General features: G+C 39.7%; 1 protein-coding gene across 1 annotated transcript; it reads right to left on the bottom strand.

Moving 5' to 3' along the window:
• Positions 1–3,982: 3,982 nt before the first annotated feature.
• MRPS35 (mitochondrial ribosomal protein S35) lies at positions 3,983–47,573 on the bottom strand. The gene is made up of 8 exons (XM_025402588.1): positions 47,399–47,573; positions 43,584–43,624; positions 41,996–42,163; positions 38,597–38,657; positions 34,298–34,437; positions 23,194–23,303; positions 21,127–21,196; positions 3,983–5,092 (listed from the first exon to the last, which is right to left on the bottom strand). Exons 1-8 carry the CDS (start codon positions 47,508–47,510, stop codon positions 4,823–4,825), a joined length of 972 nt encoding a protein of 323 aa, XP_025258373.1. The 5' UTR covers positions 47,511–47,573; the 3' UTR covers positions 3,983–4,822.
• Positions 47,574–57,113: the final 9,540 nt, after the last annotated feature.

Here is a 57,113-nt window from a genome sequence, read left to right as displayed (position 1 = left end):
AAAAAAAAAAAAAAAAAAAAAAAAAAAAAAAAAAAAAAAAAAAAAGACTCTGTCTCAAAAAAAAAAAAAAATCAATTTACCTTAATTTGTAATAATTCATAAAATTGTTATAAATTTCTTTAATTTCTTCCCTAATACATTAGGGGGAAAAAAATGCATTTTTTTTCTTTTTTTTTTTTTGAGATAGAGTCTTGCTCTTGTCACCCAGGTTGGAATGCAATGGCGCAATCTCGGCTCACCGCAACCTCTGCCTCCCGGGTTCAAGTGATTCTCCTGCCTCACCCTTCCGAGTAGCTGGGATTACAGGCACCCGTCACCATGCCCAGCTAATTTCTGTATTTTTAGTAGAGACGGGTTTTCACCATGTTAGCCAGGCTGGCCTCAAACTCCTGACCTCATGATCCACCCACCTCGGCCTCCCAAAGTGTTGGGATTACAGGCGTGAGCCACTGCACCTGGCCAAAACCCATGCCATTTGAAGCAGGGGGTGGTGGGGTGGGGAGGCAAGATTTAAATTACCCTAACATTATATTTACAGAAATAATTTAGTAAGTTGTCTTTATACATTTTTGTACATCCATTTAGAAAGTCATTACTTTTTTTTTTTGAGAGAAGTCTTGCTCTCATCCCCCAGGTTTGAGTGAAGTGGCTTGATCTTGGCTCAATGCAACCTCCACCTCCCAGGTTCAAACGATTCTCCTGCCTCTGCCTCCCAAGTAGCTGGGATTAAGGTGCCTGCCACCACGCCCGACTAATTTTTGTATTTTTTAGTAGAGACAGGGCTTCACCATGTTGGCCAGGCTGGTCTCGAACTCCTGACCTCAGGTGATCCACCTGCCTCGGCCTCCCAAAGTGCTGGGATTACAGGCATGAGCCACTGCCAAAAATCATTACTTTTAAGTATATGTGAATTGCTTAGAGGTTTTCCAATAGACTAGGGCTGCTAGAATTAAAAACGCTTTTTTTTCCCCCTTGGGGCTTCTCAGAATTTTACTCATTCCTTAAAGCTGATAATTTCATATAAATGATCTTAATTTGGGAAAAGCATATTTACCTTCTAAGAAAACAAACAAATTCCTTTTCCTCTTCAGCCCTTTTGATCATTAGATAAATTGAGTAAATTTGGACTGGGAAGACAACAGACCAGAATCAGTTAAGAAGCAAAACTGAGACTAGAAACCACTTTCTTACTGGGAGCCAGAGACAAAAGAAAACTTCTGAGTAAAATTTTAAATTTTATTAAGAAACAATCAGACCAACCCAGGCAACATAGCAAGACCCCATCTCTACAAAAACAAAAACTTAACCAGGCGTGGTGGCGTGCTACTTGGGAGGTTAGGAGTAGCTGGAGGTCCCAGCTACTTGGGAGGTTGAGGTGGGAGCATCGGTTGAGCCCAGGAGGTTGAGGCTGCAGTGAGCCATGAATGTGCCACTGCACTCCAGACTCCAGCCTGGGCTGTAACAGAGCAGACACTGTCTCCAAAAAAAAAAAAAAAAATGTGACAACATTGGAAAGATTTCATGGTTACTTCCTAGGTGGGTGTCACAACCTTAGCCTTAGTTATCGACTGGACCCCAGGGTCCAGTTTGTTTGTTTCTTTTTCTTTTTTTCCCTTTTCCTTTTCTTTTTCTTTTTTGGAGACAAGTTCTTGTTCTGCCACCCAGGCTCGAGTGCAGTAGTGTGATCATAGTTCACTGCAGCCTTGAACTCCTGGTCTCAAGCAGTTCTCCCACTTCAGCCTCCCAAGTTGCTAGGCGTGTGCCACCATGCCTCGGGAATTTTTTTCTTATATAGAGACAGTGTTTCACTTCGTTGCCCGGACTGGTGTCCAATACCTGGCCTCAAGCAATACTCCCACCTTGGCCTCCCAAAGCACTGGGATTATAGGCATGAGCCACTGGGTCCAGCTTCTCAAAAAAAAAAAAAAAAAAAAAAAAAGTCTGTAACTGTTTAGTATTACGAAATACCAATATTGCAAAAATATGCCAAAGAATTAAAGCATCCCACAATTAAGAAAAGAGATTTGATCTACATCTTAGTTGCCTATGTGTTTAAGCAACTTCTGGGCTATACAATTTAAGTTTAAATCAGAAATGACTGCATTAATATAGCAAAGTGTCCCCTAGCATTTTCATTATCAAGATGAATATATGTTCCAATTGCATACATTTGGTCAACTGGCAGATTTTAAAGGACAAGGATCTGATTAATGACAAATAGTGCTGCTTAATTTTGCTAAAATTACAATAACAACAACTGTTACATATACATACAAATATGTATGTATATATACATTTTTAAAGTAGAGACAGGGTCTTGCTATGTTGCCTAGGCTAGTCTCAAACTTCTGGCCTCAAGTCCTCCTCCCACCTCAGCCTCCCAAGGTGCTGTGATTATAGGCATGAGCCACTGCACCCGGTCCAACTGTTTTATTTTTGAGGCAGTTTTGTATTAATCTGCCAGCTCTACGATTTTGCCATTAGGCATCAATAATTGTTTAAGAGTCTTCAGGTTACTTGGAGTTGGCCAAACTGCAAAAGAGGGTAGAGTCCTCTACAATGCCGTCCTACTTCTGACACCAACTGTTAAGTTTGTGGGGGATTCCCTAAACAACCCTCAGGTTCAATAATTCACTAGAACTCAGAACTGAATGAAAGCTATTCTTCTCACATTTACAGTTTATTACAGGGAAAGGATACCTTAAAGTCGCCCAACGGAAGAAGTACATAAGTTGAGGCCCAGGAAGGGTTCAAATGTTGTTTCTGGTGCTCTCCCCTAGGAGTCAGGACACATTACTCTCCTAGTATCAGTGTGTGACAATACGCATGGAGTATTGCTAACCCAAGCTTACTCAAGCCTCCCTGTTCAGATTTTTTTTTTTTTTTTTGATACGGAGTCTCGCTCTGTCGCCCAGGCTGGAGTGCAGTGGCATCATCTCCGCTTACTGCAAGCTCCGTCTCGCAGGTTCACGCCATTCTCCTGCCTCAGCCTCCCGAGTAGCTGGGACTACAGGCATCCGCCACCACGCCCAGCTAAGTTTTTGTTTTTAGTAGAGATGGGTTTTCAACGTGTTAGCCAGGATGGTCTCGGTCTCCTGACCTCGTGATCCACCGCCTCGGCCTCCCAAAGTGCTGGGATTACAGGCGTGAGCCACTGTGCCCGGCCCAAAGATTTTACTGGACTCCATTATGTAGGTATGATAGCTGATTGTCTGGTGAGTCATCCCGGCTGTAGGGTGGACTAATATCATGTGACTCAAAGCCCCCACCCTAAATCACATGGTAGATTTTTCTGGCATGTTGGTCCCATCCTGAGATATTTTGGGGCCAGCTACCCCGCTAAACAAAGACAGTCCTAACGGGTATGGTACAGACTACCTCCCAGAAGCCAAGGGCAAAGGCCAGACCTCTGGGTAAGGTCAAATTCCTTATTACACATCCTCCTCTCTGCTTTCATCTGCACTGTATTATTACACAGGATAAACCACCCTAAGCTACTGCTGCTTTACATGTTCCCAAATGATCATCTCTTCTCAGCTTCTACTGTTTTCAAAATGTTTCCTTCTTCAATCCTGTTAGGAATCTGAGTTTTTCCTAACTCCATATGAGTCTCTAAATGTACTGGTATGTTTCTTGAAATACGCTCTAAACATGATCTAAAATATTGGTTTTATCTATACTGTTTTTCATCCGCTACTTACCAATTTGGTTCAGTCTAGCCCCTTTTGAGTTCATTCGTAAGTCAGGCCTAGGATTAAAATAACCAGTGTAAGGGTGCCCCAGCAGGGCACGACATGCCTCTTTCTCCCCATTTTGTACTCAAGGCCATATTGTCCTTCATAACCTACAGACTCCTGGCCTCACTCACACCAGACCATACCTTCATTTCACACAAATGGTTTAGGAAATCGTTGTGAAATTCCCTTTTGGCTTTCATTTATACTCTCTAATTCTTCTAGGCAAAATAAGTCTATTAGGCAAATAAACTCAGTAATTCCTTTATTCTGATTTTAAATTAATCACAACCATCGAAGTGGTAAGAAACAGCTGACAGGTGTACTCAGAAATACTGAATTGACAGCTACACTGAATGCAGGGTTTCCCAGGGTAGTTCTTATTTTGTCACTTACTCCATTACATTCAAGGTCCCTATGCCTCATCTTTTTCCTGAGCTGTGGCAGCTCTAACTGGGGCATCCAGGGGGATACACACCAGGTAATCTCCACTTCTACTCTTCTGGTAGCTTGGCCCTGGCAAAATGAGCCCCACAATCTAGAAAGTAGGACGCTAAACAAAGTTGAGTCAACATATCTTTTTAGACAATATCAGGTTAGAGAGTACTCCTGAGGACCTGTTTCTAACCAGAACTGACAAACGTGAAAAATGCATCAGCCAGACAGCAGTCATGTGAACAGACCCTGGAACTGCAAGTCAAGGAAATGGGTTCTGGGCCTACCTTCCGAGGTAACCAAAACCATTATTCAAAAGCAACTACTGAATGCCAGCTTGTGGGGAAAGAAATGGGGAAGGTGGCAAAATCACAATTAAAAGCATGTATATACATGAATACCAAAGCTATTATGTAGAAATAAAATCAAAACACTTTAGACCAAGAAGAAATCAGAGATCTCCTAGTCTATTGCCCCAGTGTAAAAATAAAAAAACTCTGGAGTAATCATTGCCATTAAGCATTAGTATGAGGGAAATAATTTTAACTCTGAGGAAAAACAATGATTTAACATTTTCAACTTTGTATCAAATTAGATACTGATTACATATATTATAAAATTAATAAATCAAGCAGGCTTTTCTACTCCATAATTCATGTCACATTTAATAGTCTCTTCACAGATTCTTTGTACTGAGAAAGCAAATCTTCATTTTCCTCCTCATTTTTAAGACTAACAACAGACTTTTTGTACTCTTCAACTTCTTTAGTACCAAGGAGCTCTTCTTTATTTATTTCCGTATTTTTCTCAGCAGCTGTCATCTGGAGAAGCGTTTCCAGGATATTTCTTTCTGATGAACTGTTTTCCCATATATACTCTTCCATGTCTGCTTCAGTCTTACTTTTTTCCCATTCTTCAGTTTTCTGAAACAAAACAAAAAATGAGTTCTGAATTCTGAGAAATATCACAAGTTTGTTTCTTTCTTTTTCTTTTTTTTCCTTGTTAAGGGAAGAGAAGTTTGCAAAATGTGGAGAGGCCTGGCCAATGCCTTGTCTGTGCACTTTGGCCCCTTAACCCAGCACTGTTGGCCACCTGCACCTGCGCTTGAGGGCTGCACACTCTGTCACGTGAACACTGGTCTGTCAAGCTCTGTTACCACTCGCTACTCTATCCACATAATTACAATCTGTCTGCCTTACAAACTGTACTTATAAAGATATGCTGTTTTCCAGCAGATATAGAAAATAACTTTTTGCAGCTATTCTCTAAACCCTAAAACATCAACATTTCACTTTTTTTTTTTTTTTTTTTTTGAGATGGGTCTCACTCTGTCACCCAGGCTGGAGTGCAGTGGCACAATCACAGCTCACAGCAGCCTCAACCTCGCAGTCTCAGGTGATTCTCCCACCTCAGGCTCCTGAGTAGCTGGGACTACAGGCGCCCACCACCATGCCCCGCTAATGTTTGTATTTTTTGTAGAGATGGGGTTTTGCCATGTTGCCCAGGCTGGTCTTGAACTCCTGGGCTCAAGTGATTATTCTGCCATGGCCTCGTAAAGTCCTGGGATTGCAGGGGCGAGCCACTGCGCCTGGCCCAACATTTGGCATGTCTGAGTTGCAATCTTCAACTTCTTTAGTACCAAGGAGATCATTATTAAAAATAATGAGAGCTGAGATTGTATTTATCTCTGTGATATACTTGCGGGATGATGAGGAAGACTAATTATCATAATACAATTAAGAATATGATGTACATAATACATGGTTTTTAGTCATAATGACTTCATATATCCTGGAATTTTCTACTCCCCCGCCCCCCAAGACAGAGTCTCACTCTCTTGCCCAGGCTGGAGTACAGTGGGGCGATCTTGGCTCACTGCAACTTCCGCCTCCCGGGTTCAAGCAATTCTCCTGCCTCAGCCTCCTGAGTAGCTGGAATTACAGGCGCCCGCCACCACACCCAGCTGATTTTTGTATTTTTAGTAGAGATGGAGTTTCACCATGTTTTCCAGGCTGGTCTCAAACTCTCGACTTCAAATGATCTGCCTGCTTTGGCTTCCCGAAGTGTAGGGATTACAGGCGTGAGCCACCGTGCCCAGCCTATCCTGGAATTTTATTTTGTTATTATCTTTCTGTTCCCATAATGTGAACAATGTTTTGTTACTACTTGTTTTTTCTTACAAAAATTATTACCATGCTATTCTAGGGAACACTGGTAGGCTTTACAGTAATACAGCATAATTCAGATTTATGATTTAAATGGAGATGTAACAGTCTGTGAAAATCAAACAACACAGCTACTAAGTAATATACCCTGTTCAAAGAAGTGCTGAATACTAGTCACATTTCTTCCAAATTAACACATAACAATATTCTGAGCCACAGGCTGCTATGGAATCATCTACTATTCTGAATAACAACTTTTAAAGGTGGCAAAATATTAAAAGATGAGTATATTTGTGAGGCTGTCAGAAATACTATTCTACCTCTGGAAAATCCCCTTCAAAGAGATCCCAGCTTGAGTAGAGAGCTCCAAGGCTCTGCAGGGCTGAGTGGGCACCAAGCAGCAGGTAAGGTTTCCACCTGTGCCACCCTCCCACCCCCATCCCCACTACAAGTGCCTATGAAAAGAAAAGAAAGCATTGGAGATGTGTTCCTCCAAGGGTAAAGAGGAGCCCCACCGATCACAAACAGGCCACTGGGGACAACACAGAGTCGGCAAACCCTGCTCAGATCACCGAGGCGAAAGGAAGAGACTTAGGAGAAGAAATTCTCCTTTGAATCCTTCAAACTGGGTACCGTTCCTTCAAGGGAAACCAGTAAGATGCAGGATGTCTTCCCTGGCCCCCAAATTCCTAAGCCACGTGGGGTATATTTGCACTTACAATTCCTGCATGTTTGCCCCACCTCCCTATAACGAATTTATGGCTTGGACAGCGTCTCAGCGTATGTTCTAGACATATCCAGTTGAGAACCAACTCTGTGTCCTTTTTAAAAGAAAATCTGGTCAGGAGGTTTTAGCCTTGGCAGGGAAATGTGAAACAACTTCTTTTTATTTTATTTTTTAGGCTAGTCGAGTAGTGAGAATGGGGTAAGAGCAGAACAAGGAATTCAACCTGTAACTGACTGTGAACAATCAACTGAGATAACTACCTTCAGACCAGCCTGAAACAACTTGTTATGCCTCTCCCTCACAACTCTGCTGCAAATAATTTCTAACAAACTCTGAATGTGTCCATTAAAAAAAATTGGCAAAATTACCCTACTTCACCTAATTTTTACTGTAGTACTTGAGAAAGGAATAAATGTCAACCCCTTAAAAAACAAATGTCCTAAATTAAATACATTATTGGTTCTATCTATTCTTAGAAATGTTTTAGATGTTTCAAGACAATGTCATAGTTTTTTCACAATTCAAACTTACAGGGTAAAATATACTTAATCTAACAAACCGATAAATACATTGTATAAAGTGTTAAGTAAAAGAGTCACTCCATCTCATTCCTGACTCAATTGCCTGACTGCTAGAAGACAGGCAATTAAGAGACTTAACTAGTATTTTTAAGTTCCACACGTTTTATCTGAATTTTCTTAACGCTTCAAAAGAGATGCTTATGCAGAGGAATTAAAGTAAATCCACTAATAATTCCCACATTTCATGTCTCTTCCCCTTACATTTGGTATATATAATTATACACTGGTTTGCCAAGATGTATTATAGGTGTGCCAAGATACTGATTCCCTCAGCCCTTGTAGCCAGGTGAGCCTCGAATACTGGCAGCAGAATGAAGCACCCTCCTCCTTCATTCATCTCAGATGTGATCAAAGCTTACCTACCGCCAACCTCAACTCCTGTGCTCAAAGGACACTCCTGCCTCAGCCTCCTGATTAGCTGCACTATGATTACAGGTGCATGCCACCATGCCCAGCTAATTTTAATTTTTTTTTTTTCTTTTGTAGAGACAGGGTCTTGCTATGTTGCCTAAGGCTGGTCTTAAACTCCTGGCCTAGAGCAATCCTCCTGCTCCAGCCTCTCAAGGTGCTGGGATTACAGGGTGGAAGCCACCGCACCTGGCCAGTAAATAATTTTCTAAGTGTGTAATCACATGAACAGGTACATGGAGGCAGGCCAAGGTGGATATCCAGGCCTGCATGACAGCGAGTCTGCATTCAGGTGCACACCCCCACTTGTTATAGAACCTGTTTGTGTAAGTCCATCCTTGGCTCTGAGCCACTGTTGTCTGTAAAAGGTATAATTGCCCTGCTACCGTTGTACAGGCGCTCTTGGGACTCAGCTTGGCTCAACATGGCTCTTGTGTAGGCACTGGTGCCCAGAGAAAGAGACAGAGAGCCAAAGCTGTCCGTCTGGACAGGAGGGAGCCAGGACACAGCTCGGCTTGCTCACGCCCAGATAAAGGGTTAAGCTGCTGACCCTGAAGGCAGGGGAGAGCCTTCCGTGAAGCTGCAGGCATGGCGGTTGCGGGAGCCACGCAGCTGGAGCAAACCGCTGAGATAAAGGTGGACAGTGTAAGAAAAGCTGTTCATAAGAGAGCTAGTGTAAGAAAGCTGTTAATTTGAGCTGCTGCTGAATAAAACTGTCTTTCACCTGCCTACAGCCCCCCAAGTGTTCTTTCTGCTCATCCACCCACACCCCTCCGACTTCAGCATGGGCTGGACCTGGACCCCGGGATCTGACAAAAAGGATAGGAAACCCTGTACTACGGAATAATGTACATTTATAGGAGAAAATCACTATAGTTTAAAGTCACTAGTAAGGAAAACAAACTACATTCTGTAAAAGGCCTGGCTTCTTATCCTGTACTGAAAACAATGCAGTGTTCAGTCTCAGTTGCAAACTAAACAAAACAAAATTCACCTTTTCCTTTTTCTCTCTCTCTCTCTCTCTCTCACTCTTGTAGCAGGGACTATAGGTGCCCACTACCACACCCGGCTAATTTTTGTATTTTTAGTAGAGATTGGGTTTCACCATGTTGGCCAGGCTGGTCTTGAATTCCTGACCTCAGGTGATCCACCAGCCTTGGCCTCCCAAAGTGCTGGGATTACAGGCATGAGCCACGGCGCCTGGCCTTCTTTTTTCTTTTTTGAGACAGGGTCTCCCTCTGTCACTTAGGCTGGAGCGCAGTGGCGCTATCTTGGCTTACTGCAGCCTTAACTTCCTGAGCTCATGCGATCCCCTTGCCTCAGCCTCTGGAGTAGCTGGGACTATCAGAGAGTACCACCATGCCCTGCTAATGTTTGCATTTTTTTGTAGAGATGGGGTTTTGCCATGTTGCCCAAGCTGTTCTCAAACTCCTGGGCTCAAGTGATCCACCTGCTTCGGCCTCCCAAAATGTTAGGATTACAGGTGTGAGTCACTGTGCCCAGCCAAATTCACATTTTCTACATGGTCTAGCTTTAGGATCCAAACTCTGCACAGCTGAATAAAAATTCCAAGATAATGACAGTAACAATCCCAACAAACTGAATATTTAATTATGTATCAGGTATCTTAAATGCTTACGTATACTATTACATATAATTCTTGTTAAGATGTACTGGGATAAATTTTAAGAATTACATAGGTAAGAAAACTGAGTATTATGGAAGTTAAACAGAGGTCCACAATCTATTGGGAGAATTCAGAAATTTTTGTATTTTAGAAAGTGAATTATGGTGCATATAGCATATACTTTTTAACACCTCTAGATGGAGGTCTATAGCAGCATCACCTAATCCAACACGTAATTTTTAATGCAACATATATGAATATTTACACTAAATGGAATGAACAAAAAATATAAATAGCCTCTCATCTATTCAGGTCACATGTGTGTCACCAAATAAGTTATGGAAAGACTAACAATTTCTAAAGCTTTTTGGGTTTCTAAATTACAGATGCAGGGCTGAGGCAGCTAAGTTTTGCTCAAGGTCACCCAGGAAGTTAGTATAAGATGGTATTTACTGTGAGCTTTGGTATCTCCCAGACCTGTTTAAATCCTAACTTTCATCATTTATTATTGTAATAGGTGAGTTCCTTGAACTTGTATCTCTGTAAGAACTGACTTCACAGGGCTGTTCTGAAGGTTAAAAGAGGTAAGGAATATCTATGTACTTAGAGGATCTGGCTCATAGTAAACATTACATAAATGTTGTTAATAATACAACTTTAAAGAGGAGTGGGTTTCAAACCCACATTTCCCTACCTCTTGAGCCTGGGAGGCAGAGGTTGCTGTGAGCCAAGATCACACCACTGCACTCCAGCCCGGGTGACTGGGCCAGACCTTGTCACACACACAAAGTTTATTTTATTGAAGTGTAGTTATTTTATACTATATACTAATTTTAAAATATATACTAATTTTAAAGCACAAACAACAGCATATTCAAATTACTGGGGGCAATTAACAATACCATTTTAAGCTCAAACTGATCACTACTTAGGCAAATCAATTAATTTGTCAACTCCTATTTTAATGCTTTGACCATTAAATATTTACAATTTCACCATTTAATTTATAAGTATATGTAACACACACACACACACACACACCCCTTTTCCTTTCCTTCCTGCCTGCAATGAGAGAATCTGCCCTGACCCCAATCCCTGAAGAAGCAACTTTCCATTCCATGTGATCCTGTTCTCTTTTCCAGTTGGCTCGATTATTTATTTACTCATCCATTCAATAAATATTTCTTGCACAACTACTCTACCAGGCATAGTGTTCTCTGGGAACGTTCAGTCTAACGAGAGACCTGAAGTTGACGGTGAGCCTGTCAGATGAATACTGTGATCCCAGTAGAGGAGAAGCATCCACAAAGGCCTTGAAGCCGGTTAACACAATCAAGGAAATGAATGAAGGCCAATGAGAAGGAAGTGGCATGGGCTGAGGCTGAAAAGCTGTTGGAACACTCACTCCATGCCAGGCACTATTCTAAGTGCCTTACAGATATTAACTCATTTGATTCTCACAATAAACCTAGGAGTGAGTTAGTACTATTATCATCTGTTTTACAGATCAGGAAGCTGAAGCCCAGAGCAACTGAATAATTTGCCCAAAACCACACTGCTTGTTAGTGTTAGAACAACATGTTCTAAGGAACCTCCAGGCATGATAAAAGAAGTAACAAAAAAATATAGTAACATAACTGGAACCTATCATCTTTCTTTTTTCCTTGTATGAATTTAATACAAAGAAAAACATAATAGCTAATTCATGCAAGGGTCAGTGTATTCTGCTGTAACAGAAGGCAAAGAAATATCTGCTCCACTGAATACACAAGCCTGTCACCTCCTACCTTCTTATTTACAACTCTCTTTGCCTAGGACATGAATCATAGTAATATTCCACTTCTCATGATTACAAGTAAGGCCTTGTGCTGTATGAGAGAAAACAGTTTAACCATTTTTTAAAATCCCAAGCAATTTGAAAATCATAAAAAATACGAAGAGGCAAATATTCATAAAAAGTGAGAAAAGAATTACTGTCAATTCTTTCAGCTACCAAAGCTAAATTTTTAACTATGTCAAGGAATTCAATTAAGTTTTAAAAAACATTTACTGAATGCAAATTTGCCAGACACTGTACTAGATGCTGAAAATACAAAGATGAATGAATATACACTCCTTATACCTCTGTGATCTCACAGTATAATGGGGTGAGCAGACACGTGTACAGGCAATTACCAGAAAAGTAATAAAAGGAATGCTAGCTAGAGGAGGGAAAAGGGATGGGCAGGAAACAGAGAGGTTACATTTGACGTGTATTAAAAGATTCATATGAATTTGCAAGGCTGATCAATTTGAAAAAAGAATTATAAGCAAAGAGAATAACATAAAGTTATGAAAGAACATATTATGTTCATTATGGCTAAGGTATAGGCTATATAATGTATATTTCCTGAGTGCTGGTAATGAGGTGGCAAATTGCTGTGAATGGCATGCTAAGGAGTTCAGACATTATCCTAAGTAATGGGAAACCACTGAAGGATTTTGTAAAGGACTATGGTGCAAGAGATTTGTTTTTTTGAACAATTACTCTAACAGTAATATAGAAGGTGGATGAGACAAGGAAATCAATTAGAAGCCTATTGTAGTTTTCAGGTAAATGATGATGAAAACTTATACTAGAGTGTAGCGGTAGGGATAAAAAGGGGGAAACGGTTTTAACCGATATTTAAAAGCAAAACTGAAAGACTTGGTAACTTATTTGGTATCAGAAGAGAGGGAAGAAGACTAACTCTCAAATGTATGACTTCAGCCACTGGGTGGGGAAGCAGAATGTGGGCAGAAAGGTCTTTTAAGTATATAATAAAATGAAGTTCTGCCTGAAGGCAAAGAGTTATGAGATTGTCACCTTCTGTGTAGCACCATCCTACTCAGGGCTCTAGAACACTGCTTATTGTCTACCACATCAAGTCTAAATTCCTATTTATGTACAACAGAAAAATCCCTCCATTTTCTTGCCTGCCCCTTTCATTCTAATTACCACCCTTTACCCTCAAGCTCTGATATGAGATATAGGTTGAGTATCCCTTATCCAAAATGCTTAGGATCGGAAGTGTTACAGATTTCGATTTTTTAAAGGATTTTAGAATCTGCATTATACTGACTGGTTGAGCATTCCTAATCCGAAAATCTGAAATGTGAAATGCTCTTCTGAGCATCCTGTCGGTGCTCAAAAAGTTGCAGATTTTGGAGCATTTCAGATACCAGATTTTCAAATTAGGGATACTCAAACTTACACGTGCAAAAACTGTCTTAAAAAAGACAAGCCAACTTAATCAGTTTCCTTATTTACAACATTCAAAGACTGGAGAAATTATTCACAATCAGGGCTCAGCACCAGAATCACCTGTGGAGCTTTTAAAACTGTATAAAAACCTGGGTCTTACAGCTAGAGATTCTGATTCTGCAGGGCCCAAGCAGCTGTAGTTACAAAAGCTTCTCAGGTGGCACTGACACAACCCCCAGCTGAAAACAGGTTATGGAGATAGATGAATTTTCAGTTAGTCAGTTGTTCATTTTGAAAGGAGACTAAACTAGCAGTTAAAGTCAGATTTGATTTCATCTCTTATTTCATAACATTTTGAAAGTCAAAGTTAAATAAAACTAAATAATACGATACCATGGAAAGAATATGGTATGCTGAAGCTGCAGTTCAGGTCTGAGTTCCTCCACTAAAAAGTTCTGTAACCTTGGGCAAAATACCTGACCTTTCCTCTAAATCTTAATTTCTCAGTGGATAAAATGAAAAGGCTATATAATAAGATAAGCTGTTTGATTCCTGACCTTCAAAGTTAGCCCTAATTTAAAATGGATGGCTGCACTAAATGCTTTGTGTTTAAAAAAAAAGAAAAAGAAAAAGTATTTTGAAGCACTTTTAAAAGACGGAACATGCTGGGCATGGTGACACACCTGTAGTCTTACTCGGGAGGCTGAGGGGGGAGGATCACTTGAGCCTGGGAGGCAGAGGCAGAGGCTGCGGTGAGCCAAGATCACACCACTGCACTCCAGTCTAGGCGACAGAGTGAGACCCCACCTCACTGTGTGTTGTCGGGGAGAGATGGAACAATTACTTCAACCCCCTTTCTGGTGTCTTTTTTATGTTAATGCGAAGTGATCGCTGAAGCAGCACAGAGTTTAAAAAAAAAAAAAGAAAGTCAGAGACAGAGACCCTCACAGCAACATCACAGGTCCACTTTTTAGAACAAAGGCCAGATGTATTTGTCTGAAATCAAGTAAAACTGTGGCATGTAGTTATTCTTTACCATTACTGGCCAACCACTAATGCTCGGACTCACGGGAATTCAAAGCATGCATATAGTTAGTTGTTTAACAAACACTGTAACATTAGTAAGTTTATGCATAAAGTGTTAAATAAAAACATACGCTTCATGTTAAAGAGATGCATCTTGCCAGGAAGAGCCAGTTCTTTTTTAGAATGTAGATTCTATTAACATTGCTGACTGTAAATTTGCATCATGAACTGAACTCACAGAAGCAAGTATTTGTGGAGAATTTACAAAGTAATGTAGAATTCGAATACCTTTTAAAACACTTCCTAATTGTTTTTTGTATTTTTAGTAGAGATGAAGTTTTGCTGTGTTGGCCAGGCTGATCTCGAACTCCAGGCCTCAAGTGATCTGCCTGCCTCGGCCTCCCATACTGCTCAGATTACAGGCATGAGCCAGCGCGCCCAGCCTCAATAGTTGCTATGAAACATTTAGTATTCTTACCTAGCACTGACCTAGATAGTTTGAAGTACAAAGTACAATAGGTCAGATCCCTGCTAATGAGGCCCTAAAGTTAGAAAAAGAAAACATACATGGAACAATCCGTGACTAAGACAACTAACTGCAGTCAGGTGTTCCACTGACCAGCATAGAAAATAAAATAAAACAGAGTAACTTGCTATCTATACAAAGCAGAAGTCAGACAAACACTAACAGCCTGAAAGCAGGTCGAGGTCTTGAAAGATACATAAGAAATGAAGAAGTAGAGAAGAATTAAACATGAAATGGTAAATTATACAACCTGTGCTACCGACCAAATGTTTGTGTCCCCCCACCAAATTCAGATATTGGAATTCCAATCCTCAATACGACAGAGACAGGAGAGAATTTCCTTCCTCTCTCTCTGTTCTCCACCAAGTGAGGACACAGTAAGACGATAGCCATATGCAAACCAGGAGAAGGGCCCTTACCCTAATCCAACCATCCTGGCCCCCTGATCAACTCCTCACCCTCTGGAACTGTGAGAAATAAATTTCTGTCGTTTAAGCCATTCAATCTATGGTAATTTGTTATGATAGCTCAAACTAAGATAATCTTAACACTTTTGTGATATTTATTATTATACCTCCTTGCTCCCACTAGAGTGTTCTTCAATTGGAGACAATGGTTTTCCCACGATTTATTAACCTTCATATCCAAAGCAAATAGACAATTCATAAACATTTGCCGTTTATTTATTTATTTATTTATTTATTTTGAGGCAGAGTTTCACTCTTGTTGCCCAGGCTGGAGTGCAGTGGTGCCATCTTGGCTCACTGCAACCTCCACCTCCTGGGTTCAAGCCATTCTCCTGCCTCAGCCTCCCAAGTAGCTGGGATTACAGGTGCCCACCACCACACCCAGCTAATTTTTGTATTTTTAGTAGAGACAGGGTTTCACCATGTTGGCCAGGTTGGTCTCAAACTCCTGACCTCAGGTGATCCACCTGCCTCAGCCTCCCAAAGTGCTAGGATTATAGGCGTGAGCCACCGTGCCCAGCCAACATTTGCTGGGCAACATTTTTAACGAACATGCACTTGACATTTGACACAGGATGGTTTACTGTTTCATGAACAGTGAAACACTCAGAGGGGGCCAGATGTGGTGGCTCACGCTTGTAATTCCAGCACTTTGGGAGGCAGAGGCAGGAGGATCACCTGAGCCCAGGAGTTCGAGAACAGTGTGGTGAACAGAGCGAGACTTCATCTCTACAAAAAATAATAAAATTAGCTCCGCATGGTGACACTTGCCTGTGGTCCCAGCTATTTGGGAGGCTGAGGTGGGAGGATCTTTTGAGCCTGGGAGGTAGAGGCTGCATGCAGTGAGCTATGATTGCGCTACTGCACTCCAGCCTGGGTGATAAAGCAAAACTCAGTCTCCAAAAAGAAAATAAACTTCTAAAATTGTCTAGTAAAACACACACACACAAGCCCCCAAAAGAAAATTAAACAAAAATAGTGAGAAGTACTTTTTCAAATGACTAGTAAAATACTGTATCAGCTCAATATTGCCCTCTGGTTACAAATCTACATTTTGCAAATAAGCACTAGGACGAGCTTCACAGCCTGTCTCTGACTGCCAGCTTCACCTCCTTTCTTGGCCCTGTCAGTTCCATACCCTTGCTACACCAAACTTCTGCCTGCTCTTTAAACTCACAAGGCTTAGAAAGTTCTTCACCCACTCTGTACTGCGTACTTCTATTCATCTTCTAAAACCCATCATCATTCCCATGATGTTTTCAGGGAGAGTTAACCCTTGTCTGTGGCTCTCACAGCACTGTGTTCCTACTTCCATTAAACTCAACAGATTATATTATAACCAACGGATTCCCTCCAGAAATCAAGGTACCTAAGGCAGGGGGTCATTCATTTTGATAGTGGCACCTAGCAACATATCTTGTACACAAGAACTAAATAGTTGTTGAATGCAAAAAGAGAACAACAACATAACAAACATTGCTCAAGCATTCTCAAGTGGAAATGCAGGTGTGTAGGCATACACAATCAAAATGAACTCATACATCTGACAGATTAAGTGGTGATTACGGCTCTGCAAAAGTATTCATTTTTATCAGAAGTATCTGTAATAATGTCCCCTTTAAAATGAACTCTTAGTAAGTATAAAATTCTCCAACTTAGACTTTTTTAATTTTTATTTTTAGAGGTGGGGGATCTTGCTACTTGCCCAAGATGGACTCGAATTCCTGGGCTCAACAGATCCTCCTGCCCCAGCCTCCAGAGAAACTGGGACTACAGGAGTGCAACACTGCTTGGCTAAATTAGAAATACTTGTTACATGACTTTTCAGAACCATTTTATTACAAAGCTAGATACAGTTCTGGCAATAAGACTATCATGAAATCCAAATAATATAGCTGAAGTTTTAAAATGTAAAAAAGCAACCATTAGTAATTCAATATCAGCATCATCCATGAATCTCTGAAATTTGATTTCAGATCTCTAACTTTTCTAAAGCAAGTGTTTTTTTCTCTTTCCCAGTATTTGTGCTTATCTTTTGTGTAAGTCACTTTGCAAAATGATTCAATCATTTCTTAACCCAATCATTTACGGAAGGTTTCAATTTTTAAAAAATCACTAAAAAGTTAAAATGAAGGAAGTTGTGTTATCATCAATAACGTCGAATTGTGAGTAGGATACACATCCTGAAGAGTATAGATCTGACTTTACTTGTACAAACTCTGCCAAATTAAATGTAAACTGTATATATTAACAGAAATTGGGAAACCATGAATTTAAAATTCTAAGAAAAAAATTTCCTTATTTTATTATTAATATTAACAATATTTACAGACGCTTATGGTGAGCCCACTATTTGTCAGACACTTTATGCGAATTCTCCCTGATCCATCCAAAAATCCTTAGGAAAAAAAACTGAACCTCAGAGATTAAATAGTCAGAGGCTGACTATTACACAGGTACTAAGTAATGGCCCTGGAATTCAAATCCATGTCTGTCTGGCCCCAAGGGTTATAAATGTATTCCAATGCTAACAATATGTAATACTAAAATAGGAAACCAAATCTCTACAACTCTCCTTGCTTCTTAATTTATTTTTAAATTATTATTATTATTATTTTTTGAGACAGAGTCTCACTCTGTCACCCAGACTGAGTGCAGTGGTGCGATCTTGGCTCACTGCAACCTCCGACTCCCAGGTTCAAGTGATTATCATGCCTCAGTCTCCCGAGTAGCTAGGACTAGAGGCACCCACCACCACACTAGGCTAATTTTTTGTATTTTTAGTAGAGACAGGGTTTCCTCATGTTGCCTAGGCTGGTATCGAACTCCTGAGCTTGGGCAATCTGCCTGCTTCGGCCTCCGAAAGTGCTCCCAGCCTCCTTGCTTCTTTAAACTGCTGAAGGATAAATGCATGGTCCAGTGAATATGCGACTCTTATCTAACCTTCCCAGTACTGAAATAATTATTCTTTGAGGTATTACTAAGCCTTTATGCCTGAAGCTTACGCTTTGTGATGTCTGTTTACTGAAGTCTACTTTGACACTTCTATAGTAAACTGTTTTGAATAGTATATAACAGTAATATCCTTCTACCAGAGTCTAGATGATCATTTCTCCAGAGGGATTTCAGTACTACAAGCTACATAAAAATACCAGCTACTTTCCCCTCAGTGCTACTTAGAGGTAACCTCTAGGGGAAGGTTAAAAAGCCAAGGGAAGGCAGGGCACAGTGGCTCATGCCTATAATCCCAACACTTTGGGAGGCCAAGGTGAATGGATTGCCTGAGCCTATGAGTTCAAGACCAACCTGGGCAACACAGTGAAATCCCGTCTCTACAAAAAAAAAAAAATGCAAAAATTAACTGGGCATGGTGGCGTGTACCTTTAGTCCCAACTCTTCAGGAGGCAGAGGTGGGAGGGCCACTTGAACCCACGAGGCCAAGGTTGCAGTGAGCCATGATCATACCACTGCACTCCAGCACAGGCAACAAAGCAAGACCCTGTCTCAAAGAAAAAAAAGAAAAAGCCAAGGGAAGCATGTATTTGGATATTAAATGCTCAGACGCTAGCCTATAAAAAATCAAGCAATGGATTAAAAAGAGGCTCTCTTATTTGATTAAATAACAGGTGATAACATCAATTTCAAGTATGAATTCCATGTTGGTGAGAGAAAATGAATTTCAATTAAATAAAAATTTTTTTCTAGCAGCTCTGCAAAATTTCACAGCTCATCTGTATTCAAAATCTTCTTCACTGATGGTACTTGTTTAGAAAGGACCAAGAAACAATGTTAATATAGAATTCTTCAAGTATGCTTGTTTGGACAGTTGGATGTGGCTACTTATTCTGGCATCAAAGTAATTAGCATTAAAGATCAAAGGCTTCTGTGTGAATCCAGAAGGCAACCCTGTTTGGATTCTAAGTCACGGAACCACAGAAAGAATCCCATAAATCAGCTTCCACTGAATTTATGCCTATCATTTCCTTCGGGGCAAATTCATTTTATAAGATACTGGCAAAATAAGAGAGTCAAAACGGGTTGTATTTATTGTTCGTTATTAACTCTTTAAGCAGCAACAGCCATAAAACTGTAGCTATTTCAGCCCTGTTGCTGGTTCAAAAGGAAACTTAATTATCTTAAGCCAACGGCATTTCTAAAATCAATTGTTAGGAAAGAGAGATTAACTGCTATTCTGATGTTGCTCCTAAAGCCAGAACTAGAAAATCCAGATAAATTATGATAATGGAAATAACTGTAAAGAAGAGAAGAGCTTACCAGCTAATTTTTGTATTTACTAATCTCCCAACCAAGTTTTTTTTCTGTCACTTTCCATTCATCCTCTTGTGTTAAAACTCTTTTATCATAACATGAAGGAAGAGCTGTGAGCAGTTTAGAGAACAGCTGCATGTACTCACAGAATCACAGGAACTCGGGCTGAAAGGAGGTTCCAAAGGCCATGGAATTTAACTACCTATTCAGGGAGCATACATTTTTTGCCTATCTTCACTAAGTGGCCAATGGACAGAATGTCTTCTACCTACTGAAGTAGCTCATTGCATCTTATGGTGGCTCTCTTAGAAAGTTCCCCTTTGGGAGGGCTGGGCATGGTGGCTCACACCTATAATCCCAGCAATTTGGGAGGCCGAGGTCGGTGGATCACCTGAGGTCAGGAGTTCGAGACCAGCCTGGCCAAAATGGCAAAACCTCATCTCTACTAAAAGTACAAAAATTAGCCAGGCAGTAGTGGTGCATGACTGTGGTCCCAGCTACTCAGGAGGCTGAGGCAGAAGAATCACTTGAGCCTGGGAGGCGGAGGTTGCAGTAAGCTGAGATCATACCACTGCACTCTAGCCTGGGCAACAGAGCAAGACTTAAAAAAAAAAAAAAAAGTTCTCACTTAGTAAACTGAAGTCTGTCTCTGTCTTACTATTGTTTCTACCTTGTTGTATCTCTAAGAGTCATTAAAAACAAATGTAAACCCTCTTCCATATGAAAACTTTTATTTATCTTTTTCAATTTTTCTTTACTTTTTCCTTTTTTCACTGTTTCTGTAGACATTGACATATGAAGTCCTTTCTAAAGAACATGACCCCTTTCTCCAGCTATCTTTATTCCTTTGAATATTCCTAGTATGAAATGCTATTGAGTTCCCCTGTGTTGGGTAAGGCACAAAAAATTTAATTCAAATGCATACCTAAAATTATTTTAATTTTAAAAATTACTATTTCAAACTTTGAGTTACCTAAACATATTAGCTACCAACTTCAAATCAGATGAGCTATTGCTCAGACATAGTGAAATCTTCCTTATAAATGTATATACTTATATGAAAACTCCATACATTCAGACTCGAGTATTTTTAATACTATTTAAATACAGTTAGCATTCCTAATCTGAAAATCCAAAATCTGAAATGCTTGGAAATCCAAAACTTTTTGAACACGGATATGACTCACACATGGAAAATTTACATCCGATCTCATGTGATGGAGCATGGTCAAATTTTGTTTCATGCACACAATTACTGAAAATATTGTATAAAATTACCTTTAGGCTATGTGTATAAACTGTATATGAAACATAAATGAATTTCCTATTTAGACGTGGGTCCCATCCTCAAGGTATCTCATTATACATTAATATGCAAATATTCCAAAACCTGAAAAAACCTAAAATCTGAAACACTTCTGGTCCCAAGCATTTTGGATAAAGAATACTCAAGCTATAATTAACTGCCCTTAGTTGTCCCTAATGTATAACAGTCAAATGTTCACACAAAATGTTATGTGTTCACTAAAAATTCCAATAAACATTTAAAATACCTTTCTATAAAGTTTTGCTCTGCAATTTAAAGAGGATGAATTATAAATTCTCAAATTATACAATAATTATTATTCTCTTCATAGCTAACAACTTTCACCCAAAGTCAAAAAAAAAAAGAAAAAACCCCAAGTCAAAAACTCTGAAGTTTCAAGGCATTTTAGGAATATGATTTCAGCAAGGTCCTGAGATGAACCGAATAATCGTATTTCAAATCCTACTTCACTTTTAAAGTCAGTAGAAGCTACCCATGACATTTCATACATACTTAGATTATTTAGCAGTTCACAAAATACTCAACTGAGTACTTGCCACACAGAGTATTTTGAAAGGTTATAATCATCTAAATTACACTGACAAAATCATTAAATATTCACACACACTTACCCAAGACTCATGGTATAACACTGTTAGTAGATACACTGCATAATCACGGTTCTGCCTCCTTAAAGGGCACCTATTAAAGAGAAAGCGGGAGAAGTCAAAATTCTAAAAACTCAGTATACAGAATAATTTGCAAAATATGCAATATACTAAATACAGAAGACAATGCTTTCAGATATTCCTTCTCTGCTTTAGGAAAACTGTTTTGGAATAAAAATAGTCTTTGTAGTTCATTACTTGAGGAAGCTAAATATTGGTGTTATTTTAACTTTATTTCGAGTATCTCTTTGTTTTCATTAGTAATGGAGTTATTTGTATATGACAATAGCTTTACGCTACTTTTACTATGATTGTGTCCAATCCAAGTTCCCTTCACCATCTCAGTGCCAAGAATCTGCCAAATAGCATGAATATATCTGATGAGTTCACCTACAAAGTAGACATAGGGCTGGGCATGGTAGCTCATGCCTGTAATCCCAGAGGGCGAGGTGGGAGGGTTGCTTGAGGCTAGGAGTTTGAGACCAGCCTGGTCAACACAGCAAAACCCTGTTTCTACAAAAATTAAAAAATTAGCCAAGCATGGTGCTGCACACCTGTAGTCATAGCTACTTGGGAAACTGAGGCAGGAGACTGCATAAGCCCAGGAGTTCAAGGCTTCAGTGAGCTATGACTGTGCCCCTGACCTCCAGCCTGGGTGACAGAGTGAGTGACTCAATCTCTAAAAAAATTTAAAAATATAAATAAGACGTAGGTATAGAAAGATGATAGATGTTAACCTTGGTTTTCCTAGAGCTGATTCTTTTAAAAATGAGTTACACTGATTCTTTTAAAAGTGAGTTACACTATACAATGCCGTGCTGTTGCTGCTGTATTTAAAATGAAACTAATAACCTAAAATTAGGTAAAACGTCTACATACATGAGATGACACATTGAGCTTTAAGGATAATGAAATAATACACAGAAAGATACAATTACTTCCAATTTCTTTAAATATCAAATAAAACCATCATATGACAAGTAACTTCAACTATACTGCTTATTCTGTACTTATATTTATTTAAGTCCTCTACTCTAAATAATTACCATAAAACATAGCCATACACTAAGACTTGTAAAACTAGCTAAAAAAAAAAAAAAAAAAGCAACATTATTGGATACTCACAGAATTTCACACAATAACATTTTAAAGGCGTTTAAGTTGCATGAACTAGAAAAGCCAACATTATCTAAAGATAGTAAAAGGACTATTCCTAATATAGTTCAAATCTACTTTCTCCCATATGGTAATAATCACAAACCATGGCCCCATGGCTTTTTCTGCCTCCACACTGTTGCAGTCTCTGCATGTGTCAGGCTCCTTCTTCCCACCACTGCAAATCATGAGACCTAATCAAAACTGACAACTCCAAATGCTTTCAAACAGGGACGGGCAGGAAGACAGCAGATTGGTCCACTTACTTATCTCTAAAAGTGGGTCTTTTATATTTTGACATAATTTGGAAACAGCTAAAGTATAATTTTAAAAATAAAATAGCCATTTAGTGAAAACATACCAATAACCTTTCTTTACTTCAAATAGAAATGACCCAATTTATAAATTCATATATGATAAATTTAGTATTGCCTTTATAAACATCTGTCCTGGCTCTGAGATTTTGATTATTTACAAATGTGCCTTGATCAATTCCACATAGACCATTTAATAATTTTACTTTTGAACTATAAGATTTTTATATGCTTTGAATGTATAAAAGCCTGCTTAAGCATTAATCACTAGCAAATCACACTTTTTTCTTCTAATATCTCTCTTGAGTTTTATATACATGGACATATTAAAATCAAGGTTAAAAATAACATTAAATTAGCTAAGCATGCCTCTGCATAAAGATCATGGCAATAGTAGGCTAGTATGAGGACATTAAAAATATGAATTAGAGAACTCTGCTTAATAAGAAAAGGCTACCCCCTCCCCCGTCTTCAACAAAATTTCTTTAAAAAGGACTGCCAAGGAATTGAAAGACAATGGGGAAACTCATGTGACCAGTAGGCTGAACTGTTTTTCCATTACCTATCTGTTTTTATGGTAAGCACATCCGTGGTCTTGCAGTATCGCTCTCCTACAAGTTTAATTAATTTCTTCTTTGCGTGGTCATCTAAATTCAAACTGGAAAGCTTTACCTTAAAAATAAGAAAAGCTATTTGAAAAAATAATTTCATATAATTGTTTAGTGAAAAAAAAGGTAGCAGTGTTATTCCTATTAACATTAAATCCACTAAAAAGAAAGCTTTTCAAACTCCTTTCTACACAGAGCAAGCAGTTGGGACATATTATAAACTCTGATCTTACTCATGGAAACAAAAAAGGGGAGGGGAACATACTGTTTGAAGCTCTTTGAAAGTTCTGGGCATTAGTGCCTTCCCTGAAAGAACTAATGACATTATCTGGTAAATAAATGAAATTATGGTGCTTATGAGTAGCACTAATAGAATTAAACTCAATTAGTGTTAGTAAAGTTGGAATATAGAAATAAATAGATAAAACATAAGAGCTTAAAGAAATTTCTACCATGCAATTATGAGACTTGTATCATTACAACAAGTTCTACAATGCAATTATGAGACTTGTATCATTGCAACAAGATTTTTTAAAAAGCTACAGATATCTCATGGAAGCTGGAATACAGCATTAGGGAAGGAAACACTTAAAAAATTCATTTAGCTCAACATTTCTCAAAACTAGTGTTCAAAAAACACTAGTCCCACAGGCTAAGAAGAATTTTTTTAAAAGCTCTTTTTGTTGAAAATGTTTAGGAAATGCCGAGGTAAATTGGGTTTTTTAAGGTAGTATTTCTTAGAACAGATAATATGCTAATAAGCATCTTGAAATTTCAAAATGTAGGGTTAATATGCAATGATTCTCAAATTTATTTGACCTCAGATTCCACTTTTCAAGGGACAGTTCACAACCCTAGTCTTCCTTAGACATATTTTAGGAAGTGCAAGACCAAAAGAACACACTTTTTAATTTGCAGAGAATAAGGGCATGGGCTAAAGGTATTATCTAGAGATGAATATGTTTGATACAAGAAGACAGGCTGGGCACAGTGGCTCACGCCTGTAATCCCAGCACTTTGGGAGGCTGAGGTGGGCAGATCACCTGAGGTCGGGAGTTCGAGACCTGCCTGACCAACATGGAGAAACTCCATCTCTACTAAAAATACAAAATTAGCCGGTCGTGGTAGCGCATGCCTGTAATCCAAGCTACTCAGGAGGCTGAGGCAGGAGAATCGCTTGAACCCAGAAGGCGGAGGTTGCAGTGAGCTGAGATTGCGCCACTGCACTCCAGCCTGGGCAACAAGAGCAAAACTCAGACTCAAAAAAAAAAAAAAAAAGAAGATAGGTTAGGTTAGATACCGGAATACAATTAAATAAGGTAAAGATTAATCTTCCAGGGAGAGCACTAAGAATAAAAAAAGAGCTGTAACTATATGAAGAAAAAAGGCTAAATAGGATTTTGAAATCTGTTTGGTTTTCTGTAGCTTCAATAACCCTGTACACTTCCCTCAAGACATCAAAGTATAGTAGCCTATTTATTTTCCCATTTTTTTCTCACTGAATTGAAACCCTTGAGGGCAAGAATGATGTCTATCTTGTTCTTGGCAATGGCTTAACACTTAAAATGCATGCAATAAATACTTGTGGAATGAATACATAAATTTTTAAAAGCAAGGATATATTGTTTTTCAAAGCACTGTAAATTTTTGTATTTTGTATTTGAACTAGAGAAAATAGATAAATACAAATGCACTCTTAAAAATAACTCAAGTAATATGAATACCGACTACTAACTCTCAATTAGACAATGTGAATCACCAGTTTTCTGGAAAGAGAATGTATCAACCACCAGGTTACTGACTTGATAGATAAAATAAGCCATTTTATACTCTGATTAAAACAAACATAAAGAATTTTTTACAAAAAATAAAATATACCTTTATTATGATTATGAATACACAAATATATGCACATATGCATGTATACAGAGGGAGTAAGGAGAGAAAAATGAATAGTTTTTACATTAGGATAGTGAGAATGTCATGATTTTGCCTTTTTTAAACCTCCCTTTGATGAAATCATAATAATGTTTAACAATAAATTTAAAAGTTTCAAAAGCTTAAAGTATTGTAGCTTTTTATATAAGAAGTGGTCCAAAAAAAGGCAGCAAAGCTGGTCATTACTGTAACAATGTAATGTAAGATCACATTCATATTCATTTAAAACTCACATTAACATACATTTTAATGTTCAAAAACTATATGGAGTTTATGCCAAAAATCATAAATATTTCAGCAACAGCTGTGTGGTGCACTCACGCCACCTGGTAGCACTCAAAGGCACTGCAACATTGTAGTCTTTAATATGGGCTAATACTTTAACCTGGGCTGAGTGGCATTCACTGTCTTTTATCAAAACTCAAAGTACTTACGTATTTTGCCCTCAATTGCTACTTTTCAAAGAATCAATATAATACTGTTAACATTATCCCCAAAATAACGCTGATATTGCAAATCACAGGAGGTGTTGGTTATATATATATATATATATATATCTTCAAATGCCTACATTTTAACACAAAAAGAGCTACATAAATTGGGAAATATCTAACTTGTGAAATATTTTCTCTACATGCAAGTATATGTGGTTAAAGAATGCTGGTATTACATAAAAGACAAGAATTGGTTTGATTTGTAGATTTGCCATTTAATATGTTACCTTAAACAAATCATGTTACCTCCCTGAGACTGTTTCCTCGGGAACACTTAATTCCAGAATTTTTATCAGAAATAAATGAGATTAATAGAAGAAAGCACTTTTGAAGTAAAGTTATATATAAGTTGTTTTTAATCCTAAACTACTTTTATGACTATCAAAAATGTTTTTTCTGTGAATTAAAAAATGTGAGTATGTTCAATAGTTTCTAACAGTTGACTACCTTCACAAGATTGCTTTAATCATACTGGACTGCATGTGTTTTAGTTCATCTGTTTGACCTACGTTTACCCTTGAACTACATGGCACATCCAGGACGCTACCATTGAACCTCAACAGCCAGCACGTGCAGTGCCGAGTCTAGCAGGACAGATGTGAAGTCAGCAGAAGGGGTACAAGGGAGCAATCACAGGCTAGCACAAGGCACAGAGGACAAGAGGCAAAGCATGATATAAGAAATGAAATCTGGTGCCATCCTTCAAATAAAGCAATGAGATTATTTTTGTGTGAAATAAAATAAGCAAACTTAGAACCAGTAGGGACATCAGATGTCAATTCTAGGACCGAAGACGGAGGCCCACAAAACTTGAGGTGGATAACATAAATGAGGATCTAGGTTTTCTGACTCTCAGTTCAGAGATTTTTCAACACACAACAGAGCTCAACAACTGCTGATTGTGGTTGTTAACATTATTATGAAAAATAGGTAACATTTAATATGTTCTTAAAAATATGAACCTGTGGAATGATACAAGCATGGCTGAACTTTCAATTCTTTTTTTTTCTTTTATTGGGATTTTTGAAATTTTATACAGTAAACATATACTGTCTTTGTGATTTAAAAATAGTTTCAATCTAAGAACTTAGTATGTTGTTGTGATATTTCAACTGTTCTACAAAATAAAAAAGGTTGGAAAGCTTCATAATTCACTTCATAAAGATAGTACAGGCCAGGTGCCGTGGCTCACATCTGTAATCCCAGCACTCTGGGAGGCCAAGGAGGGCAGAATGCTTGAGGTCAGGAGTTCGAGACCAGCCTGGCCAACATGGTGAAACCCCATCTCTAGTAAAAATACAAAAATTAGCTGGATGTGGTGAAGCATTCCTATAATCCCAGCTACTTGGGAGGCTGAAGCAGGAGAATCACTTGAACCATGGGGGCGGAGGCTGCAGTGAGCCAAGATTGTGCCACTGGACTCCAGCCTGGGCAACAGAGCGAGACTCTCTCAAAAAAAAAATTATATTAAATTTTTAAAAATGGTATAACCCTGATACTGAAACGCAGCAAAGAAAGAAAACTACAAATCAATCAACAATATCACTGAGGAAAATGGAAAATTATAGAAATCAATCAACAATATCACTGAGGAAAATGGAAAATTATAGAAAATTATAGAAATTAAAGGAAAATCTTTAATTATAGAAATTAAAGATTGTTTATTTGCTAGTATATAATGTAAAAATGGTTGCAGAGATTTTCAACAAATTTCTTCAGTGTACTTCGAATATTCTGGCTTAAAATACAGGCTACAGAAAGTATAAAAGTTAATATTTTGAGGGTCCCAGGAGGCACCTCAAAGAGGTAGTAGTCACCCTCCAGACCAATCAAAAGCACATCAGTCAGGGCTCCTTGGAGAAATGTTGATTCTAGGAATGGGACAGGGAAAGAGCCCAGAGCACTTTGTAGTGCCAGAAAGTAAGTAATTGCTTAAAATACAAATGATGGGAGCATGGCAAAGGAACGGAAGAGCCAGTGGAAAGAGTTCCCAATGGTTAAACTCAGAACAATTTGAGCAAAAAAACACGTTTTATTGGATTATGACACATAGTATAAAATAAATACCCATGAGTCCATACTGATATAAATGATTAAATAAATAGGGGGGAACAAACACATTTGCCATATAAAAGGACTGTAAATAATTTATGTGACATTTCCTTCTCAAAGAAGTGGAGCATACCTCCTGATCCTTAAGTGTGGGCTCTGCATTGTAAAACTTTCTTCTAAAGAGTACAGTATGGAAAAGAGGGGAGGAAGTATAATTTTATGGTGAAGAAAATGGACAAGTACTACCTCAGCCAGGTATCAAGATTAGCATCATCACTGACAAATCATGGCCAGCACAGTGACTCACTGTCTGTAATCCCAGCACTTTGGGAGGCTGAGGCAGGAAGATCACTTGAGCCCAGGAGTTCGAGACCAGCCCTGGCAACATGGCAAAACTTCATCTCTGCAAAAAACGCAAAAACTAGCTAGCCGTGGTGTCTTGTGCTTGTAGTCCCAGCTACTGGGGAAACAAAGGTGGGAGGATCACCAGAGCCTGGGAAGGTCAAAGCTGCAGTGAGCCGTGACTGTGCCACTGCACTCCAGCCTAAGTGACAGAATGAGACCCTGTCTCAAAAAAACAAACAAAACAAATCATCTTAATAGCCTATACTCTTGATATGATGTGACAAGAATGGCACTTTACTTCTGGGGTTTTTCTCCTCAAACACACAACAAGTTGAAAGACATTCTACCAAATATATAACTAGTACTCCTCAAAACTGTTAAGGTCATCAAAAACAAGTCAAGTCTGAGAAACATCACACCCAAGAGAAACCTAAGAAGTTATGACGACTAAATGTAATGTAGTAAACTGGATGGGATTCTAGAACAGAAAAAGCGTGTTAGAAAAAAAACTAAGAAAATCTGAACAAAGTAGGGACTTCAGTAACAATAAATTCAATATTGATTCAGTATCAATATTAATTCACTAGTTGTGACAAATATACCATAGTATATTTTAAGATGTTTACAACAGGGGAACCTAGGTCTGAAATATAGAGGATTCTCTACTATTCTTGGAACCTTTCTGCAAATTAACCCTTTCTGCAAATTAAAAACTAAAATAAAAAGTTTAATTTTAAAAAAGTGTATCAGGTAACTGCTCCATGACTGCTGTGTGAAAAAGATACGCCATGTGTACCAAATTTCTTTGACAAAGGAAACAAACAGTGGTTTCAAATACTAAATTAGAAGTTCCTAGGACAGACCCTTGGAAGTGCAATGGCACGTGGCATGATCCAGGTGAGTAACAGCAGGATCTCATATTTCTCCAGAGCAATACGGCATCTGAACAAATGATCCTAAGTAAAATTCTAGCACAGCAAATCAGTGGTAGAATAAAAGAATGATACACCATGAACTGACCAGGGTTCAGAAATGCATCAGTATACTGAAAACCTATTAATGTAATTTATGACTTCAATAATTCAAAGGAGGTAATTTCATAAATGCTAGTAATTAAGAATAGGATACACCATTAACATAATAAACATTATATTATCTCACCAAAATCATACCTCATACCTGAGGTTAAACACTAGAGGCACAGACAAAGTATGGAACAGCATAAGGGACTACAGAAATGTGATTTCAGAAATTTTATCTAATGCAGAAGACAAAAAGAAAAAACAAGCTACAGATACTTGAAAAGGGGAATTAAAACTACCATTATTTATCGATTATTTCTTGAGAAACTTCTGAAAGAATCAACTGAGAAGTCCTAGCATCCAGATTATGGTCTGTAAACACCATTGTCCAATGGCAGGTGTTAGGGCTCCTTGAGAAATGGCTGATTCCAGGTCCGGAATAAGAAATTTATAAAAATGAGCCTGAACCATCTTGTGTCAAAATACAAAGAAACTTTCAAATGCTAATGGATTGTAACAAAAGAACACAGGAACCAACTTAAAAGAGTTCCCACTGGCCAAAGTTAAGATAGATATACTTCAAGGATCAAAAAGGATAATGATTTTGCTTGACATCCACCCACAGATTACTTGTTCAAGGGAAAAGCAAAACAACAAAAATCTTCACAAAGGAATGATTAGGTTGTCAGCTTCTTAGCCAAGTGCTCAATTTCAGCATATCAAGAATGAGGCAACCAGACTTGATGTGCCCCTGATGCAATATAAAATACATGGCATTATCTATAAAGTATTCTGGCCAAACATATTTAACTGGAATCTTATCAGTCCTTTAAATCTAACGTCCAGGTTATGTGAAATACAGGAGATAAAGAAATATGGTAAATGACATCCAGATGCAATGGGGCCAATTCAGAAGGTAGGAAATGTTACAGGATAAAATACCTGCCTCTTTAACTAGTCAAATTCATCAGGAAGAAGGGAGGGAGGTGGAGTTGCTGGCCATTCCAGATGACATAAGATACATCATTATTAAATACAATGGTCTTTGATGGGATTCTGGTTTAAATAAAAGAGCTTAATAAATACCATTTTGTAAGGCAATAGGGGAAATTTGAGTGTGGGGTAGATATTTTAGATAATATTTGGGAATTACTGAAAATTTTGTTACATGTGTTAATAGTATTAGAATTAAATAGGAAACATCTGAATTCTTAGAGATAACACACTGAAATATTTTAGTGTGAAACATTAGGTGTCAGAAATGTTAAGGTACTTAGATGTATATGTATGTGTATGAAGCAAATTTGTCAAAATATTAATTACCAAACCAAGATGCCATGTGCATGGGTATTTATTATATTAGCCTCTTTCTACTTGTCCATACATTTGAAAATTTTCATAATAAAAAATTTAAAAAAGAGAATTTGGTAAAGTAGCCAAATGGAAAGTTAAAAGGTAACTATATGACTTTGACAAGGGTGCCAAGACCATTCAAAGGGGAAAAAATAGTCTTTTCAAAAATGGTACTGGATCAACATGCAAAAGGAATGCAAAAGAATGAAGCTGGACCCTGGCTTCACACCATATGCAGTTAGCCCTTTGTCTGCACGGGTTCCACATTTGTGGATTCAACCAACTGTGGATTGAAAATATTCAGAAAAAATAACAATACAACAATTTTTAAAATGCATATTCTTAAAATACAGTATAACAACTATTTACATAGCATTTACATTGTACTAAGCATTATAAGTAATCTAGAAATGACTTAAAGTATATAGGAGGACGTACTAGGTTATATTCAACATTCAAATACTATGCCATTTTACATCAGGGACTTGGGCATCTGCAGATCTAAGCATCTGCAAGCGGTCTTGGAACCGATACCAAACAGATACTGAGGAACAACTGTATGATAATTAACAAACAATAGGTCATAGATCTAAAAGTAAGAGCTAAAACTATACAACTCTTAGGAAAAAACACAACAGTGAATCTTTATGACCTTGAATAAGACAATGATTTCTTACATACGACACCAAAAGCACAAGAGACAAAAGGAAAAATACAGTCATGCGCCACTTAACAATATTTTTTGACAAAGACATGGCTAGGTGATTTTGTCATGTACAAACATCATTGCTTACTTACACAATCCAATGTGGTACAGCCTACTACAAACCTAGACTACATTGTATAGTCAATTGCTCCTCGGCTACAAACCTGTAAAGCATGTTACTGTACTAAATACTGTAACAATTGTAACACAATTGTACTTGTGTATTTAAACATATCTAAACATAGAAAAAGTACAGTGAAAATACACTCTTATAATCTCTTGGGACCACTGTTGGGTATGTGTTTATCATTGACCAAAACATCATTATGCAGCACATGACTTACATAAATTGGACTTCATCAAAATTAAAACTTCTGTGCTTAAAAAAGGACACCATCAAGAAAGTAAGAGGACAACCCAAAGAATGGAAGAAAACGTTTGCAAATCATATATCTGAGAAGGGACTGGTGTCCAGAATATATAAAATACGCTTATAACTCAACAATCAAAAGATAAACAACCCAATTAAATATGGCCAAAGGATTTGAACAGACATTTCTCCAAACATATACAAATAGTCAACAAGCACATGAAAAGATGGTTCTTAGGGAGACACAAATCAAAACTACAATGAGATACTTTCATACCCATCAGAATGACTAAAACTAAAAGACAGGTAATAACACCATTAGTGAGGATGTGGAGACACAGAAAGCCTCAAACTTGCTGGTGAAACTGTAAAATAGTGAACCACTTTGAAAAACAGTTTGGCAGTTCCTCAAAATGTTAAATATGGAGGTGCCATGCAACTCAGTCATTCCACTGCTAAGTATATACCCAAGAGAATGGAAAACACATGTCTACACAAAAACCTGTATATGAATGTTCAACAGCATTATTCATAATAGCCAAAAAGCAGACACAACCCAAATGTCCACCAATTAATGAATGGATAAATAAAATGTGGTATATTCATAAAATATAACATTTGGCAATAAAAAGAAATGATAAAATACTACAACAGATGAAATCTATTGAAAACATTACACTATGTGAAAGAAAATATATCGCATGGTTCCATTTCTGTAATATGTCAAGAACAGGTAAATCCACAGAGACAGAAAGATTAGTTGCTGAAAGGGGCTTGAGGATGGTTAAGGGGGGAATTCTATAGCAACTGAACCATGTCTCAATAAAGCCATTATTAAAAAGAAACAACGGCCCGGTAGCAGTGGCTCACATCCATAATCCCAGCACTTTGGGAGCCCGAGGCAGGCAGATCACCTGAGTTCAGGAATTTGAGATCAGCCTGGGCATCATGGAAAAACCCTGTCTCTACAAAAATACAAAAAAATTAGCCAGGCATGGTGGCACATGCCTGCAGTCCCATCTACTGCTCAGGAGGCTGAGATGGGAGGATCACTTGAGCCCGGAAGGCAGGGATTGCAGTGAGCCGAGATTGTGCCACTGCACTTCGACCTGGGTGACAAGGTGAGACCCTGTCTCAAAAAAAAAAAAAAAAGTATACAAGGAATCAATACACCATCAAAATGGGCAAATGACAAAATATAAGTGTTTTACAAAGGAATAAATCCTCAACCTCACTAGTATTTAAAGACATACATATTTTAAATATAAGACACATTTTTCAAGTTGACAAGCAATATGTAGGTTGGTGAGAGCACAGTAAAGCAGGCCTTCTCACAATCCGATGGTGTTACATTTTTTTACGTTTCCTGCAGGAATTTTACAATATATATCAACAAACTTCAAGAGCTATATCCTTTGACCTCACAGTTCTCCTTTCAGGAAGTTATCTTAGGAACATCATTAGAAATACATACAAATATTAATACCTAAGATTACTCATTAAAACATTTTTCTAATAAAGAAAACCACTAAAAAGCCTAAAGGTTCCATAATACAGATAACTTAAATTATGGTAGATCTATATTATGAAATTATTTGTATATCACTTCAGTCTCAGAAAAAAAGCTAAGTCTGAAGTGATCAACATTACACCCACCAGATTCAAACACTGTCTTGGTACATAACAGTCTCTCATTTATACGTTATTCTACGTAGCCATTAAAATTAAATTAGGTTGGGTGCAGTGGTTCACACCTGTAATTCCAGTGCTTTGGGAGGCAGAAGTGGGAAGATCACCTGAGCCCAGGAGTTCAAGAACAGCTGGGCCAAAAGTGAGACCCCGTATCTACAAAAAATTTAGGAAAATGGGCTGGGCACAGTGTCTCACACCTGTAGTCCCAGCCACTTTGGAGGCTGAGGCAGGACAATTGAGCCCAGGAACTGGAGGCCACATTGAGCTATGTTAGTGCCACTGCTCTCTGCCCGTCAGACCCCATCTCAAAAAAATTCAAATTAAAATTAAAGAAAGTTTAATGTTATTGGGAAATGATTAATTCTTTTAAGTAAGAAAGAGACTGCTGAACACATACAGTATCATCCTATTAATATACACACAGGCAGGCTGTGAGTATGTACTAAAATGAGCTACTATAGTTAACAGTGGTTACAAATGGTAGATTTATGGGCAATTTTATAATTTTTTTTTTTTCGAGACAGAATCTTGCTTTGTCACCCAGGCTGGAGTGTAGTGTCGTGATCTTGGCTCACTGCAACCTCTGCCTCCTGGATTCAAGCAATTCTCCTGCCTCAACCTCTAGAGTAGCTGGGATTACAGGTGCCCACCACTATGCCTGGCTAAATTTTGTATTTTTAGTAGAGAAGGGGTTTCACCATGTTGGCCAGGCTGGTCTCGAACTCCTGACCTCAGGTGATCCATCTGCCTCAGCCTCCCAAAGTGCTGGGATTACAGGCATGAGCCACCGTGCCTGGCGTATACTTTAAAACTTGTATTTTCCAAAATTTCTGTGATAAATATTACAGTTTTATAATCACACATACCAAGTACATTTTTTTTTCTTTTCTCTTTATTTTTAGAGATAGGTCCTTGCTATGTTGCCCAGGCCGGGGTCAAATTCCTGGGCTCAAGCAATTCTCCCACCTTCGCCTCCCAAAGTGCTGGGATTACAGGCATAAGCCACTGTGCCAGCCACCAAAGACATCTTTAAATAATGTATTATAATGATTCTTATTTAAAACAAAAAACAAAAAAAACTCTTACTCTTAAGACTACTACTCGTGCTCTGGGGTTCCGAACAGATGGTCCTGATGAAACATAATCAGTGCTGTCAATTTCAATTGGAAAATGCTTCTCACATTTCTCATCACTGTCCAGTGCGGCTGGCCACTCAGTGCAAAAATCTGAGAATAAAAGAAATAATTTCAATTACTCTTTTGCAAGTAAATTCTCATTGTAATGCATACTACTAGACAATACCAAATTATTGAGATCATTGCCAGGTCACATGAAAGAACAGATTCTCTTCTGCAGTTTACATATATACCATCATCCCTTATCCCTTTTCCTATTAGGTACATCCTAAATTAGGCAATTTAATTAGGGAATTCTTTGGATATTTCAGGTTTGATGGTAGTGGTATTTTCAGTTAAAAGGGAACTATGCCTTGATGGAAGCTGATTATAAGCTTTGCACACATCTGTTATTGGACAGTTTACTTCCTCCGTACCAACTAAAAGCAAACAGTTTATAGTACCCAGAGCATTACTGTTTTCAAAAAAGTAACAGATAATATTAATTACTAAAGGTTACTAAAAATCAGCTGAAAGGAATTGAAAGCTCTCAAAGAGCCCTGAGAAGAAACTGAGATGGAGTTAACAGTCGTTTAGAAATCTGGCTGAATAGAACCTCAACTCAAACAGGTACAAAAGCCTAAGCCCTTAAATGGATTCTTATAAGAACTGATATTTCTTCTATGTGACTTCTATGTGCCAAGGGGGCTAAATGGAAAGAAGAAAGCTTTGTCCTCATATCTGGGCAAGACAGCATAGACAGGAAGTGGGATTGGGTCTGAGACCTGGGTCACAACAGGAGCTCCAAGCACTGTGAACATGCCTTCTTGTTATCTTCATAGCATGTTACCTTCATAACACAGAAGTATAAACTCAGGCCCTGAATAGGAAAAAAAAAAAAAAAAACTTAAAGGAAAAGAGGTAGCTCCCAGCCTCTTCCGGGTATCAGACCTGATTTCCTCTTGCCCTGTTTCAATCAAGTTAGCATGGCAGAGGACTTTCAGCTTGAGATGAAAATTTCTGGCACTATCAGGCTGTCCACAATGGAAATCTCATTTCTTAAACAGCCTCACTCTACGAACAGCTAAAAGTAACTGGCTTTTTGGGTCAAACATATTAGACTGCATACATGCTTCCTCCAAAGAAGCATAACTGCAGAAGAGGCTGGTCATAATCACAGGCAGACGTGGGAGCTCTTGTAGGTGATAATCTAAGGGACAGTGAGAGCTATTTTGCCAATAACATTTCCTTGGGCTAACAATTTTCTTATGCTAACAAATTAAATATAGTTTACTCCATTCCTTGAACACTGTTTAAAAGATCAATACCCAGTCATTTTGAGGGGAAAAAAGTATCTTTGCAATTAACATCATTTTAACATTTAAAAAATATGAACAGAACAAGATTGCTGAGGCTGAATTTCATTGCCATCATGAACGTATTCCAATATCCTGCACTACAAGATACATCACTGCCAAGCACTTTGTAAGACAGACTAGTTTGGGGAATTTTGTGAGCTCTTGGGTTTGCACTGACTCTTTTTTCTTTTCTTTTTTTAGAAACTATGAATAAGTCATTTCAATCATCAAATAATAATTACAGTTTTAAAATTAAATTACCTAAATTATATGTCTAAAAAAACACAGCCAAATGGAAAATACGTAACAGATTCCTATTAGCCTTTACTCATCTGATAGGTAGAGCAATAGACGAGACTTTGGAAGACCTTGGTTTGTATTTAACTTCTGCCACTGATATTAAAGTTTTGGTAAATTACCTAACTTTCCTGTGCTTCAGATTTTCCATTTGCAAGTTAGATATAAAATCTGAACTGACCTACTTTGAAAGAAAACTGAGAAGAAGTACTTGAAAAGCCTTTGAGTTATTCGGAAGACGCAATCTAAATCCGGAGACTGGCAGCAAGTGCAAAGGGATAATTAAGGAAAGATTAAGACACTCGTTTAAGTACTATAAAATAGAATGCCACTCTTCTGAATGTGCTGTATGAAAGTCTTTCACTTAATTTTTTTTAAACTTATTTTTTATTTTTATGTTGTTTTGAGACAGGGTCTCACTCTGTCGTCCAGGCCCACCTCAGCCTCCAGAGTAGCTGGGACCACAGGCATGCACCATCACATCCCAGCTAATTTTTTAATATTTTTGTAGAGACATGATCTCACTATGTTGCTCAGGATGGTCTCAAACTCCTGGGATCAAGCAATCCTTTCTCCGTGGCCTCTCGAAATGCTGTGAAATTAAAAGCATGAGCTAACATGCCCTGTCAAAAGCCTTTCATTTAAAAATTAGGAAGTATTACAGAAATATTTTATTAAAATTACAAGTTTCTAGATTATAAACACACATTTAAAAAGAAGAAACATGGAATTTTTCACAGTGCAATGCCATTTGTTAACTGGCTTTACAGATGATCAAATAGTAATACATGACTTGTGCCAAACGGGACAGAAATTTGTTATTTTATTTTATTTTTTTATTTTTTGAGACTGGGTCTCACTTTGTTACCCAGGCTGGAGTGCAATGGCGCGATCTGAGCTCACTGCCGCCTCAACCTCCTGGGTTCCAATCCTCCCGCCTCAGCCCCCCAGTAGCTGGGACTACAGGCACGTGCCACCACACCCGGCTAATTTTTTAGTATTTTTTGTAGAGATGGGGTTTCACCACATTGCTCAGGCTGGTCTTGAACTCCTGAGCTCAAGCAATCCAACCAACTCACTCTCCCAAAGTGTGAGCATTACAGGTATGAGCCACCATGCCCAGCCTGGGACACAAATTTGGAAGTGATCAGTTTTAGTCTAATTCCAGGCACAAATGCATATAGAAACACATACTCTAAAGGGATAGAAAAGCATCCCAATGTCCCAAAAGACCAAATAAATGAAAGGAAACATATTTTTCCTCCCTCATTTCAAGAGTAAGGTTATTATTCCTATGTTTCAGGACCTCTTTATATAGTCTTCCTTATATTTTTAAATGGAAGGCCCTTTGAAAAGCTCAAATTTAATCATAATTATGTTTACTACTCCACATCTCCTTCCCAACATAATCAAGATACTTGTGAAGTGTTTCTAGGTTTCATATTCTTTCCTGAAAAGCCTTAATAAGTATACTGAGCATGTATATACAATACCTTTAAATCAGCATGAGTATATTAAGACTTTATCCACAGGCACGAACTCCTGAATTAATCTAATCAATCATAACTATCAATCAGAACTTAAATTGGAATATGTACATAATTATAAAAACATACACAAAACCATGAGTTAAAAAATGTTATTTGCCTTTACCTCCATGCATGTAGAAAGGAGGAGAAGTAGTAATGTAAGTACATGAAATCTATGTTTATACCTAGGAATCAATAGGTTTTCAAAATCAAGAAATCCAGAACTGAAGGTATAATCATAGTCCAGTGATTACTTGCTATTTTATAAATACACATGCACACTACAGAGTGTATATAAGTATATATAAATATATATACTATACACAGAGTATTATAAATATAAGCATATATACATAAATAAATGAGGGGCCGGTAAAGAAAGCACATAAGGCTAGTGCTTTTTCATCATAAACTCTTTTACTATTTGATTTACCACATGCATGTGTCATTCATTTTTTAAAATTTTCAATAATTTCTTCAAGATAATTCTTCTCTGCGAAGTATCTGCAACATTTACTTCAGTCTTCTTATGTGCATCTTTGTTTTCTTTTTTTTTTGAGATGGAGTTTCCCTCTTGTTGCTCAGGCTGGAGTGCAATGGCGCGATCTCAGCTTACTGTAATCTCTACCTCCTGGGTTCAAGCGATTCTCCTGCTTCAGCCTCCAGAGTAGCTGGGATTATAGGTGCCTGCCACCATGCAGGGCTAATTTTTTTGTATTTTTAGTAGAGACAGGGTTTCACCATGTTGGCCAGGCTGGTCTCGAAATCCTAACCTCAGTGGATCTGCCCACCTCAGCCTCCCAAACACCTGCTCGGATTACAGGTATGAGCCACCAGGCCCAGCCTTATGTGCATGTTTTCTAAAACTCAACAGTAAGTCCCTAAGCTACCTGTGAACAAGGATCATGGTTTCTCATTATTATTCCTAATATCTAGTAGTAGTTAGCAAAAACAATTTGCAGACTTGACATGTAACAATTCACTGAAAACAACTTGAATATAAGGCTATACAGTATATTAGAAAAGAGATGCTTAAATTTATGTTCAAAGTCAATATAAAGTTCATATAAGAAAATAACCACTTACCTTTAAGGGCTTCACAGTGCTTTTTAATTGCTACAGGAGTCAAATGCAGAAAATTGGGAATCTTAAATAAAAAATTTAAAGGATAAATTAGCTAAATGTCTTAAAAACATGAAAAAGATAGTTTTCTCGTAAAACTAAATCACAGGCCCAGTAAAACATGCAGTAAATAAATTCTGGTTTTTTACAACATTGATTTTCTGTCACAGATGTTGTCAGTTCAAGAAATACATTTCTTAAAATATAAATTCAGTACCAAGTAATTTACAGTGATACCTGGGTTTGTCTTCAGATCATATAAATCTTTTGTCTTTTACCAAGCATCTTATAATGACAATCGTAATGAAAAAAACTAAACATCATTTTATACTATTCTTCCTGCCACAAATCTACAGGTATACATGTATATTTCCTTTATAAAACTGAAAGGACTTAAGGACATGGATCATTGTTTGTTTTTTTGTTTTTCTTTTTTTTGAGACAGGGTCTCGCTCTGTCACCCAGGTTGGAGTGCAGTGGCACAATCTCAGCTCACTGTAACCTCTGCCTTCCAGGCTCAAGCAATTCTCTTCCCTCAGCCTCCCAAGTACCTGGGATTACAGGCATGTGCCATCATGCCCTGCTAATTTTTGTATTTTCAGTACAGACAGGGTTTCACCATGTTGCCTGGGCTGGTCTCAAACTCCTGGCCTCAAGTGACCCGCTCGCCTTGGTCTCCCAAAGTGCTGGGATTGTAGGTGTGAGCCACTGTGCCCAGCCAGGATATGGATCATTGTTTAATCATCCCAAGTCCCCTGGACTGCACAGCATGACAGTATTTCCACTTTGTACATAATAAACATTTTATGAACTAATAAGTGAAGCTAGCAAATCTTAACTGGATAGTTTAATGAAGTTAGGAATATATTTATGATGACATATTAAAGGCTAATGAATCATTCACAGAGTGAATGAAAATATAGGAAAGGTCAGAGATTTGATTCCTTCAAATAAATAATTAGCATTTATTAGGTCATTTCTTGAATAATGTTAAACATCTAAAAGAGCTTAAAGGCTCATTTGGAAAGAAAGTGTAAACAAGTCGAAAGCTACTCCAAGAACTATGCCATGTATCTTGAGGGCTCATCAGAAAATGTTTTTTGTTTTTGAGACGGAGTCTCAGGCTGTTGCAGTGGCGCAATCTCGGCTCACTGCAACCTCCGCCCCCTGGGTTCAAGTGATTCTCCTGCCTCAGCCTCCCGAGTAGCTGGGATTACAGGCATGCACCACTACACTTGGCTAATTTTTTTGTAGTTTTAGTAGAAATGGGGTTTTGCTATGTTGGCCAGGCTGGTGTCCAACTCCTGACTTCAAGTGACCCACCTGCCTTGGCTTCCCAAAGTACTGGGATTACAGGTGTGAACCACCACACCTGGCCAGAAAATAATGTTTTAATCAAGAGAAAATAGGCACTGAAAACTGGGATTTGGGGATAGGCAGCTTCATTTACTGTACTTTTTGGTTTTTTCCTTTTTATGCATTTTAAAAATTATAAACTCTAGTGTTGAGTGATCTACTTTTAATAGATCACAGTGACAGACTTTTATTTTTGAAACATGAACGTATAAACCTCAAAAATCATAAAAGGAAAAAATAACAGACAATTTGCATGGACTTACATAGGCACAGTTCCATGCACTTTGCATATGTTAGCTCAGTTAATAAGCTTATTCAATGACACCATCACTACAAATAAATGGCATGCATTAAATGTTTGGATTTTTATGTTTATTAAAATGTCATTTACAACCATTAGCATTATTGCAAATATACTGCTACTCTCTCACCCAGTAATTCTCCAAAGATCTCTTTGAACAAAATTCTCTTCTTTTATTCAAAGAAAACATTTGTTTTCCTTGATGTACGCTTTTTGTGTCTTCACATTCCTATTTCTAAATTTCATTTCCCGTCTCCAGCAACAGAGTACCCGTTCTCCCTGTTCCCATCACCTTTTAGCAAACTTGTTTTTCAAAGACTCTCATCTAATGGAAAACAGTTCATTTTCCTTTGTATAACTTTCATCGTATTTAAGAAACCATCTAAGACATGCATTCCCAGACTAAGCATTTATATTTTCTTTAAAACACCCATCATAAATAATTATACATGCTATCAAAGCATTTACCTTAACCTATTTTGCTTCAAGCAATAAAGTTAAATTTGGTAGACTATAATAATAATACTAAATAATATTCTACCTTTATAGACAGAAAAAATTTAAATTTTTTTTTTTTTTTTTTTTTTTTAGACGGAGTCTTGCTGTGTCGCCTAGGCTGGAGCGCGGTGGCACGATCTCGGTTCACTGCAAGCTCTGCCTCCCGGGTTCACGCCATTCTCCTGCCTCAGCCTCCCAAGTAGCTGGGACTACAGGGGGACCCGCCACCTCACCCAGCTAATTTTTTGTATTTTGAGTAGAGACGGGGTTTCACCGTGCTAGCCAGGATTGTCTTGATCTCCTGACCTCGTGATCTGCCCACCTCAGCCTCCCAAAGTGCTGGAATTACAGGTGTGAGCTGCCGTGCCCGGCCCCTCTTTTTAAACTGGAAGTTTTACCTCCCAATTCTCAATCTCAAACTAGGTTATTTCATGTTTCTTAATTCCACTGGTAAGATGCAATATAGAAAAGATATGATAGGCTGGGTGTGATGGCTCACACCTGTAATCCCAGCACTTTGGGAGGTTGAGGCAGGCATATCTCTTGAGCCCAGGAGTTCGAGACCAGCTTGGGCAACATAGTGACCCACGTCTCCAAAAAGAAGAGATACAATAGAAAAAGGTCACAGGGGAAGCCACAAGATTGACTAATTACATTCTTTTTTTTTTTTTCCTGAGAACAGAGTCTCACTCTACTGCCCAGCCTGGAGTGCAGTGGCACCATCTCGGCTCACTGCAACCTCCACCGCCTGGGTTCAAGCAATTCTCCTTCCTCAGCCTCCCAAGTAGCTGGGATTACAGGCGTCCACCACCACGTCTGGCTAATTTTTTGTGTGTTTTTAGTAGAGACGGGGTTTCACCATGTTGGCCAGGTTGGTCTTGAACTCCTGACCTCAAGTAATCTGCCCACCTCGGCCTCCCAAAGTGCTAGGATTACGGGCATGAGCCACCGCGCCCAGGCAAGTAATTACATTATTGAATGCCTAGGATTCTTTGAGTATCCTTTACCACTGATAATCAAAATCAACACCTATTATTATCTGGTGTTGTATAATAATATACCTATTATATTATTTTAAACAATTTTAATTAAAATACAGTAAGCTGCTATACACTGAACGTTGAAGCATAAGACAGTAGAAATAGGGGGGGAAGATCAGCATTTATTTCTATGTAAGTCTGAGTCAATGAATCAGCAATTTGTCTTACCTTTAAAAGTTCTAGATTTCCCTCCTTTGCCATGGGCACGCCCCTTTTTACCGGATAACCCATTCGAACAGGAAGAGGTACTGCAGAGGGTTTAAATGGTGCTGCAACTGGGTAAACACTAGGCCAGTCCTGGTCAACAGCCATTTTCTCTGTCCTAGGAGGTAGTGCCTAAGAAATATAAAATCATTTAGTATTTTAAATATAAAAACATTCTTTAATTTTTAAAGAATTTTAATTTTAAAGCAAAAAGCTACAATTATAAGAAATAGAAGCAAAATTGCAACATATGTAAAATCTGACCTCCCACAAAGCTGCTGCTGTCCAAATTTTAAAAACACTAAATATAGCTAAATATCTCTGCACTGTTTCTTCACACCCTCTAGTAAGGATCCCCTTTAATATCACATTTTCTTCACTAAAAACTTCTTTAGACTTTCAGCAAAAATTTTTTCATTTGGCTTATGAAAGGGTGAATTAACAATACATTTTGAAATAATTTTTCAAACCTCTTTGATGGAAATCAGTAGCACGAGGGGACATTAAGTACTTAGAAGTAAAAAGAAAAAGAAAAAATAATTAGGGTTAAACTGATTGAATACATAATGAAAAATTATATGTCTCCTAAGCCCAGAGAAAAACTAGTACTCGATAGCTTAGTCAATCACATTAACATTTATTTTTCATGGCATCAAATACTAGGGGATGGCCCACATACAAAAGTAGGGTTTATAGTAGCAAAATTCAGCCAGGCCCCACCTACACAATATCAAAACCAGTGTAGTCGATGTCCTAGAAGCAGGTAATAGTCCTGAGGAAATGACTGCTCTTGATTATTGTAATTTGATACCATTTAACTTCCAACTAATGTGTCTTTGTTCTGACACTATGCTGACCAACTGACCTTATAGTTTAGATTCCTCCACAGAAGTAAGGAATCCAAATGTCCACACGGTGAGACTAAACTAGTCAGAATATGGCCAGGTGCAGTGGCTCACCCCTGTAATCCCAGCACTTTAGGAGGCCTGAGGCGGGTGGATCACCTGAGGTCAGGAGTTCAAGACCAACCTGACCAACATGGTGAAAACCCCTCTCTACTAAAAATACAAAAATTAGCCGGGCATTGAGGTACGTGCCTGAAGTCCCAGCTACTTGGGAAGCTGAGGCACGAGAATCACTTGAACCTGGGAGGCGGAGGTACCAGTGAGCCGAGATTGCACCACTGCACTCCAGCCTGGGCAACAGGAGTGAAACTCCATCTCAAATAAATAATAATAAATAAACAAACTAGTTGTATTAATACATAAGTCCCAGGCTGCAGGACTTAAGATAGCATTAGAAACTGTTCCACATTCTGGTTTATACACCTGTTTCCTGGGAGTTCCTCAGTAAGCTGACCTCTCAAAGATGATCTATTCTCTGGGTACTGACAAAAAACAAAGACTAACCTCTCCCAGGGCTACGGTAATCATCCAGTAAACATGACCTTGTGAAGTCTTCTCTGGCAACACCCTTCTGCCTTATAATGAGTATGTGCCTCATTTTAGAACTCTAGAAACCATTAAGATGGTAGAGTATATGAACTTTTTACCTTTCTTCTTGGAGGCCTTTCATTTCTGGATGTTCCTTCTTCTGTATGTAAAAGAACACAATAAAGGGAATTTTATCATGTCAACTTAGTTGTTCAACATCAATCATGATCCCATTATTCTAACACAATTTAAGGTATTCTGTAACATAACAACGAAACAACTTTTTTTTTTTTTTTTTTTGGTAAGCTCAGGGACCAAAATCATCTTAATGAAGACTAAAAACTGGAAACAGAAGGAGTCTTGGCGTGTCGCCCAGGTTGGATTGCAGTGGTGTGATCTCAGCTCACTGCAAACTCTACCTCCCGGGTTCAAGTGATTCTCCTGCCTCAGCCTCCTGAGTAGCTGGCACTACCAGTGTTCCCCACCATACCTGGCTAACTTTTGTATTTTTAGTAGAGACGGAGTTTCACCATGTTGGCCATGCTGGTCTCAAACTGCTGACCTCAAGTGATCCACCTGCCTCAGCCTGCCAAAGTGCAGTGGGCAGGTGTGAGCCACCATGCCCAGCCCCAGTAAGGAAAATTCTATAGTTATTTGAATTGCCAATACAGTGAATTCATCATCTAAAAAATGACTCTTACAGAGTCTGTCAAGTAAGACAACTTTTTAACAAATAATTTCAATTAAGCGATAAATATTATGAACACATATAGCAGGGAACTAAACCCAGTCAATTAGTTGGTGTGATGGTGAATTTTTTCTTTTTTATTTTTTGAGACAAGGTCATCTCATTCTCACCCAGGCTGGAGTCCAGTGGTGCAATTTCAGCTCACTGCAGCCTCGAACTACCAGGGTCAAGTCAATCCTTCCACCTCAGCAACCCAAGTAGCTAGGACTAAAAGCATGAGCATACCTGGCTAATTCTTGTAGAGACAGTGTTTCGCCATGTTGCCAGGCTGGTCTCAAGCCCCTGAGCTCCAGCGATCCACCCATCTTGGCCTCCCAAAGTGCTGGGATTATAGGGGTGAGTCACCATGCCCAGCCATGATAGTTAACTTTAGGTGTCAATTTGACTGGATTGAGGAATACATAGACATGTGGTAAAGCATTTATTTCTGGGCATGTCTGTGGGGATGTTTCCAGCAGAGACACACATGTGAGTCAGTGGACTGAGTGAGGAATACCTGCTCTCAATGTGGGTGGGCATCATTCAATCAGCTGAGGGCACAGAGAGAACAAAAAGGCAGATGAAAGAAGAACATATTCTCTCTCTCTCTCTCTCTTCTGGACCTGGGACACTCTTCCCCAGCCCCTGGACATCAGAACTCCAGGTGCTCCAGCTTTTGGACTCCAGGAACTTGCACAAGCAGCCCCCTGAGTTCTTAGGCCTTCAGCTTTGGCCTGAAAATTACATGGCTTCCCTGGTTCTGAGGCTTCTGGATTTGGACTGACATGGGCTTCCAGCTTGCAGACAGCCTATTGTGAGGTGAGTCAATTCCCCTAAAAACTCCCCTGTCACATGTCTATATATCTACATCTACATCTATCCTATCCTACATCTACGTTCTGTCTCTCTGGAAAACCCCAATACAGTTGGGGAAAATCTCCCTGAGAAAGTGCACTTTAAGCTAAAACCTGAAAGATGAGCAGGACATAGCCATGCAGACAAGCAGGTGAGAAAAAGTGTTTTGACAGAGCGAGAGCACATGGAAAATCAAAGTGAACAAATTCAATATGGCTGAAGTTTAAGAACAGAACAGAGAGACAGAGAGAAAAGAGGCTGAAGACACTTAACAAGCTTCTTAACTATAATGCATCCTTGGCAAAGCTTTTTTTCTTTTTTTGAGATAGGGTCTCACTCCCGTCACCCAGGCCGGAGGACAGTGGTGCGATTACAGCTCACTGTAGTCTCAACTTCCCAGGCTCAGGTGGTTTTCCCACTTCAGCCTCTGGAGTAGCTGGAACTACAGGCATGTGCCACCACGTCTGGCTAATTTGTATTTCCAGTAGACACGAGGTTCCGCCATGTTGCCCAAGCTGGTCTCCTGGGCTCAAGGGATCCACATGCCTCCACCTCCCACAGTGCTGGGATTACAGGAATGAGCCACCATGCTCAGCCCCTTGGCAGGGCTTTTGATTTTCTTCTTCCAGTCTTCCCAACTCGTGTAAATGGAATCATTTACAATTGCTAGGACATCCAATTGCTCAGGACAAAAATATAACAGGATTTTTTTGAGACTTGTCCTCAAGCCCCACATCAAATCCATCAGTAAATCCTACGAACTTTACCTTCAAAATATATTGCAAATACAACCACACCCCCTTCTCCACTATTACTTTAATCCAATCACTATCATCTCATTTTGACTACTACAACAGCCTCCAAACATGTCTTTGGCTTCCACTCTTACCCCAGTAAAGCAGCCAGTGATCTTTTAAAAATGTAAATCACGTTATATCAGTTCCCTGTTCAAAGCCTTCTGATATAAAACCCAAGCCAAAAATCCAAATGAAATGTCTACAAACTCTGGAGAGATTAGATCATTATTTAACTAACTCTCTGACGTCTTATACTACCGCTCTCTCCTCTACTCACACTTAGCTCCTGCCATGTTGTCCTTCTTCCGTTCCTTGATCACACCCCTCAGCTTGTTCTCAACTTTTGGCCTTTGCACTTATAGTTCCCCATGCCCCAAAGGCTCTTTCTCCAGATCTCTGCATGGCTTGGGGCCCTGTTCAAATGTCACTTCCTCAGAAAGATCTTTCCTGACTACCCTATGGCCACTACTCCCCACAAATCCATCATTCTCAATACTCTGCTTTATTTTTCTTCATAGCATTAAACCCTATCTGACATCTTATTTAGTTGTTTGGTTGTCTATACTCTTGACTTCCCCACCTTGCTGTATCCCCGGTGAGTGTCCAGAACACTGCATAGTATACAACAGGAGTTAAGTATGCCAAGAGTGAAAGAATGAAAAATTAAAAACAGACAAATATTAGACCTATTAAGAGCCAGTATTTAGGATTAATGAATTTATACTTTATCTGAAAACAATGGGTAGATCTTGAACATGGGAACAGCAAGACAAGATCTAAGTTCTGAAAACCTCATTTGGCTGTTGTGAGAATTCAATGTAGAAGAGAGCAAGAAGGGAAACAGGAAACGGAATAGAAACTTGTAGAAATGAGATGGTCATCGGAACTAGATAGTTGGTAGTATAAGGAGAGTAAATTAGAGATATAACAGGAAATAGCACAGGTAGAATCCGCTGATTGATTAGACTCACTCCAGCCACACTTCTGTCACAGCGCCTCTCACTCTACACAGCACTTCTCCGTTAATAAATCTGTATTTTCCACTAGACTCCTCCGGGGTAATCACGCTATCAAGCATCCTTATGATCTCTGTTAAATGCAGGTCATCAACGCATGTTGAATGAAGGCCGCCCATTTGGTTGCCTGGAATTCAGAGCAGCAATTTGTCCTAGCACAACCGTATGACTCCTCTTAATGTTTGGGGAAATCCACGGTTCATCACTGCCGAAGCCGGATAAGCAATACAGAGCACCAGTAACCTGTGCCAGGGACCATGGGCGGGGGCAACACAAGAGCAGGTCACGGGGAAGGGGGATGTAAGCTTTCTGAGCAAACGCCCAGAGCACCCAGGGCAGAAACAGGGGACTAGGAGCCGGGCAACGCCGGCGCAGAGGACAGACCTACGTCCACGGCTTTCCTACCAGACCCGCTTGGCAGCTGACGCACCGGCCTCCCTCGCGCGGCGCTGGCTCAGCCACCGCGGCACCCTTAATGGGGCCGGTATTCCGCTCTTGCACCTCCCCCAAAGCCCGGAGAAGACGAGACAGACACTCACGCAGGTCACGTCTCGAGACCGGAGTGACCGGGGACACGGCAGTGGAGAATGCACGCAGAGTCCTTGCTTTCGACCGCAGAGACACCCATGGCAGGAGCGCGGCGGCCGCCATGACTGCGAGTACGGCAAGCCGGAGGGGACAAGCGCCGTTCAGCGTCAGGGGCGTGCCTGGGGCGACTAAACACAGGCTTCCTGGGCTGGCACCGCACTAGGCTGGAGAAACAGGAAACACGTGCGTCTGCGCACACAGAGCCGATCAAATGTACAGGAAAATACCCCCAAACTGAAAGAAGTAATGAAAAGAAAACAAAAAATCCTTAAAACTCGAGTGAATCCGTTCGTAGAGAATTGCAGATAAGGACCATAGGGATGGGGGTTGCGGCTCACTGAAGGCAGGTGTGGTCCGGGTGGAACCTCAGATGATCCAAGAGTCAGGCAGTCTACCCGAGGGACTCCTAGTTCTTTATAATTGCTGCTTTTCTACATTTACTTGGATTAAAGAAATCTTAAAGTAATGCAAGTGATATGCGCTAAGGGGAGAGAAGCAGTATCCTGAGCCAGAGTGCTTGAGTTTCAAACTTGACTTCACCATTTCTGGGAGGTATGATCCTAGACAAGTTAGCATAGACAAATGTTTGTGTACAGCATTGGCATACAGTGAACACCGCGTGTACATAGCCTATAACTTTTAGCTATATGTGGTTAGCTTGTTGTTAGATCAGGTTAGAATTACAGAAAGTCAGAACTCATCAGAACCTAGAAAATAAACCTTTAATGAACACTGTTATTTTCCACGGTAGGATGGATTAACATACATGGATTAATAAAAATATTCCCGGCCGGCTGCGGTGGCTTGCGCCTGCAATCGCAGCACTTTGGGAGCCCAAGGTGTGTTGATCACCTGAGATCAGGAGTTTGAGACCAGCCTGGCCAACATGGAGAAGCCTGGTCTCTACTAAAAATACAAAATTAGCCAGTTGTGGTGGTGAGAGGTGACTACATGCTAGCAGCCCTTGATCTCGGCACCTCCTCCGCCTCGGTGTCCACTCTGGCGGCGCTTGAGGAGCCCTTCAGCCCGCCATGGCACTGTGGGAGCCCCTTCTCTGGGCTCGCAGAGGTTGGAGCCAGCTTCCTCTGCTTGCGGGGAGGTGTGCTGGGAGAGGTGCCGGCGGGAGCCGGGGCCGCGCGCCGCGCTCGAGGGACAGTCGCGAGTTCCGGGTGGGCGTGGACTCGGCGGGCCCCGCACTCATAGCGGTGGAGCTGCCGGCCAGGGGCAGTGAGGGGCTTAGCAACCGTGCCAGCAGCTGCAGAGGGTGCGCTGTGTGCCCCAGCAGTGCCGGCCTACTGGCGCTGTGCTCGAATTCTCTCCGGGCCTCAGCTGCCTCCCCGCTGTGCAGGGCTCCGAACTGCAGCCGGCCGTGCCCAGCCTCCTCCCGCCCCGCCCCCGGTGGGCTCCTGCGCGGCCTGAGCCTCCCCCACTAGCGCCGCCCCCTGCACGCGGTGCCGGGTCCCATCGACCGCACAAGGGCTGAGGAGTGCAGGCATACAGCGTGGGACTGGTGGGTAGCTCCGCCTGCGGCCCTGGTGCGGGATCCACTAGGTGAAGCCAGCTGGGCTCCTGGGTCTAGTGGGGGACTTGGAGAATCTTCATGTCTAGCTAAGGGATTGTAAATACACCAATCAGCACCCTGTGTCTAGCTCAAGGTTTGTAAATACACCAATCAGTACTCTGTATCTAACTAACCTAGTGAGACTTGGAGAACTTTTCTGTCTAGCAAGCACTCTGCCTAGCTGGAGGATGGTAAATGCACCAATCAGCACTCTGTGTCAAGCTCAAGGTTTGTAAAGGCACCAATGGGTACTCTGTATCTAGCTAACCTAGTGGGGAGGTGGAGAATTTTTCTGTACAGCACTCTGTGTCTAGCCAAAGGATTGTAAATGCACCAATCAGCACTCTGTGTCTAGCTCAAGGTTTGTAAATACACCAATCAGTGCTGTGTCTAGCTAACCTAGTGGGGACTTGGAGAACTTTTATGTCTAGCTAGAGGATTGTAAATGCACCAACCAGCACCCTGCCAAAATAGACCTATCAGCTCTCTGCAAAATGGACCAATCAGCAGGATGTGGGTGGGGTCAGATAAAGGAATAAAAGCAGGCTACCACCAAGCTAGCAGTGGCAACCCGCTGCAGTCCCTTTCAGCACTGTGGAAGTTTTGTTCTTTTGCTCTTTGCAATAAATCTTGCTGTTGCTCACTCTTCGGGTCCATGCACCTTTTTGAGCTGTCACACTCACTGCGAAGGTCTGCAGCTTAACTCCTGAAGCCAGTGAGACCACGAACTCACCAGAAGGAAGAAACTCTGAACATGTTCAAACATCAGAAGGAACAAGTCCAGATAGAGCTGTAAACTCACTGCGACAGTCTGCGGCTTCATTCTTGAAGTCAGCGAGACCAAGAACCCACCAATTCCGGACACAGTGGCACATGCCTGTAATCCCAGCTACTCGGGAGGCTGAGGCAGAAGAATCGCTTGAACCCGGTAGGTGCAGGTTGTGATGAGCCGAGATCACGCCATTGCTCTCCAGCCTGGGCAACAAGAGCAAAACTCCATCTCAATAAATAAAATACATTCTCTATTTTCTCATTATTTTAAAAATTATTTTAATTTATTTTTATTATTTTTGAGACAGAGTCTTACTCTGTGCCAGATTGGAATGTGGTAGAACGACCATGGCCTACTGCAGCCTTGGCTTCCCAGGCTCAAGTGATCCTCCTAAGGGAGGAGACCACTACTACTCCTGCTGCCCTCCTCCCCCGACCTTGCCTAGTTCAAAGACAAGAGAAAAGAGAGAGAGAAACAAAAGTATGATAAATAGCCAGACAACCTTGGCACCACCACCCAGTCCTAGGAGTTAAACAAAGTAATAATAATAACATCAACCCCTGGCCTAAACTACTTGTGTTATCTGTAAATTCCAGACACTGTATGAAAAAAGCATTGTAAAACTTTTTGTTCTGTTAGCTGATGCATGTAGCCCTCAGTCACGTTTCCCAAGCTTGCTCGATTTACCACGACCCTTTCATGTGGAGCCCTTAAAGTTGTAAGCCTTTAAAAAGGCCAAATATTTCTTTCTCTAGGAGCTCGGCTCTTAAGACGCGAGTCTGCCAATGCTCCCGCCAAATAAAAAACCTCTTCCTTCTTTAATCTGGTGTCTGAGGAGTTTTGTCTGTGGCTTGTCCTGCTACACGCCTACCTCAGCCTCTCAAGTAGCTGAGGCTACAGGCACACACCACCACACCCAGCTAATTAAAAAAATTTTTTTTTTTTTCCTAAAGATGAGGTCTCAGTGTGTTGCCAGGGCTGGTCTCAAATTCCTGGGTTCAAGCAGTCCTCCTGCCTTGGCCTCCTAAAGTGATAAGACTACAGGCGTGAGCTACTGCACCTGGCCTATTTTTTCCATTTTTAAATTTTTTTGTAGATTTGGGGGTCTTGCTATGTTGCCCAGGCTGGTCTCAAACTCTTAGCCCCATGTGATCCTCTTGCCTTGGCCTCCCAAAGTGTCAGGATTAGAGGCATCGGTCTGGCCTATTTCCCTATTTTGTCTCAAAGTGACAAAATTATAACAGTCAAAACAGCTAGAAATAAACCAAACCGATTCTTGGTAAGCATACAACCAGTAGAGCAGAGTTCTGCAGGTGTCCAAGAATATTCTAGCTATGAACATTCAGTGTGCCATGGACATCAATCAGTAAGGTAGAGGAGGGGGATAAATAGCATGAGATGGACAAGTATTTGTAATATTCATCATCTTCATCATTTCTGGACTTTTACTGTCCTGTTATTGTTCCAAAACAGAAGCATGATGTATGAGTTTCCTAGGGGATTGGAACAAAGTACTGTAGACTGGGCGACTTAAAAGAACAGAAATTTACTCTCTCACAATCCTGGAGTCTAGAAAGTACAAAATCCAGGTGTCGGCAGGGTTGGTTCCTTCTGGAGGTTCTGAGGGAGAATCTGTTCCATGCCTCTCTCCTAGCTTCTAATGGTTGCTGGCACTCCTTGGCTGGTAGACACATCACACCACCTTCTGCCCCCATGTTCCAATGGTGTTCTCTCCTCTCTTCAGACTATTTTTAAGATCAAAAGCATGGCTTTTTTAATCAGATGGAGGTGGGGTTTGAATCCAGGCTCTGGTTCTTTATGATTTTGGGCAAATCTACCTAACCTTTCTGAGTTTCAGTTTCAAGGAAAATGAGAGCAATAATATTTTTCTTAGGACAGTCATGATTAAAGGCATAAATATAAACAGTGGGCATTGGCATTAAGCGTAGGGTCAATGCAACAGCCTCTTTTTCTTGCAAGTTTGTATATTTTAGTAAAGTGCAAGTCCTATACCATAGAAATTTAGGGACAAAAGGAGTACGATCATATTCATACTGTTACTAGCGGCAAATCTGTACAGGTCTGCAGCAACCTCAATTCTTGCCTCCTCAGAAGAAAGAATTTGACCTAGGAACATAGGCAGAAGGAGAGACTGAGGTAAGTTTTAGAGCAGGAGTGAAAGTTCATTAAAAAGCTTCACAGCAGGAACAAAAGGAAGGAAAATACATTGGGAAGAGGACCAAGTGGGTGACTTGAAAGACAAGTATCCCATTTGACCTTTGACTTAGGATTTTATACTTTGGCATACTTCTGGGGTCTGTGTCCCTTCTGCCCTGATTTTTCCCTTGGGGTGGGCTGTCTGCATGCACAGTGGCTTGCCAGGATTTTGGAGGGGAGCATGCATAGTGCATTTCCTGGAGTTGCACACATGCTTACTTGAGGTGCTCTTCCCTTACCAGTTGAACATCCCTTACCAGTTGAATGTCCCTAGAAGATCAAATACCAGTTAAATTCTGCCATTTTGCCTCTTAATGTGCATGCTTGTGCACACTCACCCAGCTCCTAAGATCTTACTGGAAAGCTGCTGATCACTAGTTTCAGGTTTTTTGTATCTATTGGGAGACAGCTTTTCCCTGGTGCTGGCTGTGACCAATTATTGTTTCAGAAAGACAGTTAATAATCACCTGATGGTCGCCTGAAATTCCTGGGGGGGGGTGTGTGTGTAAGGGGAGCCCTCTCCTGCCCTGCTCATTCATGACTAGCTACCTGCTCTAACAATATTTCTTAATTTTTGAGCAAGATATTAAAGACTTAGGTCCCCATTGTACCTTGCTATGTGTTCTTTTGTTGTACTCTCTCCCTAAGACTAAAGTGGATAGATGACCAGAGCTAGAGGAACCAGAAAAATACTTATTGTTTTCCTTGGCATCAAGTACAGTAAGTTTCATTCTATAGTAAAAGTTAAAAATTCATTTGTAATGCTATTAATGCTATCAACAAGCAAAAATATCTGTCTTGCTCAGTGTAAAGAGTAAAGCATGTACTATCTTGCACATAGGGGTTACTAAGATTACATAATTTTTCACTTGGGAATGATCTTAGAGGTGTAATCATTCACTCATGATAAAAATCTTTTCTTTGCTGGGTGCAGTGGCTCACTCCTGTAATCTCAGCATTTTGGGAGGCTGAGGCGGGGGAATCACTTGAGCTCAGGAGTTTAGACCAGCCTGGGCAACATAGCAAGACCCCGTCTCTATAAAAAATACAAAAATTATCCAGGTATGGTGATGTGTGCCTGTAGTCCCAGCTACTGGGGAGGCTGAGGTGGGAGGATCACTTGTGCTCAGGAGGCAGAGGTTGCAGAAAGCCGAGATAGTGCCACTGCACTCCAGCCTGGGTGACAGAGTGAGACCCTGTCTCAGAAAAAAAAAAAAAAAAATTTCTTCAAACTTTATGACCAAGTAATCTAACACATCATAGAAGCCAGGCTGGCTTCATAGACATACAACATGTACTTAGAAGGGCTGTGCTTGGCCTAATGCTTTGCTGTTGCTGTCTTAAAAATCTTAATAATTTTTGAACAAGGAGTCCTGCATCTTCAGTTTGCACTGGAACCTACAAATTATGTAGCTGATCCTGTGTAGAACAATTTTAAATATTAAGCTTTTTTACAATGGGTTTTTATTATATTTAAACCTGGATTAATTCAATAAAAGCTACTTTTTAATTTTTAATTTTTGTGGATACATAGTAGGTATATCTATTTATGGGGTATATGATTTATAGTGATAAAGACATAAAATGTATAATAATCACATTAGGGTAAATGGTGTATCCATCACCTCAAGCATTTATCCTTTGCATTAAAAAGCTACTTTTAATAAAAACTAACTTCTTTTTTTATTTTATTTTTTTTCTTTTTTGAGAAGGAGTCTTGCTCTGTCACCTGGGCTGGAGTGCAGTGGCACAATCTCGGCTCACTGCAACCTCCACCTCCCGGGTTCAAGTGCCTCAGCCTCACAAGTAGCTGAGATTACAGGCATATGTCACCATGCGCAGCTAACTTTGTGTTTTTAGTAGAGACAGGGTTTCACCATGTTGGCGAGGCTAGTCTTGAACTCCTAACTTCAAGTGATCCACCCACCTTGGCCTCCCAAAGTGCTAGGATTATAGGCATGAACCACTACACCCGGCCTTCAAAACTAACTTGTTTTATAGTAGGTGAACGAAGTATGTCGGTTCACAAGTATGGTAGACAATATGCAAATATAAGGTATAGGTATAGACCTTGCAACCTAAATGTCCATCAAAACAGTATTTGTTAAATCTATTATGGTGTGTTGATATAAAGCAGAGTACTACTAATAGAGGCAGGAGGCAGAGTAATCCTAAGCAGACAGTGGTGGGTCTCTCGTGAAACCCCACCTTCAGGCCAAGAACAGCCTGAAGCCCATGGACCAGAGTGAGAACTTCTATTCCTGTTTGCTCACTCTCTCCCGATTGGTTCTTTCTGAATAATGTATTTAACCAATCAAATGTTGCCTTTTCCGGTATTACCTACAGTCCAACCCACCCCCATCCTGTGCCTGTAAAGACCCCAGACTCAGTTGGCAGCTGTGGGAGATGGCCTGACTTCAGGGAAGAGACCTTCTGACCTCAGGGGAAGATGAACAGTCCTTCCCATCCCCTCTGGGCTGAGAACTTTTTCATCACTCAATAAAATTCTCTGCCCTCACTATCCTTCAATTGTCAAGGGTGACCTAATTTTTCTTGGATGCTGGACAAGAGCTTGAGATCCAAGTGTGGGTACCCAGAAAGGCTGTCACACTGACCTTTTGCCCTGGTCAGCAGAGGACAGCCACTCCATGCGAGGGGGCCAGGAACCGACTGAGCTGCTAACACGCCGCCATCCATTGGACTGTGGGTGGCATAACTAAAAAAGCTAATTAGCACACTAACACCCCTTCTGGGACTTTGGGGTCTTAGGCACCCTTGCCTGGGTGGCACTGCATTCCCCTCAAGGCGACACCACTGGTCTGGCTGTGGCCTCTGCACAAAGTTTGCTCCTGTGATGGTGGAGTGGCAGGCTGGACTCTGGACTCACTCACGTGCTCCCTCCTTCAAGGGGCTGAGTGCGCTGGGCCTAGTAGACAGAGCGCCCCTGCTGGGAGTCCAGTAAAGGAGCCGAGAAAAATCCTGCAACACTACTTAAGATTCATGGGCCCCAATACTGGTTAAACATTAGAATAACCTCAGGAGATTTTTTTTTTTTTTTTTTTTTTAATTATCTAGACTCCCTCTGAGATGCTGATTAATTGGTCTAGATGTGTTTGGAGCAATAGGGTTTTGTTTTGTTTTTTGTTTACTCTAAGTTCTTCAAGTGAATCTAATATTGAGGCAAGATGGAAAACCACTGGTGTCAGCCTTAACAAGGATGAAGTGGATATAAATCTACTAGCGTAGAAAATTGTCCACAATATATTGTTAAGTTTTTTAAAATGCAGGTTATAAGGCATTTATGGATTATATAATCTCATTTGTGTATTTTATTATTATTTTTTGCAATACAAATTCTGGAAGGGTCAACAGCAAATGTGAAGCAGCGGATATGAGGATGGAGGAGACACTCCTGAAGACTTCACTTTCTCCATTTCTGTACTTGAATTTTTACACCAAGCATACAGCTTGAAAAAAATTAAATGAGTATGCAGTATTTTTAAAATCTACAAAAGCTTCACATTTTAGTTTTCACTTGGAAAAAAAAGATGGTGAGTCTGATTTATGGTTTTCAGCTGTTTATAACATGAATACTTACAGTTTATACTAGTTTCTCTGAAATTTGGTAAGCTTACACTTCGGTATGTAAAATATTTTCACAAGATTTGTCTCCTTTGAGTTACAGTCAGTTGCCACATAAAGACATTTCAGTCAACCACTGTGCATATATGATGGTGGTCCCGTAAGACTATAATGGAGCTGAAACATTCCTATTCCCTAGTGACATTGTGGCTATTGTGACATCATAGCACAATTACTTTTTTGTTTTATAAATTTAGCGCAGCCTAAGTGAACAGTGTTTGTGAAGTCTACAGCAGCATACAATAATGTCCTAGTCCTTCGCATTCAGTCACCGCTCACTGACTCACCCAGAGCAACTTCCAGTCCTGCAAGCCCCATTCGTTGTAAGTGCCCAATATAAGTGTACCATTTTTTACCTTTTATATCTTATTTTTACTGTACCTTTTTTTGTGTTTAGATATGTTTAGATACACAAATATTTACCATTGTGTTCCAGTTGCCTACATTATCGGTAAAGTAACATGCTATACAGGCTTGTAGCCTAGGAGTTATGCCACATAGCCTTGGTGTGTACGGTCTAGGTCTGTGTAAGTACACTTTATTATGTTCACAAAACAATGAAATTGCCTAACAATGCGTTTCTCAGAACATATCCTCATTAAGCAATGCATAATTGTAGTTGAAGTCATTCCCACTTTACAAATAAGGAAACAAAGAGTTAAGCCACTTGACTCTGCTCTTATGAGCACTGCAACTCAAATCCACATCTGATTCCAAGTTGCACATTCTTTACATCACCTCCTTCTTGAGAGTGTACGCCACACAGCATTCCTGCAGACAGGGGTCGCTATACACCAAGGAAACATTAATTGAGTACTGTAACCTCCCAGAAGCATTGAACATGGGAACAGTTACTGCTTAACACTTTAAAAGATGCCACCTGGGCCTATTCATGCCCAGTTTACTGAAGGCAAAGGGCTAAAATGTTTTTTTCAATTAAAAAAATTGTATTTGCTTAGAAGTATTCAGAATATCAACAAAACAGCTGCAACTTTTTTTTTTTTCAATTACAGAGTGGTATTCAGTTAGCAGAACAACAATTACATCGTATAAGCCGCAGTAGAGACAAATGAAGATGAAAAAACTATCCTCATATATAACTAATCTGTGCTATGCCCCAACAAGAACCTGCTTTAAATTTCCATGCCAATTGCAACCCCCGTTCTGTACCAGGCAAGGTTAGTGTCTATTAAAAATATCACCAGGACAGGGCTATCTAAAGAGACATTCAGTAGTCTATTAATTGTACAAAAAAAAAAACCACTGTAATGTTTACAAACAAATCTTACACAGCCTTACATTTCAATTTTTTTTCCCTTAAAAGGAGTGAGTTGTATACAGGGTTTGTTAAATGCTTTATGGACAAGAAACAAACTGCTACAATCAACTTGTTTATCATCATTTTCTTCTTCCTCTTCTTCCTCATCCTCCTCTTCTTCTTTTTTTTTTTTTTTTTTTTTTTTTTTTTTTGGGT

The sequence above is a fragment of the Theropithecus gelada genome, chromosome 11, assembly GCF_003255815.1.
Source record: "Theropithecus gelada isolate Dixy chromosome 11, Tgel_1.0, whole genome shotgun sequence".
In the NCBI taxonomy this organism is placed as follows: Eukaryota; Metazoa; Chordata; class Mammalia; order Primates; family Cercopithecidae; genus Theropithecus; species Theropithecus gelada.
Note: the sequence above shows the minus strand (reverse complement) of the source record. Positions and strands in the feature narration are given on the sequence as shown.

Coding starts and splice junctions, on each gene's coding strand:
- MRPS35 (XM_025402588.1), bottom strand. CDS start 47,510: ATGGCGGCCGCCGCGCTCCTGCCATGGGTGTCTCTGCGGTCGAAAGCA. Junction 43,625..47,398: donor GGTCTCGAGACGTGACCTGC/GTGAGTGTCTGT, acceptor TTTTACATACAG/AAGAAGGAACATCCAGAAAT. Junction 23,304..34,297: donor CACGAGTAGTAGTCTTAAGA/GTAAGAGTTTTT, acceptor CTTATTTTTAAG/GTAAAGCTTTCCAGTTTGAA.